At 38.5% G+C, this 70,636-nt stretch overlaps 6 protein-coding genes across 9 annotated transcripts; 4 read left to right on the top strand and 2 right to left on the bottom strand.

Moving 5' to 3' along the window:
• Nucleotides 1-19,487: 19,487 nt before the first annotated feature.
• Nucleotides 19,488-23,715, bottom strand: LOC149924813 (uncharacterized). Its single transcript, XM_090159726.1, has 3 exons — nucleotides 23,562-23,715; nucleotides 23,366-23,495; nucleotides 19,488-23,231 (listed from the first exon to the last, which is right to left on the bottom strand). The coding sequence occupies exons 1-3, from the start codon at nucleotides 23,623-23,625 to the stop codon at nucleotides 19,685-19,687; spliced, it is 3,741 nt and encodes a 1,246-aa protein (XP_090015852.1). The 5' UTR covers nucleotides 23,626-23,715; the 3' UTR covers nucleotides 19,488-19,684.
• A 291-nt stretch (nucleotides 23,716-24,006) lies between these two features.
• Nucleotides 24,007-25,309, top strand: LOC149924812 (uncharacterized). Its single transcript, XM_090160268.1, has 4 exons — nucleotides 24,007-24,173; nucleotides 24,241-24,367; nucleotides 24,421-24,920; nucleotides 24,974-25,309. Exons 1-4 carry the CDS (start codon nucleotides 24,023-24,025, stop codon nucleotides 25,198-25,200), a joined length of 1,005 nt encoding a protein of 334 aa, XP_090016394.1. The 5' UTR covers nucleotides 24,007-24,022; the 3' UTR covers nucleotides 25,201-25,309.
• A 927-nt stretch (nucleotides 25,310-26,236) lies between these two features.
• Nucleotides 26,237-35,196, top strand: LOC149924811 (uncharacterized). Its single transcript, XM_090161147.1, has 2 exons — nucleotides 26,237-26,750; nucleotides 34,738-35,196. The coding sequence occupies exons 1-2, from the start codon at nucleotides 26,638-26,640 to the stop codon at nucleotides 35,087-35,089; spliced, it is 465 nt and encodes a 154-aa protein (XP_090017273.1). The 5' UTR covers nucleotides 26,237-26,637; the 3' UTR covers nucleotides 35,090-35,196.
• Nucleotides 35,197-37,319: 2,123 nt separating this feature from the next.
• Nucleotides 37,320-42,503, top strand: LOC149924810 (uncharacterized). Its single transcript, XM_090161354.1, has 3 exons — nucleotides 37,320-37,397; nucleotides 39,599-39,749; nucleotides 41,955-42,503. The coding sequence occupies exons 1-3, from the start codon at nucleotides 37,355-37,357 to the stop codon at nucleotides 42,265-42,267; spliced, it is 507 nt and encodes a 168-aa protein (XP_090017480.1). The 5' UTR covers nucleotides 37,320-37,354; the 3' UTR covers nucleotides 42,268-42,503.
• Nucleotides 42,504-44,785: 2,282 nt separating this feature from the next.
• LOC149924809 (uncharacterized) lies at nucleotides 44,786-66,588 on the top strand. Of its 4 annotated transcripts, XM_090160584.1 has the most exons (4): nucleotides 44,825-45,224; nucleotides 59,087-59,173; nucleotides 59,262-59,388; nucleotides 60,487-61,392. In XM_090160584.1, exons 1-4 carry the CDS (start codon nucleotides 45,161-45,163, stop codon nucleotides 60,788-60,790), a joined length of 582 nt encoding a protein of 193 aa, XP_090016710.1. In that variant the 5' UTR covers nucleotides 44,825-45,160; the 3' UTR covers nucleotides 60,791-61,392. The 4 variants fall into 4 exon arrangements, with proteins under 4 accessions (XP_090016711.1, XP_090016712.1, XP_090016710.1 ...); XM_090160585.1 differs by lacking the exons at nucleotides 59,087-59,173; nucleotides 59,262-59,388; nucleotides 60,487-61,392 and adding exons at nucleotides 64,203-64,377; nucleotides 64,994-66,588 and having other exon boundaries at nucleotides 44,786-45,224; XM_090160586.1 differs by lacking the exons at nucleotides 59,087-59,173; nucleotides 59,262-59,388; nucleotides 60,487-61,392 and adding exons at nucleotides 51,662-51,788; nucleotides 52,743-53,598 and having other exon boundaries at nucleotides 44,823-45,224.
• A 129-nt stretch (nucleotides 66,589-66,717) lies between these two features.
• On the bottom strand, nucleotides 66,718-68,114 carry LOC149924808 (uncharacterized). The gene is made up of 3 exons (XM_090161546.1): nucleotides 67,980-68,114; nucleotides 67,810-67,921; nucleotides 66,718-66,963 (listed from the first exon to the last, which is right to left on the bottom strand). The coding sequence occupies exons 1-3, from the start codon at nucleotides 68,035-68,037 to the stop codon at nucleotides 66,795-66,797; spliced, it is 339 nt and encodes a 112-aa protein (XP_090017672.1). The 5' UTR covers nucleotides 68,038-68,114; the 3' UTR covers nucleotides 66,718-66,794.
• Between the last annotated feature and the right edge of the window lie 2,522 nt (nucleotides 68,115-70,636).

The raw sequence follows: 70,636 nt of genomic DNA, 5'->3' as shown, positions 1-70,636 counted from the left end.
AAAGGACACGTTGGAGGTTATATTCCGTTTACGATTCCGAGTCAAGTATTTATAATAATAATCAGCTAGGCTAATACCCAAGGCACCGCCGTAGGCCCAAGTCATCTAGCGACTTTTAATGCCTATAAACAGGTGGCCAGGTTATAATGCGTAGGAGGGTGGTGGCAAGCCCTTCATGCCACGCGAGCTAACAGCTCCCTACACTAACTATTACCGTTAACCTCCACAAGTTTTTATAGAAGGGGAAACCCCTTAAACCAGTGGGGAGAGAACTTGCAAGTTCCAAGTTTTCACCCAGTGCCATAAGCTGGAATCGAACCCAGCTCCTCTTGCTGCGCGGTGAAAGTACTAACCACTCTGCCACCCCACCTTTATTCCCGCACCAGCTAGTTTGCACAAATGTTAAGGTGCTTCCAAATAAAATGTATACGGACAACTTTCGCGTTACTATGCGCCAGTATGCTTGTTTGTAAGCGATGAAAACCAACGACACAAACCGGTTCGTTTTATTTACCACGTATTTTGAATGTTAAAGGAGTAATATATTGGTAACTTTCCTTTTTGGCAAGTACCAAAGCGAATCTCGGTTTTAACGGGAAACCGATACATACAGAGAAGAAACAGTCATAGGAAATATCAAAATACAACTATCGATTCTTTTTCGGGAAGACATTATGTTTGTCATCAGGGAGGGAAAAAGCGTACCATTTAGAACAATAACATTTGACATAACACTGGAAAACACAAAGATTGGCGACAAACGTCATCACTGAATAATAATAAAAAATCTAAGCGGTACAAATGTTTTTGTAGTGCCCCCTGGCTGTCGAGGTGTCATTTAAAGGTTGAACATAAAACTACGGTGTCCAGTACAAGGGCGGTTTCCGGGTCCAGACCCCCTTGGGCCTACCTTTGACTGTACTAAATTTCCACCCCCTTCTCGACCCCCCTCTTAACATTCACATTTTTTTAACTTAATCAATAGTGTTTTCTTACCTTCACTATTTTAAATTCACAAAAGATAAAACATTTTTTTTAAGATTTGACAAACACCACTAACGCTTAAATACAAACGGGCTAAGAGGGAATGGTATATAGCTATAATGATATTTTCTAGATGAAAACCATAAAGTATCTTAAACATAAACCTGTAAAGCAAATGTCACATTTCAGGTGGATGTATGTTACACCGGACTATTAGCAGCGACACGTGACTGGTCGAAATTTTACCTTTCCAAGGACATTTCCGACTTTGTTATTTTTCCCGGCAAAATTCAAGTTCGTCATTAGGATTGAAACTTTACAAAGTTCGAATATAATGAGAAATAAGTCATTTGCAAAAGTGAAATTTACTTCTGGGAGAAAAATAACCTAATAACGAAACACCGGTTGACGTAGTTTAATCGATGTTTATTTCAACCGAGGCTGCCAGAAATTTTTGCCATCCCCTCAATTTTACCCCCTTTACCGATACGAATAAGATTTCTTGACACGTCGCCATGTCGCTGCGGCTTTTGGCGAATTTAATATTTTTCCAACGGTTTGTTTTATTACATTTAAAATTGAAATATTCAATCGTGGTCAGTACCTCAGTGGCTCTGGAGCTTCCTGGTTAAATGTGGGAAATAATAAGTACCGTAAACGACCTTTTTCATTTGTTTTTTTTTAGCCATTTATGTATATCACCTAATTTTTCGTTAAATTGTGTATAGGCTTTCAAACTGTAAACAAGTTTTCAATAGATAGGCCTTGGCCTACAAAAATAATAATTTCATCAATCGCGAATTCGCTATTGGCTGTCGAGGTGTCATTTAAAGGTTGAACATAAAACTACGGTGTCCAGTACAAGGGCGGTTTCCGGGTTCAGACCCCCTTGGGCCTACCTTTGACTGTAATAAATTTCCACCCCCTTCTCGACCCCCCTCTTAACATTCACATTTTTTTAACTTAATCAATAGTGTTTTCTTACCTTCACTATTTTAAATTCACAAAAGATAAAACATTTTTTTTAAGATTTGACAAACACCACTTAAAATAGACGTTTTACAGTCAAATAATTGAGAATTCGTTTGACACTTCGACAAGTGTGTAATTGTACGTAATGTATTCGGACATGGACCAAAACGAAGTGTCTAACATTCGTACAAATCTCGTACACTCTAGAGATATATGATTCAAATTAGTGTTGTTAATTTTCCCGAAAATAAAAAATTGAAATATAAATTACTTTTTAAGGGTTTTTAATGTTTTTAACTTTTTATCGATGTAAAATATCTAGTATCAGTAAACATACTACTAAAAATTAATAGTGTTACATTAATCAGTTTGAACTGGTCTAGAGGTTTAGTTTTACTTTCAGATTCGAAAAATGATGCGAAAATGCCGCTTTATTTAAATTGGCAAACAATATACTAATCATGGAATGAAATATTTTTTATTTCTTTCGGAAAAATACGGAAAATTTTCCGACTTACAACACTATACGTCCAAATTGACTTGAAAATCCAGAAATCTGGGTGAAAATCAGTTCCAAAATCTCGAATTCAGCCTAAAATAACAGAAATCAATACGAAAATCGTGCTCTGAAATTTTAGAACCAGTTTCTGATTTTTGAAATCACTTGGATATTCAAAATCCCGACATGAGAATGTCGGACCCCTCCCAAACGAATTAAAATCCAGTAATTCCTTTTTTGTACAGAGAGACTTTTGTAATGTACAAAATCTGGGATTAAGGTTACAAATCGCGAGCGAAAACATTTGTCCAACGTACAACTATAGTGAGTTGCTAAACTGTACCTCGCATTTCAAAAATCAATGGCCCTTGCTACGAAAGATTTTCTAGTTTAACGTTAGCCGCATCGCCGCTAATGGACACCAGGGGGCGTGTCCCTTACCCTTCAACTATGACGACGAACGCGGCTCTAGCGTGAAACTATAGAGTACGCCGATTCTCATTATAATAGCAAAAAGAGACGCAACATTTGGTACGTCTACGGTAACGATGACACGATTTTCGGAGCTACATGGCAGTGTAGCCAATTATTGGAGTTCGCTTGGATTAATCTCGCCAGAGTAAATGGTTGTCCACCAAATATTGACTCGAGAACGCCTCTCTAATCGATTTTTGTTTCTCCAATTAAGGTGGGCTGCTTTTAATCAGTTTGGTTTAGATATAGTTTTTTTTAAAATAACATTTATTTCCGCGTGAGCCTTTCCCTTAATATGAAATATGAAATAATAATAAAAAATAACTATTAAATAATAATAAATAATAATTAATAAATATTAAATAATAATAAAAAATAACTAATTAAATAATAATAAATAAAAACTATTAAATAATAATAAATAATAACCATTAAGTTATAATAAATAATAAATAATAACCATTAAGTTATAATAAATAATAAATAATAAATAAATAATAAATTTTAAATACTATTAAATATTAAATACTAATAAACATTAAATAATAATAAATTTTAAATTATAATAAATTTTAAATACTATGAAATATTAAATACTACTAATAAACATTAAATAATAATAAATTATAAATACTATTAAATTTTAAATACTATTAAATTTTAAATACTATTAAATTTTAAATACTATTAAATTTTAAATACTATTAAATTTTAAATACTATTAAATTTTAAATACTATTAAATTTTAAATACTATTAAATTTTAAATACTATTAAATTTTAAATACTATTAAATTTTAAATACTATTAAATTTTAAATACTATTAAATTTTAAATACTATTAAATATTAAATATTAATTATGTAATCTACACTCAGCTACAAGCCCCGTTCACGTTTTCCATGGATGGCTTAACTTGTCTAATATCATATTCACTGAAACTGCTTTCGGTGGTAGGTATAAATTTTTTTAAAATTTGGAAATCAATATAAAAACCCAGAACTTCAAAATAAATTCAACGAAAAATACAGATATCCGAAATAAAGTTACCTTAAAAATAGAGATTTCCGATATAATATCAACTGAGGTATAAAATGAACCTGAGGGGCTAACCACTATCCGTAATCGGCTTACATGCCCGTAGGTTTGACTGTACTAAAGTGATTACGTAATCGATTACAGATTACCAAAGGCTGTACTCGCTGTAATGATTGTAATCGGTGTACAGAATTTAAGGAAGTGGTTAGCCCCTCGAATGAACTATGAATTTTGATTTACTATTTATTTATTTTGTTTAAAAATTCGAAACACGAGTGAAATACTCAAAAACCAAATATTTGTCAATTTTATGGACAACTTTGTGTGAGAATGTAGACGTTTCGTTTATTTTGCGAAACCACATTTGAAATTTAGGCCCTTAATATATTTTTTATTATTTATACATCACGTTTTGAAACACCCTGTATAGGCATATAATGGTACGCGTTAGCCTTATTGTTCGCTGCTTATAATATGTTTTATACGACCCAGAACTCAGAACTCGACGATACTGCGCAAAACTGAGAAAATTCTGTTGCCATCTAGTGTCAGACACCAGTACCAACGATTTTATTTTGGAAACACGCTAACGCTTAAATACGAACGGGGTAAGAGGGAATGGTATATAGTTATAATGATCTTTTCTAGATGAAAACCATAAAGTATCTTAAACATAAACCTGTAAAGCAAATGTCACATTTCAGGTGGATGTATGTTACACCGGACTATTAGCAGCGACACGTGACTGGTCGAAATTTTACATTTCCAAGGACATTTCCGACTTTGTTATTTTTCCCGGCAAAATTCAAGTTCGTCATTAGGATTGAAACTTTACAAAGTTCGAATATAATGAGAAATAAGTCATTTGCATAAGTGAAATTTACTTCTGGGAGAAAAATAACCTAATAACGAAACACCGGTTGACGTAGTTTAATCGATGTTTATTTCAACCGAGGCTGCCAGATATTTTTGCTATCCCCTCAATTTTACCCCCTTTACCGATACGAATAAGATTTCTTGACACGTCGCCATGTCGCTGCGGCTTTTGGCGAATTTAATATTTTTCCAACGGTTTGTTTTATTACATTTAAAATTGAAATATTCAATCGTGGTCAGTACCTCAGTGGCTCTGGAGCTTCCTGGTTAAATGTGGGAAATAATAAGTACCGTAAACGACCTTTTTCATTTGTTTTTTTTTAGCCATTTATGTATATCACCTAATTTTTCGTTAAATTGTGTATAGGCTTTCAAACTGTAAACAAGTTTTCAATAGATAGGCCTACAAAAATAATAATTTCATCAATCGCGAATTCGCTATTGCACCCCCTTTGCAATTTCCCCCCCGTGTATCGGTAAAATCGAGACTTCCGGTCGTTGACAATTTTGGCCACCAGGGTACGTCTGTAGCAAATATTGTACCCCAGAGAACAATCCCTGTAAGGTTATTTAATCCATGGTTGGAGATTTGGATTGAAGGCATGTGCTATTTGTAGCTTATGGGAAATACCCAAGTCCAACCGGTAATATAATATAATTCGATTTCAAACCCTCTATATATATAAAATAATTCTTGAAAATATCTTCTCTATTAAATTAATGTATAAATCAACGTGCGCAGTTTGCATTCTTAAGGACATTTAGTCTTTTCGTTAGTATCGTTCAAGCTAGTTTTTCCAGCGTCGTATGCCCTGTTCTTAAGAAGTACCATGACACAATATCGCTTAAATTGTCTCTGCATACTACACGCGTATCAAGATGAACTAGATCAAATTGATGTGAATGAGGTAGTTAAAGATTTCATTCATAAAGAGAGTAGAGTTAAAATCTTTGGCTAACCTTAAGTACGATGATAAAATAAAATAAAATTTGTGTGAATATTCTGTGTAATTATTTTTGGCTAGTTTAATTCTGTTAACCGATCTAGTTCAACTAGTTGGACTTTCTAGCTCGCTTGATTCTAATAAAATAAATTTAAAGAAAATCTGGAAATATGCACAACTCCTTCCGCGTTGAGTTTGCAAGTTCTCTCCCCACTGGTTTAAGGGGTTTCCCCTTCTATAAAAACTTGTGGAGGTTAACGGTAATAGTTAGTGTAGGGAGCTGTTTGCTCGCGTGGCATGAAGGGCTTGCCACCACCCTCCTACGCATTGTAAGCCGGCCACCAGAATTATTGGCTTTAAAAGTCGCTTGATGACTTAGGCCTAAGGTAGTTCCACGGGTATTAGCCTAGCTAGCTGATAAATCTAGCGCTATCTCCTCCCGCCAAGACACCTATCTTCGATTCTTTGTACCCCCTCAAAAAAAAACTTTCCGCCATCCCCGGACCCTCCCTCCTTTCTGAAGATACTGGGGGGGGGGACTATCCGGTACGATCGCGTGTAGGCGGGGATTATCTTCGGGGAATCACGAAACTAGAGGCAATAGTCGCACCTTTGTGTTTTTTGCTAAGCTGAATATATTCTAAATAGTAATGACATTACCCGATTGATCGTCTATTAGGTTTCACGTGGGTACTATTATGGCTAGAGATACCCTTTTCTCTAGACAACTATGGAAGCCACCGTGGGAAGGTCACTTTAGCTTTGACAGAGTGTTAGAAATAGACAGGTGTACGTGGCCCATCGACTAGCCACTCACTCGGAACGTGGCAAGGACAAAAAAAATTTCTAATAGTGACTTTTTCCATCAATTATTCAAGAGATTGAGACTTGCACAAATTTCGCGTTGGGAATTGTCGCGTTACTAAAAATAGAAATACGATAAAGAGGAGGGGCCTAACACGAAGAAACTTCCCGGGTATACGCGGAAAACAGCGCTGTATATATGGTATCGAATGTGATTTTGTTTTCCAAACAAGATCCGCTTTGGCGAGATGAAAGGAGTTGGCGGTAAAGTCGCCGGAATGATATAGCGAATCCCCGCCTTCGACTGCGCCGCCAAGTGGTCAGGGGCTCGAGCCGAATGATAGGTTCTCACCCAGAATTGACACGACAGCGGCACGTGTGAAGATAGTGGGGCCGTGGGAACCGCCGAGATACTATCGCCGTGTTGTGTCCAATTTGCCGTTATTTACAAACGAACGACAAACGTATGGTCTCGCGAATGTCGCGTAGAAATTAAGTAGTAGTAACGCTTTGATTAATTCTCATAAAAGAAACTACAAGAGCGATAATTATTAAAATTCGTTTATTTAATGGGTGAGTTTTCAGGTTTAAAATATTTAAACAAGTTAAGGGTCGATTATTTTACGAAACTAATTGGGGAACTGGGAGGAAATTAATCATTAAAACTGATGGGAAACTAAATGGGAAAACTGGGTAGGAACTCATTGGGGAACTGGGAGGAAATTAATCATTAAAACTGATAGGAAACTAAATGGGAAAACTAGGAGGAAAAAAATTAGCAATGTTTTTAAGATAATAATCGAAAGTCAGCAATGAATAGATGAGAAAAGATAAGAACGGTTTCCAATATAGTTAGGTGACCTTTGCGTCAAATTTGGTTACAAAAGGCAATCTATAAGATTTTGACGACCTCCGTGAAGCGGAACGGGTCTCCATTAGGCGCGACAAGAATAAATTATGTTCCAACTACGAAAGCTCTATCGACAATTCAAAAATCTATAACCTTTTTCCGCCTTGACATTCCGTCGACTATTACAAGCGATCAACTATTTTAACTTTGCTAGCCGTTCGCGATTCGGGTCTCGCGAAAGACTAGCGTACGTCTGTTGCCCCTGGTAACAGAGCTTTTCAGACTCACAAAAATTTATTGAATGAACTTAACTTCGGGTTTCGCCAAATGTAGTTAGAAAACGCGAGTAGATTTGCTCTAGCCAATTCTAAATTTACACCGAAGTACTTAGCGAGGTATTGGAACACGCTAAAACACGCTTAATAGTTCTTCGCATTACGTAATATTGCGTAACGGTCTAGCCGTTAGTGGTTTTCTAAAACTAACACGATTTTTCGCTCTTTCGCAGGTTAAAAGCCATCAGCCCTTGGTCTGACGACACGAAACCACCACCTTCAGTCAAAATTCAACCCAGTTAAAACCAAACAGAACTACGCGCCACTTCAAAATGACGGAGACCAAAGTCGAACCCGAGGTTCACCGTCCGATCGAGGTCCATCAACCAGCGGTGCCCGGGAACCAGCGGGACAAGTCCATTTTGCGACGCAACGACCAGTCGTCCTTCATGTACACCATCCCGAACCCTTACTACCGGCATAGTTCCTGGATGAGGTCCGGGGCCGAATTCGCCGGCATCATGATCGCGGGTCGATGTATCTTGGCCATGGCCTTCTTCGGCTTCGGGGTGCTCTTAATGGGCATAGTCATGATCGTCGTCTCCAACTGTTTCAAGAGCCCCCACGCCAAAGAATCCCTGCTCAAAGGACGCGAAAAGAACCCCGTACAGCTACTGGGACCCGTGTTCCTGGGCATCGGAGGGCTAGTGTTCATCATTTCCGTCTTTTTGCTCATCCTGGCTATCAAATCCGCCAAAAGGTCCTTGGTCAGGATCGCCGACGGCTCCGAAATCGCCACCATCAACACTTTGGACACGATTGGTTCGGCTGACGGCCATTTGACCCATTTGTACGAGTCCAGCTATTTCCCGCCACCCGAAGAGCCTTTCGGCCGTGACTACGCCACCAGTCCCTTTCCCTACTCGGCGAAACAGCCCTACTCGGCCACCTACTTGGACGGACAAACGATCGGCATCATCTGCGGACCCTTGGCACCGGCCTACCCACCAAACACCATGGCCGGAAATTACTCGCTGTCCAGTATATTCAAGTGACACGAGGCGACCTTAGACAGCTATATCACGTCGCATCGTTGACTTTCCGCGAAACCAGGCCACGCTAAAAGACAGAGCGTCACTCTTTAAACAATTAATCGGAACAAAAATAATCGTATACCCTATTGCAGCGGTTCCCAAAAGGTGTTCCGCGGAACCCTGGGGTTCCGTGGAAGGGTCACAGGGGTTCCGAGAATTCGCATCGCGGCCATCTTTGTTTGTGTCAAGAGTCTTTAAAAAAAAAGGAGTTGGGGTTCCGCCAGAATTAGGTGGATCATTTAGGGTTCCATTGCAAAATAAAATTGGGAACCGCTGCCCTATTGACTACATAAATAAAACTAAAAGTGTTGATTCCTTCGCGTTACGCTCTGAACACCACGATTATACTCAAGAACTAAATAATGTAAGGAACAATCATTTCAAAAGCGCACCAGTTGTGATATTCTGGACGTTACCTCAAGTGCAATTTTATAAAGTTCGTTTCGAAAACAAACTTTCTGGGCTTATAACTCCCAATTGACCGCGCGAAATGTAACGTCACGTATCTCTGTTGACTAAAAACTGTGACATTATAGGAGATTTTTGGATTTAACGAACGCGATGGTTATTTTAGAGTTCAAATACCGATTATGTTCAAAACATAATTATGTAAATAATAATAGTTTAACGTTATTAAACACTGTATATTTTCGTTTAAAACTGCATTACTTAACTGACATTACCAAAAAGAATTACCAAATGAGTTTATTGAAATGTCACGTATGTGTTACGGAATTTAAACATAATGAAAATATAATATTATAAACAGGCGCGTAGGAACGTTTTGGATTAAGGGGGGTACAGCTGGGATGCTAAATTTGGCGCCCCCCTCATCGGCGGGCTTTTTGCGCACCTGCTAAAACAATTTGGAGCCCTGTACCCCCCCGTTCCTACGCCACTGATTATAAATGAAAATATTACATTTTATATAATCCTAAAAATTAACTCATTTAAACGTGAATTAAACTCTAACTAAACTCGAAAAAATCAAAGTTAATGCAAAATCAAGATCTTTCATTAAAAAATATTTAATCAAGATCTTTCATTAAAAAAAATTTAATCAAGATCTTTCATTAAAAAATATTTAATCAAGATCTTTCATTAAAAAAAATTAATCAAGATCTTTCATTTAAAAATATATAATCAAGATCTTTCAATGAAAACCTATTTATCTTTCGAATAAAAAACAAATTAGAAGATATAAATCAATTCTACACTAGATAAATCGAACAAAATGTGAATGTTAATCATCATGTTATTAAATGTTACGTACAATAAATTAATTTAGCATAAAATAATGTCTTTAAACTTTTTACCTAAGCATACCAGTAACGCTTCCACCTGATCATCTTATTCAGGTTGCAATTCTCAGTTATTCCTACGCAATTTAAGCCGCCCACTGGTAATTGGCTTCACGAGTCACTGGTTGACTTAGGGCTGTGTGGTTCCTTGGGTATTAACTTAGCTGATAATTATTATTATTATCATTTAGTCAGATCAGGTTAATGTAATCAGGGGTACGTCAAGTTGATAATATTTCTTGCAAGAAATGTAAGATTTCTTTTGATCTCGCGAACTTTAAGGTTTTTAAAACCGGAAGTAAGAGCGATTGACGTCAGAGATCTTACAAAGGGTACGTTCAGCAGCAGTCAACGGAAAAAAACCCGATGGATTTGATATTTTCCACCGATGAGCTTTTTCGTCATAATGACGTCGTAAGTTGCTGAACGCTTTTATTCAGTCATCGGTGTTTTTTAAAATGCCGTAGCTTTTATAGTAGTTTTACGTCAGAAATGACGTCAGTCATCGGAAAAACCGACTCTTCCAGCCGATGACTTCGGTGAGTAACCGATGACTATCGTGACGTCAAAACCGGAAACGCGACAAAGCGTACAGTAGGAAAGCGTTGTCACTGATTAAAAATCGGTGAGTCCGATGAGCTCTGCTGAACGCAGCCAAGATTAGTAAGATCGCTTTAGAGGTAGTTTTAAATACAGGTTTACAGGTTTATTGGTAGCCGTAGTTATACACCCTTTTATAACAGGGCGGCTCCGACACAGGGCCGGAGCACAGCCTACAATTTTAGCGTTTTAAAGTTACGAAAATTATAACAACATTTAAAACTATAACGTCCTCATACCATAAACACTCTACAAACGCAAAACAATAAAAAATAAAATACAAATATAAGTCGTATTAAAAGTCTTATTAGTCTTATTAGTCTTATTAGTCTTATTAGTCTTATTAGTCTTATTAGTCTTATTAGTCTTATTAGTCTTATTAGTCTTATTAGTCTTATTAGTCTTTTTAGTCTTATTAGTCTTATTAGTCTTATTAGCCTTATTAGGCGGCTCAACTTCTTTTCCTTTACACATCTCAGCCACCCTTACTTCAAGTTGACCAATGTCTTTTATAACTTAATTCCTATCATCACTAGCATCCTCTGACAAAAACAAGAAACGTAAAAGGGTCAGTGCATCTTATCGCGGCGCCATTGCTCCCTGGCATTGTGCCATTCCAACAAGATACATTTAACTCCTACAGGGTTCCAATCAGAGCGCCCAAAGCCAACCATATCTTTGAGAGACGAGTCAAACCATTCAGCCCTCCAGTCATTACTCGTGGTACTCGTACCCACAGCAGGACACTCCGCCAAAACATGTTCAATATCTTCATAATACCACCCGCACAAAGGACATTCAGGTGAGCAGTCTGTTATAAGAATTCAAGATGGCGTCGAATGGTGGTGAATTTCCCGATTTCAAAATTACGTTTTTGCGCGTGACAGTACCTTTACATTGTGAGGTATAGCAGGCTTATTTACCCGCTTTTATACCCTAACATGGCGGCGTATTTTCACGTGCAAAATGAATTTTAAGATCCACCAATTATTTAACATAGACCTCAAATAATTTATAAATTTAAAGTTCCTGCCGAAGAATTTCAGCGAATTTTGAATGGTAAATATTTCTTAATTGTTCTTCGAGGCTTTTATAATATCAAAGCAACATTTCGGAGTACTATTTATGAAATAGCATTTGATGACAAGGCTTAACGAATTACTTTCTACATCCATGCTCTGACACAGCCGCCATTTGGTTTGGAACTTCACGATCTTTTGAACTTGAAGCAAAACTCGCCAAATCTTATAATAATAATTTTTCTTGCTAAACAGTGTCTTATAATAAGGAAAATATCTTATCCACTTGACGTACCTCTGGAAACATATTATTCGACATTCCAAGATTTGAAACCACGAGAAACCACGTTTCACGCGATTTTACGTCACATTATGAAATTATAAGAAAAAGGCTTAAATTATGTTAAATAGGCGCTAGCAGAAATTAATTATTTCTTGTTCAACTTGTTAAAACGTTCCACGCGCTTCTTGATATTTTAGCGTAAAAGTCTCCCGCATTTTTATAATTTAAGGGAGCTTGCGCGAAATCGCTCGAGCCATTTTATACTAAAATATCAAGACGCGCGTGGAACTTTTTAACAAGTTGAATAAGACATTAATAGAGCTTATGCTAGCGTTTATTATGGACTACTTGGAATTTGTAGTCTTGTTGTAACAAAATTGCAAGATTAGAATGAACTTTTTTAAAACAGTTACTGAAAGCTAATCATATTAACTCGAATAAGTTAATTGAGCACTGCCAAAAAGCAAACAAATGTAAAATGTTAATAATGTTCTATCAAGGTAGAGGTTAAAATGGCCTATACGTTCTCATATAGTGATAATGGATAATTTCGACATCATGGGTCGTCTCCGAATACTGTTGCCTGTCGTGTTGAATCTGTGCAGCCAAGTTGTTCACGCTGTCTGCAGTCATTTGAAGCTCGTAGGAGAAGTGCTAGTTTCCGGATGTCTGTTTTATATCATCTGGCATTTACTGATCTTTTGGTTCGAACACGGAAACAGATTACGCGTCACTACGAAAATAATGGAACTGGGCGTTCATATTTATTCCTTAGGAACTTTCCTTCAAATACTGTATTTACTAGCGGATGACTATGACTAGCGTCGAAATTTATTGTTCCCATAACCGTAAAAATGTCCTATAAACGTTAATAAGTCAAAATTTAGGTTAAATGTTTTCAAATAAAACTTACAAATTATAATACAAAAAATATATTGTCTCTTTCTCTGTTACTATTCTATAAAGCAATACAGGATTCCATACTTCTACTTGGAATGCTTATCCTGCCGTATCGCGTATGGTAAGATCACTTTGACGGCTTTGGCTCCACCTACGAGAAAAAAAAATCATCTTTGCACGCGCTCCCCACGTTGTTGTTTGTTAAGTTAACATAGTGACGTCAAAAAACCGTCAGCCCCATCGAGACGAAAATCTGCCGCGAAAAGCATTCCAAGTAGAGGTATGGATTCCTGAGCAATATTAAAAATAACCATTATATAGTAGTAAAATTTACAGTTAATGGTTTACGTCTTGGCAAGTAAACGTGCTAGATTTAGAAATCTATTTACACCGGGAGTCCCCTAAAAACAGTAAAGTTTAGCAAATGTTAAAAAACTGTTATTTAAATTGTTTTATCTTAAAATTGTTTAGGATCAAAATGCTAGAAGCAGTTTGGTGCTCAAAAAGTTAATTTGAAATGAGCATAATTTGGTAGTTCTTCTTTCGTGGCCTACGAACTTATTTTTTTTCTATCACAACTTTTATAAATGTACTGTATTAGCAAGCATCGATTAATTTTAACTTAGAAAAATTAATATTAATTAATTAATTTAACCATTATCTCAAAACAACTTACTCTCCTCCCCTTAAAAACGAGAGGCAGATCACTTTGTTAAGTTGATGTCCTAATAATCATGATAATAATAATAATAATCAGCTCGGCTAATACCCAAGGCACCACCTAAAAATTTAATCATGATTTAATCTTTTTTAATGTTTGTACCACAGTGGTGTAGCTAAGACACAGTAGCACCCTTCCCCACGAAACTCTTTTCGGGGTTTTAGTCGGTATCGACCACTTTATTTGATAGGAATTTAGGGGCCCCCTGAAGCCCTGTGGCCTTCCTGCATTGCGGGGTCTGCGGGTGCCTTATTTACGCCACTGTTGTACCGCCAAAGCTATATATTTAATTTTAATCTAATCTAATCATGATTTAATCATACGACGGTGTCCTAACAATCATTGGAGTGATCTGCCCCTCGATTTACCCTAACATGGCAATACAGCTCAAAGCTAAGGGAGTTCTTACTCCATCTAGTGTCAAACGCCAGTACTAATGGAAACTGACATTGCACGATTACAAAACACTTTGTTATTATTTTCTAAATGCGCCGCTGATAATAATAATGTTATTTGTTATAAATATGTTATACTTTATTTTTTTAATAAACTTTACTCATTTCAGTATTTTAACTTGTGAAAATAATCATCATCTGAGTATGGAGTTTCTGGGAAACACTACAAAGCCAAGCGGATAACAAGCAATAACCATTTTTTTAAATCTTTCGCAGACTTCGGCTGGATATCATAATTCTACATCTGATCCCCCTCGAGAGCTCTGAGACTGATTATCTCAAACTGCAATCAGTTCTAAAACATACGCATAAATTTCCGGTGGAAAAAGCAACTTTTTGAAGGAAGAAGTCGACGCTGGTTTGTGCCGGATGCTTCGAAGTAAGACAAGAGCAAAAAGGAAATGCCTGTTTGGGATTTTGTGCAGTCGGAAAAGGCGGATTTATTATTATAAATGAGAGCGGGTTGAAGTTTATTCGACGGTCAAAAATCCTATTTGCACCTTTCAATAAGGAGCTACGGTGAGAGTTTCGACGAGAAGCTAAATCGCCGAACGTTATCCATAATGGCTGACCACCAATATTGACGTTTTAAGGCACCTGATGGCTAGAAAATCAAAATAGTGAGACAAACGGGCTTCGTCGCCGTTTTGCGTCCGCTTGCTAACGCGTCACACGTAGCTTTTTACAGGGCCTCGCTAGGGTAGGATTTTGATCTTTTGATGACGTCACTCCGTTACGAGCTCTCAGTAAAATATTCCCCAAAGTGACAAATTTATTTAACAATATTATAGACTTATGGACAAACTTATCATCGTCTGCAGCTGTATTTTTATCTGTCTAAATTTTCTGCTGATACCAGTAATTTGACAGAGTAAGTTATTAAAATTATATTGTAGTGACTTCTTAAATATGGTGGTTCTATATAAAAAATATTATTGGGTGTGAAATAAAATCGTAATTGTTTTAATTTCCAAAGTAAAACCATTGAATTGGGAAGATTATATTCCCAACTCACGAGCTAGTAAATCCATCAATTGGAAAATGTTTAGCCTTAAGTTACAACCGAACTGTTTGGTTACAAATTTCATTTTAATAAACTTAGAAGGGCATTTGTAATTATGAAATTTCTCATATTTGATGAATCAATTATCAGACTTAGTCACTCTGAACTAGGAGCAGCAAACACAAGGAGAACGCAGCTAGCCTTTAAACACGCTAACGAAGGGTTGTGTACGAATTTCATTGGACGAGCGTCACGAGCCTTTACGCTGAACGTTTTACAATTTCCGAATTTTCCCCTTCCGACGGCAGCGGCGCTAAAACTTCTAACCAATGAAAACTGTACACAAGAAAATGAACGACTTTTGACGGGTTGCGTTCTCCTTGTGTGGACAGTGCTGTGTTTGTTGCTCCTAGCACTCTGAAGAGCATATAAACTTTGTGAGTTGACAAATGGATTACCAGGGAAATGTATTTACTCACAAGGAGAGTACTCGAGGTGTTTATTGTCGATTTTTTTCAAAGTCGGGCGTAATGTAGACCTATATGAGATATGAAATTTCCCAAAAGGAGACGTTGCACTACCCATTCGATTTGCCATGGCAACCGAAAATGTTTTTGACCACTTCAAACAAACATACCTCGATTTCAAAAAGCATGGGATTTTCTAAGTTCCTTACGAAAATTTATTAAAAAATTTAAAATCACGAAATGGGTAATTTGGACCACAGTTAGGTAAATTTCATCAAGTTTGGGTAAATTGGAACATTTTTGGGGTAAAATTGTAACACTTTTTGGGTAAAATAAGGAAAAAGTCTTATTTTATTTTAAGTAATCAAAAACATTTTCGGTTGTAATGGCAAATCGAATGGGTAGTGCAACGTCTCCTTTTGGGAAATTTCATATCTCATATAGATCTATATTACGCCCGACTTTGAACATAATCGGCAATAAACACCTCGGGTACTACTCTACTTGTCAGTGAGTTGGGAATATAATCTTTCCAATTCAATTGTTTTACTTTGGAAATTAAAACGTTTACGATTTCATTTCACAAGCAATAATATTTTCTTTTTATTTAGAACTACCCTCAGAAATGTTTTCCGATCGCCGCCGCTGGCTATATTGGATCTCTGGTTAAGTGTACGCAAGTAAGGGCTGAAGGGCGTGGTTTTTCCCCCGGGGATCACGAGCCTTGTAGTTTGCAGCCCGAATACCTTTTTGGTATAAATACAATCTTGGTATTACGAAAGTATATCCATTTTCATAATCACAATTTTGACGAACACTCAAAGAAATTCTGTTGTAATAACTTTCGACAGTGAAATAGATTAAAACAAATATATTGTATTGATTTCTCGACTATGGATTTTCGATATTTATGCAAGGAGAAACTTTAATACGCGAGGTAGTTCATTGGACTTTGTAGATCTATTTCAATTGATTTTCATAATTTTTAACTTCCGCGTTGTCATAAAATAAGGAATGCCAAGTGGATATTTCCAATATTTAAATCAATTTCAATTAAAATAATAATTAAAGTAGGTTACGTGGCCTACATTTCGTAATGTAATTTCAGAAGTATATGATATACCTCTTACGGAATAAGTTTACATATTCATATACCACTAATGTCATTTGTTTGAAACAGTACTTTCCAACATAAATTCTGAGGAAAATATGATTCATAAGTACAAACATCATTGTTGTTTAATTTTTACATTCTACTTTGTCAGGTGCTGTAACCAACACGGAAGAGTTTGAACCATGATTCTGAGCATCGAAAGTACATATTTCTTATATCGTAATTAATTTAATACTGGCAAAAAATTACGATTTCTTTGCATTTTGCAATAAAACACACGACGGGTTAATAGAAATATATGTGAAGCACACTGCTCTACAGTGGACAGCGCCAAAGTAGATATTTATGGGTGGCTTTTGAGGAGGTATGCGAAAACGGCTATAGAGCCCCGTTCAACTACCTTAGTAGAAGGACCCTAGAAGGCTGGTCTTACCTCATGGCTAGAACGAGGGAGGCACGCTGAATTAGCCTGACCCTCGAGTGTAATAGGTCAGTTACCAACAGGCACATGTTCACTGCTATACATGCAGTATACAGAGGGCGTACTCAACGGTTCAACCAACCATAGTCATTCTGTACATGATCGAAGTCAGCGGTACATAGCTCAATTTCCAGGGGCTTGCTGAATTCCCCCCCATCCCGAATTCTTGAATTGATACCGCAAGATAACCCTCTACAGGTGACGCTTACAGCGAGTTGTCACTTCACCCAGGAGTTGGCACCTGCAGTAACTAGTTCGGTTCGTCTCCATAGCAAGAAAGTCTTCCTTATGCATCGTCCTTCTGACTTGCCTACTGGCACTCCCAACCAGCATCCGGCACTCAACTTACCAGTGTTCGCTACGCACCCGGATCAGCGTGTTGGTCGCATATGACGATGGGCAGCTCCCGCAACTCGGCTTACAGGGTAAGTGCGGCCCACGGCCTGAGATCCCGAGTCCACTCTCACCACATGGTTTCCGGTGGTTGTTAAGCACCCGGTTAAGGTGGACCGGCAAATCCATCGACACAGCCAGACTTTTGCTCCTGACCAGCTTCCGCCACTTGGCTTACAGGTTGCCGTTACATAAACAGATCACTGAAGCCGCGTTCACACTTACCCCTTAAATCGCTTCGTTTAAATAACTAGTTTTCGAAACCAGCGTGAGAAATCGCTTCGTGTTGGTTCGGGAAGCAACTTGTCCAAGTCCGCTCGCTTAGAATCGCTTTCAAAACGACAAGGCGGGGAAGTAAAATTGCTCGTATTTTCGAAAATAATGGGAATAAAATTCTAAATAATGTCCAATAATATTACTGTATGTATAGTAAATATGATTAACTAATGGTTTTGGGATACATTTTAGTATTTTCAAAATTCTAGTCATAATTTGAAATGCCGTTAAGCCTTGGCTATAAGCGAACCGTGCTGAATAGATTTCGCACGTGTGAACCAAGAATTATCGTCGGCGGTCAAAACTGGCATACAAACCGACTTAAACTGGGTTTTAGGCTCTAGTGTGAACGTGGCTTGAGAGTCAGTGACAACAGAAGTTTTTTTTGGGCGACATTTTTTTTTATTCAAGGAAGAAAGGGCTGATTGAGTCTGAGAAGACCGCGAGCCCGGCGAAATACCATCTGATTAATCAGGGCGAGATATGTGTAACGGCCACGCCAACGGGGGGATACGTAGGGACAGGGGTGGGGACAGGGGTGGGGACACCCGTGGCGGAAGTATTCCGACCACCCGTTGGGGAATTGGTAGTCGTCCTCACACGACCATCCACAAACTCTGCCTCCCGGACGCCTGGGATTACAGGAGTGAGCCATTACTCCCGGCTTTGGGCGACATTACAGTGAAAACTAATTTTATCCGTAACCTCCATATTTTAACTAATCACGGAGGGAAATTGTATCTACCGCAATATATTTTTATTCACATTCGTGTGTCTTACTGCACTCCATAATGCGAAGAAATGATAAACTTTGACCTAGTTTTAAATTATAATTCATTCAATAATTATTGGCGGTAGAAACGTTTCGCGGTATTAAATTACCCCGTTCTTTTACTAACGCGAGAAAAAAAATGTCCGAAAAAATCAACATAACAAATTAAGGTATTTTTAGAATACTACAACTGCGTCACCGTTAAAACCAAACCACGTAACTTGAGATACGTGATTTTGTAAAAATTGACATATTTAGATTCTACACCCCAATTTACATATATAATATTAAAAACATTAATAGGTTACAATTTTATTTCTTTTTTTATCGAGAAAACATTTAAACGTATCTTTGATATTCGCAACGCATTTCGCGCAAAAGCACGTACCTTACTTATTGTCAGCACCTATTTCACTACATGACTCGAGACAACGTATCTCTAAAAATTCCCCTTAAGCAAAATATTTTTTAATTAAAATCCTCATAAATTCAATATTGAAACGAAATTATTTAACTATAAAATTAACTCGCGTGTAAAAACCTATCACGCGATTTCACAAGTCTCTGCAAAATTACAAATCCATTTTTCTCAAAAAGGCCACCGAAAAGATACGTGGATTTGTTTTAACGGCGACGAACTTTCTAATGTTTAAAACCAGGCTAAGTGAATAAACTTCAATTAATAATAATCCGATACATTCGTGGTGAAATATTAATTGGGGTCGTGTGGTAAAGTGGTGTAGCGGAAGCGCGGCGAGAGAGAGAGAGACGAGAGAGAGAGAGAGAGATGTGGATATCGATTGGAAACCAAAAGGGAAATATCTCGCCATCTACCCAAACTACGAGCGTAAGCTTACTTAAAAGGTATGAACTTAATAAAACCAAAAACCAAATTACCAAAGGAAACGAATTTTATTGAAAAATATTCTATTATATACTAAACAGTATCTAATTCAGAAAGTAAAAATATTTCCTTTTACGAAACACAGGTGGCGAAAACGTTGCGTAAATTCCACCAATAAAACACGGTAAAAACCAAAACGAATTTAAATTAAACGGTTAAATTTCGAAACTAACTTTTTAACGCAAATCAAAAGTTGATTAAAATTAACGATAACAAATTAACGATAAGTAATAATTGGGCGAGCGAAGGTCCAATTGAAGACTCGTTGATGTCCCGTAAGGCGTTCAACAGATCTGACTCTTTGGGGTCGAAGTTCTTGGGCGTCCAAATGTTTACCGACGTTGAAGATGACGGGTTCGATGATGTGGTTTTATTTTGGTTATCAGGCGAGATGGTGGGGAAATTTAACGGTGCCACTATGGTGGGGATACTTGAAGGAGCTAGGATGGTGGGGAAATTGAACGGGGCAAACTGCCTGGCGTCTCTTTCCGATGACAAATTGGTGGCGGGTGATTCGTCGTCAGTAGTAGTGGTTTCTTCAGATTCGGATGAATCTCCCAAACTCGAGACGTTTTCAATCGCGTTGAAAGAGTGAAAGACTGGCCAAGTTTCATTGAGTAAATCCGTAGAATTTATCCTCGAAGACGTATTGTTCGAAACGAGGGTGTAGTTAATACGGTTCCTCGAATCCGAGCCGTTGTCCCAAAGACTCAGAGATCTGCCTCTTTTCTCGTGGTCTACGGAATGTACGCTTGCATTCGAAGAATTTTGTATCTGGACGCTGTCCAGGTCTATTAGGATCGTTTCGTTTTTGCCCAAGACATCACCGGCAAGTGACTGGTTCGAAGAGAAAGTGTCGTTTTCATCATCCGTGTCGTTACGTAATACGAAGACGCTGAAGATACTTCCAATATGAGATGGTTCAGTTACACTCGATTGGTTGGTTGCCGTAGATTCGATCTCGGTATTGTTTTCTTTTAGAAGGACGGTCATAACGATGTTGAAAGAAGCGAACTCATTGGAATTGTTGAAGTCAGCATTTTCGTTAGAAACATTAGACAATTTCGACTCCGGGATAATTTCATCCGTTCCATTATCTTGGTGCGCGTCGTTTAGTGGTATTAGGACACTGATAATCGTACCGGGAGGAGGTAGTCTTTTGCTGAAGCCTTGTGAGCTACTATTTACGCCTTCTTCCAGCCTTGATATTTGTAATACCTCGTGATCTACCGCGGAATCGGTAACGTTATCTTCAGAGAAATCGGAGTCGTTTCTTAAGATAAAACTTTCGTTTTCGGTGTCATTGAACCCTGAAAAACTCTGTAGGCGCTCTTCCATCTTGGTGCATTCAGTCTCATTGGCATCTTCCAGATCATCATCCAGGCTTCTAGAGCCTAAACGCGTGCTGTTGGTGGTAGTATTACGACTGGAATTGAAGTCAACGGCCAATGTAGGAATCACGTCAAATCTACCAGAACTTACTGGTGACCAGTTGAAGCTGGGAAACATGCTTGCGTTGAACGGCGGTAATTCGAATTTCGGGAATTGGATCATACTGAATGGCGTCATGTTGAAACTCGGGAACTGGCTCGCGCTGAATGGCGTCATGTTGAAGCTCGGGAATTGGTTCGCGCTGAATGGCGTCATGTTGAAGCTCGGGAATTGGTTCGCGCTGAATGGCGTCATGTTGAAGCTCGGGAATTGGCTCGCGCTGAATGGCGTCATGTTGAAGCTCGGGAATTGGCTCGCGCTGAATGGCGTCATGTTGAAGCTCGGGAATTGGCTCGCGCTGAATGGCGTCATGTTGAAGCTCGGGAATTGGCTCGCGCTGAATGGCGTCATGTTGAAGCTCGGGAATTGGCTCGCGCTGAATGGCGTCATGTTGAAGCTCGGGAGCGATGGTAATTTGAAACTGTTGAAGAATCGAGTAATGTTGGCGAGCGATTCGTTATATTGTCTCTGTAAATCTTTGGCATAAGAGTTGAAGTCGGTGAAACCCAAGTTCCTGGCGTCCCGAGATTCATGCGTATTCGAAACATTGATTCTCTCTAGAGAACTGAAACTGCCGTTGGAGCTATCTTGGTCGGAAACTGAATCCAAATTGCTGAAGAGATCAGCATTCATTGCCGAAGAATTTAAACTTGTATCCAACGCTTTACCTTGGAATGTCGGGAAAGAGTTTGCGGTGAATGGCGTCACGTTGAAGCTTGGAAGGGGTGCCCACTTTAGATTATCGAAGTAACGAGTCATATTAGCCAGATATTCATTGTACCGTCTCTCCAATTCTTCCACGTAGGTGTTGTAGTCTGATAACAAACTTCTGGCATCCCGAGGCTCGTGCTGGTCCGCAACCGTTAGAGTGTCATTGACCCGTTCCAAGAAGTTAAGGCTGTCGTTGACTATTTCATTCCATCGATTCTGCAACCTCGCTTCCGTACTGGAATTCAAATCCGAGCTATTGGAGAAATATCTCATGAAAGTTGTTAGAGTTTCATTGACTTGAGAACAAGAGGTGCGGTTGAACCCATCCAGGTTTCTCGCGAAGGAAGAAACGTCGCTTCTGTTCAAAGGGCCGCTCGCGTTAGACATGGACGTTAGAATTCGATTGAGGAGAGGGTCCACCGTTGAATTCAATTGAGTCACGACTTGTTGCCACACAGTAGGGTTGACGCCACATCTTGAATCCAGATCAGCTACGTCTAAAGCCGTGACGACTTCAACAAAAATCCAGATTTCCGAGTCGTCCAAGACATCGTACAATTCGCTACCGTTAGAACTGCGGTTGGATATATTCCAAAAGATACCATCCGCATCATCCAGGCTTCTTGATCCATCCAGACGCGGGTTAGATTCGTTAAACGAGGTGAAGTTGAGAAATGGTGGCCTCGAGTTATTTGAAGGAATGGCGTTGATATCTGGAGTTTCATTCGTGATATTTCTACCACGGGCCGTATCGTCGTTTGTCTCCGAAGGTTGGTTGACGAGAATGGTGTTATTGGAAGTAACGTTTCCTATCGGCAAGCGGTCATTCATGACGTTTAAAGGCTGAAGAGCTGATGCTTCTAAATTTCTTCTGCTTGATAAGGTCTCGTTGATACGACTCCTATTGAAGAAGTCTTTATCCGTAGCTACGGTCTCGTTAAAGGCTTTCATGAAATCCCTGGTGGAATTGGCCACGAGTTCGTTGTAACGTGTTACAATTTCGTCCCAGGAATCTTTAGGGTTTGATGAGTTAAACTTCGGAAAAGACGTTAGTGACAAGCATCTCGATCCTCTTTCTGACAGGAAGTCAGTTTCATCCGCGGTCTTCTCGTTGGGAATATCTCTGGCAACTTCTGGGTTCAAGTTCTCTCCGTCTCCTTCCACCTTCCTCAACACTTCAAAGAGTTCCTTCGGTTCGTATTCCTCTAGTAAGGAGAAGATACCTCTTCGGGGCGGTTGTCCCAGTAACGTCTCGGCTTCTTCCTTGCTCATGTTCTCCAAGCTCCGGTAGACTTCTCCGTTTTGGATTTGGCGAATGGCAGAGTTGAAGTAGCCGAAGAGGCCTTGACAGAGTCCATTTTTGTCCCCAAGTACTTCTCGTGGTGGACATTCCTCGTCACCCATTTGTTTAAGTAGGTCGTTGGCAAGACTTATGATATTGGTGACAGCAACTTTGAGATCCTCCTCACGCCCGGTGCAGTTGCCAACTCGAAAAGCGACAGCGAGGCAATGATTGAGACCGAATCGACAGCTGAAACATATTAGTGATACTTTAATGGTAATCATTATTCTTCAAACAAAAAGGTTTAAAAAAAGACTAGGAAGACACTTCCGACTTCAGATACACCGCTAAAAGCAATAGACTTATCAATAACGTTAGCATACCAGCAAGACAACGTAGAGATATGTTGAATGTGACGCGCGGAATAAACGGCTAGAGTATCAAGGAGGGCCGTCTGACAGAACGGCGCGACAGTCATGGCTCTAGTCACGACGCAAGGGCTATTTGGTCCACCTAAAAATTGCGAGGCTACGTTAAATAAATTAATAAATAGTTCCAAATTAAAATCTTATAATTTACCATCATCAATACTTCGGCATATTTGGCAGAAAGACACGAGAAACGCGAATAATAACTTTTTCATGATTGAGAATGTTCACGGCGTCTTTACAAAACTTCTCAGTATCCGACCCCAAAGACGATCTCTCGCTGTATGATTACTAAGAGATTCGACGTTTGCTATTCTAACCTCGCATTCGGATATTTTTTATGATAGGGGTATCTATCACGCTTTTTATTTAGGTGAAATTAGATTAAATTCGAAAGAACGTATTTGTTTTATTTACCTTTAAAAAATCCCCAAAATGATTATCATAATATTTTTAAAAGCTACGTTGATTCTGGTTGAATTAAAATGTCCAATGAAGTTTATTGTTCTTACTTTTTATGATTATTGTAAATTTTTTCATCGTGACCGCCAGGGGTAAATTCCTCCTGTTGGATTATTATTATTGTTATAATATTTTTAACGCCTTATAATCATGTATCAGTCGTACTTCATGCGTGACCTGGAAAAACGCATAAGGAAGGACCGCAAAATGTACGCCTGTTTAGGAATTGCCGTTACTGTCGGTCTGGTTTTGTCCATATTCACTTTAATGAAATCAATCAATGGCACCGAACCCCCTTCGGGTTAGTTTCACCTCCAAGAAGCCAATACCAGGCGAGCGTGTAAAATCTGATCTGTCTTATTTAATAGGTGTAGATTGCAACCAGACATTAGCGACCGCGTTACAGAACTTTTGCCATTCCAACGCCGAGGAAAGACTGGCCAACGTGACGTACAACAAATTTGGTTTAACAACGGCGATAAATTTACATTGCTGGTAAGTAGAGGCTTTAGTTTTGTCACGCATAAGTCCAGATTTAATTTCCGCAGCGTCAGCGAAGCTTGGAAGAAATGTACGGACAAAGCCCTGTCGAAATCGGGTTGCGGGCGAGATGACAAGCCTAATATGCGCCCCAAGAAACTTTGTCTGGGTGCTTGCGACTCTGAACAAGAAACCAGAAAAATTTTGTCCAATCTCGAAGACTTGATGGCGTCTTATAATGGGAAATCAGGACCGACTGCGGGGGTGGAGATTCAACGGAAACCCAAGAAATGGAACGGCTTAAACTGGAACGACGAGATAGTTACGGATGATGACACGTCCGAGACCGCGGACGATAGCGACGAAGGCGACATCGACCAACTTTTCGCCAATATGACCAGTGTCGACAATTCGGAGGAAGACACGTCCTCAATGACCTTGACCTCGATGACGTCTTTGACGCCAACTATAGCCTCAACACTATCTACGAGCGAAAAGGTCACAACGTCTAATGAAACTTCTCCCACTAACTGGCTGGTCCTAAACACTACCACCGTGGTTTCTAGAGGTAACGAATTATTTTAATCGCTTCGTAAAGATATAATAAGAAATTGTTTTTAGTCTCCACCATTGATGAAATTGGAATTTTGGTTGAAGAAGAGGAAGGTAACGTCCAAGAGGAGGACACTCTCGCCAACGAGACGGCGATGGACACGTCGGATTTTATCGAAGGCACCAGGAAAATGAGAGCCATGGTCGACAATAACTCGGCCTACCTCATAGAAGTCAATTTATTTCTGGCTTTCGTTAATATATTTGGCTACACCCTGTTTATTTTATTTGAATAACATGTTATACATACTAATCATAATCCTAATGTTGCGCTTCTACTGTAAATTTTTGTTAACGTATTAATTAACCGTTTAATTTTTAAATAAATTAAAGTTTGTTAAGCTACTTTATTGAATTACGAATACTACTACTATCTACGATTGAGGAAATTATCATCGTAATCTTCCACCGGGTTTCCTTAAGGTTTTATTCTATGGGTAAAATCATAAATATTCCATTCGCTGTTTGTGACGCCTGAATATTGCTTTCGTGACTGCAGTCCCGCCAATATTTTTCTTTCAAAACCCAATTGCAAACATTTTCTTTAATAATAACCTAGACAAGAAAATTGTACGTTTCCCGGCATGCGTAGTCATACAGGTTTTGTATTGATCTGGGAAAGCTCTGTAGCGTCTTAAGCTTGTAAATATCTATGAACGAAGAGCGGAAACTTCAATAATGAAAGCCGAAAACACATAGTAAGGTCCCTTTTAAATGTAATTGAATGCCGTACGGTGATGGCTTAGGTTGACTTGGTAGGTTGGCAATGTAGTTCGTGAATAGCGTAGGGTAAAGTGTTCGCTGGTTCACACGGGCAGTGTTTTCCTGGTTTTCTTGTTTTACCGCCACTTCCCGTTGTTCTGGAGCACAGGAAAACCACTGTACACACGGATATAGTTTGCCGGGTTTTACCACAAGCAGCGCTACTGGTAAACGAGAAAACTGAGGACCTTTTATTAAGGCGCGTTGTGCTCGGCCAATCAGCGAGCGTTATGCCGTCACGTGATAGACGCAAAAATTCGTAAGCCTACTTTTACAGACTTTCAAAATCGCTCCTCATATCACGTGGCAGCGTAACGCTCACTGATTGGTCGAGCTCAAAGTGTTTAAAAACCGGGAAAAAAAAAATATTTCAACATTAAAATCCGTTAAATTTAATCCGTGTGTACGGTCGTTTTTCCATGAGCTAGAATAACGGGAAAAGGCGGTGCAACGAGAAAATAGAGAAAATCAGGAAAACACAGCCCGTGTGAACCAGCCTTAAGACTCGTATCTAACTTGACGCGAGCGTGGGGTGAAAACGAATGCGTGTGGAATGAAGCGGGAGGGGAATGCAATACGCGGGGGCCGACAAGAAAGCGTTGCCGGACAACAACTGGACAAAAGGAAATGCCAATCAATAAGTGTTACAGGTTATGTTGCTGCGACACAGTATACCCGTACCACTCTCTTCTAAGTCGAAGGTTCTTCATTGACAACTTGTCGCGTAAGCAGGTTACGCCAGTACCGGCATTCTGGACTCACGAGGCTCAAAATCCCGTGACAAATTCAAACAAGCGACTTTACTTTTGACCGTTTTTCGTTGAAACCGGGTTTGAGAGTGACTGTACTTAAGTCACGGTTTGGATTTCGAGACATTAGTAGCTCAGGCATCTCGCTGGAGAATCTTCGTCATGATTGAGGAAATGCCCGACAAGAGCTTCTTCCAGAAGTTCAACGAGAAAATGCCCAAATTGTCCGGAGTACGTGACTGGCAATTCGCCAAAGTGCTCACCACCCAACCCGAGTAAGCCATCTTCATTTTAACGCTTCCTCCCCTTTCGCATTCTCTACGCCGCGCTATTTGTTCTTCAATTTGGGGATCTCTTTCAGAATACGTGAAAGATTTTACTAGTTTCGGTTTTAAATACCAGAGTTTTCTCCTACTCATTGTAGCTCGGCCGCTTGATTCAAAGGCAAGTGTGTTAGCCCAGCTAACTATTATTATTATTATTCTGTTATTGTAGCTTAAGTAACATATAGCATTATGTAAGTAACGGTAAGACACTCTGCGAACTCGGTGTACACTGCCGTACCTTTGACAGTGCTAAATGGAACTCTAGAACTCTCGAACTCTTGAAAATATGTATCTTTAACAGTGCTAAATGCACGAACTCGGTGTACAGAAACTACAGATTATCTGAGACTGTCTTACCCCTCGGTAACGGTAATAGTTAGTGTAGGGAGCTCTTGGCTCGCGTGGCATGAAGGGCTTGCCACCACCCTCCTACGCATTGTAACCCGGCCCCCTATTTAAAGGCATTATAAGTCGCCAGATGACTTGGGCCTAAGGTGGTGCCTTGGGTATTAGACTAGCTGATTATTATAATTTATTATTTTTATTTAGTCAAGTTCTTTTCTCCCAACTCGTTTTTAAATGACATTCTGTACGACCAATGACTAAGGACTGACTGTTCAATGTCATACTTATGTCTCTATTTTACTTATGAAATACGAAATAAGCGGCACCATAAATCTATTTGGTAATATCAGAAGTTTATGATATATTATTTGGAAGAAGTGTCCATCTAGGATATTAAAATTTCCGGCCTATATTTATATTTATATTAAAAGTGTATTTTTCCTCTGTAATTATAGAAAGATCATACATTATTTATTTCACAGATATCTATTATACAGGGTGCTTCAAAAGGTTATGCAAAAATGTTAAAGAGCTGTAGGGGGTGAGTTGAGAAGTATGCCTGTTTTTTTTTCCCGTTTTACTACGATGAGTGAAAAGAGCGCCAGAGAGCTTCAAAGTGTGGCCTTCTAGCCCCTGGAAGTAGGCTGCTACAAGCGCAAAACCAAGTAGCAGGGACTTTAAATACCGTTTAAGTTTACTTTTTTACGCTGGTTACCTCGATTTGCTTACAAAGTCCTATTTTACCTATCACACAAACCCAAACCTTAATGTTCGCGTTTCCCTGCTGCTTGGTTTAGCGCTTGTTGCAGCTAGTAGGCCACACTTTGAAGCTCTCTGGCGCTCTTTTAACTCATCGTAGGAAAATTTGGAAAAAGGCATACTTATCAACTCACCCCCTACAACTCCTTCAAATTTTGGCATAACCTTCTGAAACACCGTGTATACTTATTGGTAATATTAGTAATATTTTTATTATCTTGATGAATGATTTTCTCGTAAAAAATATATTATATATTTCTGATACTATCTAATCGTGATCAGTGGTTGCTATGTAATATTTTCGGGTTATTTTAAGAATTGAAAGTCCTTTAGTTAGGTTAGGATACATTTGGGTGGGTGGACCTTTTACGTCTGGTAAGTTAGTAGGACAAGGCTTAACCTTCGACGTGTTTTCCGAAGGCTATCACGTGACAACATGGGATCCATTTTAACGGGGTCATAAAAATCGATTTGAATCCTAAAAGCTAAGAGGCACATTGGGTTTCTGCAGAAGTGTCAATAGCTTTCCCGAAGAAATGAAACTGCCGTTGATTAAGCGTCCAATATTTTCGTTCCTCTGAGGTCGCCATACCTAGAACAATACGTGGGAATCGAACCAGCCTTTTATAGTGATAACGCCAAGCAGTGACGAAATAAGGCCACCGCAGACCCCGCAATGCAGGTGGGCTACAGTGATTTATGGGGCCCCTAAATTCCTATCTAATAATATTAGTGTTGTAAGTCGGAATATTTTCCGGAAAATGACCGAGGCCTTTTTTCCGGAAAATGTTCCGTATTTTTCAGAAATAAAATATAAACAAGTTGGCAAGCCAAAATATACCTCTCCTCGGAAGAGTTTTTAATTTTCAGTGAAGTGTAACTGTATCCGTGGTTCTGCGGTAGAACGCTCACCTGTCGTGCAAGAGAGCTCGGGTTCGAATCCAGGCCGATTAAAAAATTATACTACACCCAATGACAAAAAGAGGGCGCTTTTGGAAAAACCTTTTCCCTGATTCTAAGAAACTGGGTACGCAGTTATTACCCTTTGCCCCGAAAATGCGAACGCGTTCGCAGACCTGACAGACAGACCCACCCACAGACAGACAGACAGACACGGTGGTTGTATAACCCCTCCAGGGTACAAAGTCCCCTCGGAGAGGTAAAAAGTTTTAATTCCATGATTAGTCTAATATTGTTTGCAAATTTAAAATCTAAAAGTAAAACTAAACCTCTAGACTAGCTTTATACTGATTAACAAAGTAACACTATTAATGTTTTGTAGTATCATAGTATGTTTAGTTTGTTTACTGTATCGATAAAAAGTTAAAAAAAAATTAAAAACCCTTAAAAAGTAATTTATGTTTAAATTTTTTATTTTTCCGAATTACAACACTAAATAATATGCTAGATACCGACTAAAACCCAGAAAAGAGTTTTGCGGGGGGGGCCTAGGTTGTCTTAGCTACGCCACTGACCACAGAAACGCTAAGATCGAACTAAGAACTACGAAAATACTTCTCAAACTCCAACAATTAATTGGCAACCTATAGTCTCTACATATTCATATAGTTCGTGGAAAATGTAGTCTATAAGTAATAATTTATCATTATTATTTATTGTTATTATTCTAATTTTTATCATTTTAAATAATGTTATTTCATCCAGTGAGTAAAAATTAAATCAAGTTTCTACCTATTTTTGACTGTTCAATCAGATCGGGGGAAAAGATTAAACTTTGATATTTTCCAGATGGCACTACAGTCTTAGGGCGTTTCCTTTATAAGAAATATAATATCATGGCAGCAGGGACAATTTTATCTTACGTAGTTACGCATTGTAACCCGTCCACTTAATTTAAGGGCCTTAAAAGTCGCTGGTTATTAGTTCTTAGTTTCTTCTACGCATTATTGATAACACACTTACAGAACAAAGAATATATTAACAGAGAAAATGTGGCTGCAGCTATAGCTTCTGGTTTAATGATTTCATATTATCCACCTACACAGAGAGAGACCACGTCCCTTAATTAGCGGTTTTTCGCGACCGCCCCGGAGCCCCAACAGGGAAAAACATACTGGGGCAGAGCCCCCACAAAAATACAATTGAGGTTAAATAACCACCAGGGAAAGATCTATAACCTCACCGTCCGAATTCAGTCTTTTTGAAGATGCAGGTAACATTCAGATTAAATAAGCATCAAATGTATTTCGTTAGGTTCGTCCAAACACTAAATCGCGTCGTCATGTACCCTGTTTTACCCAATTATCTAGACAGCCTAAAATTCCTTCGTAATGCATGAACGTGTAAGTAGGCAGATTTTGGTGGGGGCTTATGCATTTTTACTGATTTTTTTCAGTGACTAGTCACGGATTTACAGTGACATAATTTGAGCTATTTCAATCCATTGAGTTGGGAATATTAATCTAGAGGTCCAATCAAAACGTCGGATTTCAGTATTTCGCGAAACAAGTTTTTAAAAATAAGAATACTGTCGTCTGCTCCCATCGGCGTCCCAAATGACGAGAAAACGTTATCATTCTACCCGTGGCGCCGTCTATCTCTCAATGATTCGTTCAAATAAGACGCGTTATCAAACAAAAGTATTTTTTTTCTTCAAAATAATGGATGGCGCCACGGGTCATATGATAACGTTTGCTCGTCATTTTAGAGCAGACGGCGAGTTATTCGTTTTTTTTTATTCATATACACTAAAAATATTTTTGCCTGTGCCTAGTAGGCCTAGTCCTTAATCCGGCACTGCATGTGACCAAGAAAGGCTTAATGATCTAGCCTTGATCCATGCACACAGAGATTTTCTTAAATTTATTTATCGATGAATTCATTGACGGATGAGGTATTATAAAGACCACTTTTATAAGAAATATAGTAATACAGATTTAGAGCTATACATTTTATTAGTTAAGTTTTAACTATATACATTTTTTAATAAAAAAATGTCCCGAGCCGCTGAATCATGATCGAGGCTGCCAAATATTTTCAGTACACCCGTATACATTCTTGTTAAGTAATTAAACCAATTACGCGGAACAAAGTTTAGGTAATTTGAACGTAGCGTTTACCGTACGCAAATTTAGTATTTATTTGAGCGCCATCTACGGCATTTTTTCGAAAGCAGATATTATTCAAGATTTGTAGAAACGGGCCAACTAAAGTTTGTTACATAGTTCTTACGGCAGATATGTCCATCAAGGTCAATACAATGAAACATGTACCTTTATAGCCTCGATGCAATTTTCAATGTGCGCGAATTTTCCGTCAAATCGCCTATACAAAATTTACAATGTAAAATATAAAATGTACACTTCGTAGAGATGTGTAGCTATTTCCCCCGACATATTTTTCACCAAATAGAAATTTGAAAAATCAGTGAAATATATAATTTGTATTTCAATTTCACGAGTTTGAAGTATGAGCTAAATGTATAGTTAAACGTGTATTTTATCGAGCCTCCATTTCCGAAATATAAATGTCAACGTACTTAGATGGCGCTACGTACTTCATGGGGTATTGTGATTTTAAAAACAAGTTCCTTTCTTTGAGCGTTACTGGAAGAAAACCGAAAACGCAAATGACTGAGAAAACTAAAAGATCTTTAATAGATTTCCTTCGCGTCGCTACAGCAGTAGCTGCGAGATTAATTATGGAGTTTTCGAGCGATACGCAAAAAACGTACTCGGAACCAAGGTTGCACGCTAACGCCAACTCATCGTGCTGAAAGCACGAGGTCACCCGCTTTTTTTAGTCAAATAATCATAAAGCATTACATTTTTGTCCATTTATCAAGAATGTAAAGTTACTTAAAGGGGAACGGCCAAGCTTTTCCAAATATCGCCTTATTTGCATATCAAAAGATCAACAAGACGTACCTTATTTTGTCTTGAAAAAATTGTTTAGGCCTAAAACGTTGAAACGCAAAATAACGCCAAGTATTTGGGTTTGAATTTTCGCCGCCATCTTAAGGTGTATCGCCAGCGCCAGCAGCACCTTAGTGAGCGATTTGCGAACTATCCTAACTTTTAAAATCGCGCCATTTAGGCTTAGGTCTCATATAACTGGAATGCGCCGCGCGTGCAAAACCAATCTTTCGCGTCTTCAGCAGCGCGCGCTTTTATGTTGTTTTCTGTCACACCGATTTCTCAGCGGACGCGCGCTTTTCAATTTCCCGAAATTTCTTTATTTTATTAAAAATTATCCACTTAATATTTTATTATGCGGTTTTCGCCATAAATTTTTAGTTTTTAACTGGCTATAGGGCTATCTAACTGGTTAAAGCTTACACCTTATTTCCATTTTGACTAGGCATTTTTAAATTTATAATCTATTTAAACCTTCACACAAGCTATATATGCCAAAACATTAAAGCGAACTACCTATTTAAATTAATTAGATCATTACCTTTTCATTCTTATTTCAATACAATTATTACTGAATAATCTAAAGCCTATTAAAATTCCAAAAGCCTCACTTCTATTAAAAACAGCGGAGCAGCAGTGGCGTAGCTGATGGTCCGCAGGGCCCGCGGTACGGGGGGGGGCTCGAGCTTCAGGGGGAGCCTCGAGCTTCAGGGGGAGCCTCGAGCTTCGGGTGGGGCCCCGCTAACCATAAAAATATTAAAAAGGGGGGCCTCATAGAGATTTTTGCGGGGGGCCTCTGAGTTCTCAGCTACGCCACTGCGGAGCAGACGACGGAATGAAGGTCATCTGACATTTTTACGCACGTGTTTTGTATTAGGATAGAAATATTTCGCGATTCTTTCGGTAGGAGCGCTGACGGGCGATGCAAATTGTGGAACCGGGGATTTTGCTTAGGTTTCGAGTCCAGTAATTATTCGTCGAAGATTATATACCTCTCAGTTCGGTTGCAGGTTCAAGTCGGAGCTGAGATCGAGAGAGTCAGTCAGTGTCGAAAAAAATAAAATTAGGTAGTACATTTCGCCGTACACATATTTAGACACTAGGGGGCTCTCACGATGAATTAAAGCAACTGTCGGCTCTATCATTGCCACCTGTATTATGAAAAGGCCCCTGTTATCAGAGATGGCCATGAATCTATCCGAATCTATCGAAAAAAATGGCTTTCGTGGAGAGCGTGGAGAGCGTGGAGCCATCTATTAATGGGAACGGAAGCTAAAATTCAAAATAGCGAAACAATAACGACGTCAGAGAGCCATTATAGAGTATTATATTAAGACAACTTTTAATCTACTTAGTAAACTTTAACCTAAATTATATATCCCATATAAAATATATTGAAAACAATTACTATAAATTAAGTTATTGACAAATTTACAAACGAGCCAATCAAAGCGAAGCATACTTTTATGTCCCGCCTTTTGGGTCAAAATGTAGCTTCAGCTTCTTGTTTTGATTTCGACGTTAGCGACATCTGTTGAAAAAAGAGCTACTTCACCTAGAGCCGACACTTGCTTTAAACCTTGATTACCCATTAACTCTGAATATTATTTCGGTGATAATTTTGGTTGTAGGCGATCTTACAATAAATTTCAATGAGACCTTGTTCACACGGAACACACAATTATTGGACCGTAAAAGGAAAATTATAATAGTCTTTGTGCTTTTGATAAGGTTGCCATGGAAACTAAATCTCGTGATCGCGAGGTACTAGCTAAACTATATTACAGATGGTCGAAGCCAGAAACTCACGATAAATTGTGCGTGTTTTCAAAATCCGCATTAGTAACTTCCGTTTCGCATCTGTAAAGTTGACAACGAGTTTTTCGTAGTAATAAATTCCAAGTTTAGGTCCTGCTGTAAAGTGTTTTGAAATATCGCTAGGAGATATCAGCCGCTCCACGATAAGTGATGACGGAAGATTGGAGGTTGTACTCGCTTTAAAAAATACGTTTCCGCTAATAAAATGAATAATTTTAAGAAAAGGATTCTATCGTTTTAAGTAGAATCGATAGACTCCGTTTATCGGCATCTTGACTATAATAGCATTGTCTAAAATTCCGCAAAGCGAGCACGTAAAGTCTTCGAGAATGGTTGAATATACTTCGGTCAACCCGGCAAAAGGAAGAGCGCCCATACTTTCCGTTAGAACGGGTATTAAACCCCCAAAAGTGGATCGCGTGGCGTAACCACGCCTCCCCCTTTTGTTACATCCGGTGGTCGTGTGAGAGTCACCATTTGGCTCCCAAAATCCGATTAGAACGAAGTGGACCCCATTTCCTTAGGCTACCCAAGTAGACGCGTCAGCCAATTTCGCCGACTAAGACGTTACCAATTCAGGCGCGCATTTCTTGATACCATTCGCGAATTCCCTCAAGTCAAAATCTCCATTCCAGGGTTTGTAATGCGACCGCGATTAGTGGCGAGAAGCATCCGCGGAAATGCACGCCGCCAATCGACAGGCCAGAGCCGCTAGACCTCAACCGCGACCGGAGATACCGCCTATAAGAATTCTATGTCGTCGTTGTCATGGAGACGCCTTTCTTCTCAATGCGAAGTGAGTTTATTTCGTTTACCCGTTCGCGTTCCGGTTCAACGAACGATGTTTTCTGCGTCGACTAGAGAAATCGCTTCAATAGAGGGTTCAATAATTCGTACACTCTCGGACATAGATAAAAACGTAAATAAAAATAAATAGAATGATACCGGTCAATATCCCACGTTTTATCTACGAAATGGCTTTCTCAAAACCTCTACTCTGGTCTTGGACTAAGTGTACTTAGTAGAGGCGACCCTAGCCCGAAAGGGTTTTCGTCAGGGTGAGAGGGTATTTATATAGGCGGAGTTGGTCTGGGAAAGAGGTTGAAAGGAAGGAATTGAAAATAGCGTTTCTTTACCAGTTTCTCGTCGCTGGAGGCTCGAGCCACTCGCATGGTTCCCCGAACGGTGAAAAAGTTCAACAGCCGAGATTTCATCACGTTGGAAGCTCTGTTGCTGACCGTGTCTTTTATCGCCATGCTGGGAAGTTGCATCGTCCTGATCGCCAGTCGCTTCGGAAAGGTCGACGGTAACCTGGTCGACGGAGCCGTCGTGGTCGTCCTGATTTTCACCAACGTCGTGTTTCTCGGTTCGGGTTGCATCTACTGGTGTTCGGTGGTGGCCCAACAGAGCGAAGACGTCGAGAGCTTCGACTCGGTCAAGCCCATCGGACTGCGGCCCAACACGATTACCGTCTCCACCATCAAGACCTGAGACGACGCGGACATTTCTACAGAGAGACCTTTTCGACTTGAATTTATACCACTTGTGAATATACAAAAATGGTTCTGTATTTTTGTGAAAATATTTGTGATCATTAAAATATGCCTATGAGGTTTTTAAAAATAACCATGATGCCTCAATTCTTTCGAGTGTCTCGTGACTTTCAAACTACTGAAAATTCTTTGCAAGTAAGTTTTACAAATATTTAGAGAGCCGTGTAAAAAGTTTTTAATCATTTACCACTGTAACCGTGGAAATGCTGCGGGCGAGGCTGCGGGAATGGGTGGGAATCAGATTGATATCTTATTTTCGGTGGGAAGGGGATTTTTTCAACGGGAATGGGTGGGAAGGGAATTTTTGTCAACGGGAATGGGAGGGGAGTGAATTTTTTCAACGGGAAGGGGATTCTCTCATAGGGAATGGGTGGGATGGGAATTTTTGTCAACGGGAATGGGTGGGAAGGGGATTCTTTCCTAGGGAATGGGATTTTTTCCTAAGGAATGGGTGGGAAGGGGATTCTTTCCTAAGGAATGGGTGGGAAGGGAATTTTTTCAATGGGAAGGGGATTCTCTCATAGGGAATGGGTGGGAAGGGGATTTTTTCAACGGGAATGGGTGGGAAGGGAATTTTTGTCAACGGGAATGGGAGGGGAGTGAATTTTTTCAACGGGAAGGGGATTCTCTCATAGGGAATGGGTGGGAAGATAATTTTTGTCAACGGGAATGGGTGGGAAGGGAATTTTTGTCAACGGGAATGGGAGGGGAGTGAATTTTTTCAACGGGAAGGGGATTCTCTCATAGGGAATGGGTGGGAAGATAATTTTTGTCAACGGGAATGGGTGGGAAGGGAATTTTTTCAACGGGAAGGGGATTCTCTCATAGGGAATGGGTGGGAAGAGAATTTTTGTCAACGGGAATGGGTGGGAAGGGAATTTTTGTCAACGGGAATGGGAGGGGAGTGAATTTTTTCAACGGGAAGGGGATTCTCTCATAGGGAATGGGTGGGAAGGGGATTCTTTCCTAAGGAATGGGTGGGAAGGGAATTTTTTCAATGGGAAGGGGATTCTCTCATGGGGAATGGGTGGGAAGGGAATTTTTTTCAACGGGAATGGGTGGGAAGGGGATTCTTTCCTAGGGAATGGGAGGGAATGGGATTATTTCCTTGGGAATGGGTGGGAAGGGGATTCTTTCCTAAGGAATGGGTGGGAAGGGGATTTTTTTCAATGGGAATGGGTGGGAAGGGAATTTTTTCAACAGGAATGGGTTATAAGATAATTTTTTAAACGGAAATGGATGGTAAAATAAGGGAATGGGTGGGAAAATAGTTTTTTCAAAGGAAATCGGTGGGAAGATAGTTTTTCAAAGGGGGATGGTATCGTTTCTACTTCAAATGCAGTTCGCTACTATATTCCCTACAATTATATCAATGTAGACCTCAGTCGATTTTTGATATTAACCTTTCCAATAGAGCATATTTTGCAGTCCATCATAATTTTCTCTGCCTATTCTCAAAAGTTATCAATATAAGCCTACATACTACATCTATTCGATATTATTGTAATTTATCTGTAAATACGACTACGAATACGTTTATAACAGATTTATAACTTGAGTTATCTTTATGGAGCGTAAGAAATACTGCATTATATTTTTACGATCTAAATATACGACTTAAGTCCCACGAAGACGCCATTTCCACATTTAAAACTATCAAAATCAATTGCCACGCTCCTCGTAGGATTAAAAACTACAATTACCGAAATAAGTTCTCGCAAAAAGTGGGCGAAATCAGCGCGGGCGGTTGAACTCTTAATTCAAACTATCTTTTAATTTTCCCAAATGATAAATTTTCCAAAAAATCCGCGCATATCTTACTACTAGAGTAATCTGACATTCCAGCGAAACATCCAGCGTTTCAGCCTTTACCCCCGTCATACGCCCTAAATAAAAGCAACCATTAAGGCTGCCCCCAACGGCGGTTCGATTTGGCGCGAAAGAGGGCTTCTCCAGGCGAGCTTTCTCGCGTCTCTCTCTCCATTTGGTCCGTGGCTGCGATCTTGGAAGCGCGTACCACACTGAGAAGGGAACTCTCCACGTAGGAGCCCACAGTGTCGCCGCTCAGTCTGAACCCAAACCCCCTTTAATCCATATCCAACCCACCAGCCAAGACTCTTCCAGATAGCACCCTAACGTACCATCCGAATCAGCCTTCCAAGCATCTCCAAAATTCTACAAAATTGTATTTTTAATTTAGAAGATGACATCGTACTGTTTATTGGGAATCATTCTGGTAGTTCCTGGTGAGTATGATTTCTTTAAATTTCAACTAAGCCTCATTGCGGAGCTCACAGCTAGTGAGGTGAAAGGTAAGGAAACGTAAAAGAATTTGATGATGGGAAAATGGAGCGCCTAAGAAACAGCTACGGCGGGAGCCAGTGCGAGAAACGAATGACGAAAAAAAGCAGGTAGCAGTGGGGAATTGCCGCTTTCCACTCCCTCTCTTATCGATTTCTGGCCACTGTTCTACGTCGCTCAACAATAGGGGCAAAAAATGTTCTCGTACGACGTTACAGTGTAATTTGGATTACGGCTTACTGGTGCGGATTGTACCCTTTCCCGCTTTTAGCACCGAACCGTCGGCTGACACCCTGCGGCTTTTCTTGTACGGTGTATTATTTCATTTTTATTAAGTAAAGGAGGGGGGACTTTTAGCATGGAGCGTCTAGAAGCTCCGTGCTTTTAGGTAGGCGATATTATACACTTATTTTTGGACCTTTGTTGTATGGAAGCTTTATAAACATAAAGGATTTATAAGCAACGTATTCTTTCGCAATTTGAATGGTTTAGTCTTGTAAAAAGCCTTTTTTACGTTGAGTCGCTGATCAACAGGCGACGGCGGAAATAACCTTAGAATGTATTTATTTTCCCCTGGCTCGAATAGTGGGAACGAGAAAAGTTACTGGTGTATGCTTTAATCGCCTCGGAAAAGTTAGTTTCACGGAACCTAAGGTCAACATTTTCGACTTTTCGTGCCAAAGGTTTCGTTTTCGAAAACGTTGTCGAGATTTCGCGCGTGGACCGGCGAAGAAAATAACGCGAAATTCTTTCAAAAATAGCTTTTCTACTAGAGGTCGGTAACGGTTAATCATTATCCATGTTTAAATTGATTTTTTTCGGGAAAAAAATGTAAACAAAGAAATTTACCGGTTAATATTTCGGAAAATGATTAAAAAACATGTATCATTCGTAAAATTTTAGCTTTTTATCGAAAAAAAGTCGTTTTTCCGATTAATTTTACAAATTTATCAATAAATTAATCGTATAATACAGAAATATAAATTACTTGATCAAAACGTTTTACGAATAATTTTGAGAGCTTTATATATTGAATAAAAGTTAACCATCCCCGACCTCTATTTTCTACAATATAATAGATCTATTTATATTAATAAAGGTGTTAAATTTTAATATTATCATTTAGTTTTGCGTAATCAAAAGGATGTGTACGAAAAGTATTTGATTTACATATTTGGAGCTACGCTTGCCGAACTTGTTTTTATGTGGCTTTTACATGACGATGTCATAGCCATAGAGATAGATACGAAATAGAGGCACTATTGTATTTGGCGAAGTTGACCGCGAGTGCCGACCCCCTTTTCGCCAATGTAGGAAGCCATGAGATGGGCAGATTACGAGGCGCCATCGACGCGCGGTGAAATGAAATACATTATGCCTTTTGGAAAATCAACTGTCATTTGATGTAAACAAAGGAAGGATAGATGGCGTTGCAAATTCTGCCCATCTCCGCTTTCATACATGCGTGGGGGGGGGGATAATTTTCCCGGTCAAAAACAGGGGTGCCTTAACGCGGTAATCTTTGCTCTATTTCATTTCTATCCCTATGGTCATAGCTTTATTATAATAATTCTGACACGTGCGGTTTGCACGCGCACGTGAAAATCCGAGGTTTCTCGCGCCCTAAGCGCGCGTTCGTAATATTACCGAAGTTAAAGTTGTGACGTAGCAGCTACATTCAAACAAGGAGGCCACGTTCTTTATAAAAACAACAATTACTGGCGTTTGTGCGGCCAGCCCGTTGTCAAAATATTTTATCAATTCGCACGGAGAAACCTGGTTTGCGACTCGTATTGGTCGACAATGTTTTGCAAAAATGTTGGCTCGTGTGAACAAGGAGCAACACACATAGCACCTCACACAAGGAGAAGGCATTTTCTTGTGTACAGTTTTCATTGGTTAGACGCCTTAGCGCCTGCTGCCGTTGGAAGGGGAAAATTCGGTAATTGTCTTCCCCCTTTCCGTAAAACGTGAAGCGTAAAGGCTCGTCCAATGAAATTTGTACGCAACACTGCGTTAGCGTGTTTAAAGGCTAGCTGCGTTCACCTTGCGTTTGTTGCTCCTAGGTGTGAATATGCCTTAAGGATAAATGTTAGGTATATTTTCCGGACTACTGTACCTAGCGTGTTTTTTTTTGCGTTTTCAGTGGTGTCCGGACACGCTAACAACAAGAATCCCGACGTGTGCGCCCCCAAAATGGCTAGAAGAGGAATGGCCATGTGCGATGAGGCCTTCGAAAGGGCTTTCAATATTAACCGAGCTGATGTACTGTCCAGTCCCAAGCGACAAGGATGCTGGTCAGTATGACATTCTCGTCAAATATTTCGAAGATAAACCGTCTCTTTCTGTTATAGAAAGATTAAAATATGAATCGCGTTTTGGACAACTTTACAAGATAGCACGGACATTGTGGTACACACAATCCTCTGTATGTGCTAAGTAGAGTAATTAAGATAAGATATTTTTAAATCACCCGTACATTAACATAATACCGACGCATAGTGCTTCCAACAGCGATAGGTCATCTGTTGTATTGTCTGATAACCAATGGCGTATTAACCCGTGGCAAGGCCCCTAGGCTTCGAGCTCTTTTGACCCGTCAACATCCCCTCTCCCTTGTGATGCGTGGGCCCCTGCTTGGCTCTGGTTCTTGATGGGCCCTAGTCGCCATTTTGGGGGAGTACGTTTTAAACACAGTCACAATAAAAAATAAAAAGTTATTTAAATTCGAAAGAAATTTAATCGGAAGATTTGTAAAATCGATAACTGTGCGGCATCTGTACGTCAGTTTAAAATGAGTTCAGATAAGTTTAGCATATTGACCCGTATCAATGGGTCTGATAATAACTGAACCTAAATACAAATAATCTGATATCTGATTTAACGCAACTGTTATCTTAGAATCGGTTGGAAGCACTAGATGAGATGTATTTATGATATTTCGGATTTTTTAAATCGCAGTATTCTACATAATCAGTTAAATGTATAGGTTTAAAAGCCCAAATAAAACATTAATTGATAGAAAATGTTTGCAAGATATCGCTCCATTGGAAGTCTAGGAGCAACAAACACAAGGAGAACGCAGCTAGCCTTTAAACACGTTAACGCAGTGTTGTGTACAAATTTCATTGGCCGAACCTTTACGCTGAACGTTTTACGGAAAGGGGAAGACAATTTCCGAATTTTCCCCTTCCGAAGGCAGCAGGCGCTAAAGTGTCTAACCAATGAAAACTGTACTAGTGGAAAGTACATGATCATTGATCAGGGTGATTGAGAAAGTATGTTATCGTGCTTTTATTACGTTAATGTACGGTGTACGTGGTAAATCGAAAATTTTGTGTAGGAAAAGCTTACAATAAATTTAATTTATAAGAAAAACATTATTTATTTATATTTATGGAGAATTTGTTCTCAGTTTACATCATTTTATCGGCTCGCGTGAGATTAATCAAGTAATTGTAAGTCCAAGTATCGATAAATTTGAGGTAAAAGCGCAAAGAAATTAAGACCAAACTAATCTGATTGGAAATTCAACTTCGATTTACCTTTATTATAAATTTAATTTATATTTATTTAAACCACGTATTCCAATGTCAAACGCCAGTGTGGCCCGTGTAGACCTCCAAGTGCCCCCTTAGGGATTTGCGGCTCCCCTCAACCTAAAAATCCTGGCTACGGGCCTGATTGGGAGTAATGCTAAAAATTGTCGTAACATGCAGTCATTATCCCTTAAAGTGTTGGTTGCACGAAATTTTAGCTATAGCTAATTAATGGTTCATTAGAAAGAGCAAACATTTTATAGCAAGTACAGAAAATTTCATCAAAATCGGTTAAGTGGTCTTTGAATTATTATAAAAAGAAGTCGAAATGGTGGAAATCGAGTTTTTCGACGAATTTCCAGACTTCTCGGCACCCATGACGTCAGAAAATGCGAAGCGTATCATTGGCTAATTGTCTGTAATACATTTCTTTACATCTGGGATTAAAAGCAGGTTGATTTAACACCCAGGAAAAAGTCCTACGCAGTAGTAATTGAAATAGGCATACACAAGCCTACGTAGTAGAAAAACGATATGAAACCGAAGGCTCCTTGTAAATTCTTCTTAAAATTGTTATTTCGATAATTGGCCTAATATTATGATTAAAAACCTCTGGTTTGAAAACTTCTACAAGTAAACAGAATCCCTCCACTTCAGTTCCTTCTATTTTAGGAATAAAACTACAGCTTTGATTTGCCCCAAAATGCTCGTGCTACGGAGGAGAAAAATTCGCCGAAAATTTCAGGATTTTGGGGAGCGAAAAAGGTCAGTTTCGGACTCAAAGTTAATACACTTGGAAATTTGTTTCGACAATGACATTTTTGGAAAGAGAACGTCCTGGGCTTCAAAACAAGCCCGCATTCATTCGTTTTTATTACTATCGATTTTTCGTGCAACCAACACTTTAAGTAGAAATAATGGCATTCTTGGTAGGTGTAATATTTGAAATATAATTCGTTGCAGTATATCTCAAAACATCGAAGACTGTTACATCCACTCGTACACGGCAGCCAAGTGCCAGCCCAACGAATACAGGGTTCCAGGGTTGGTGGAAGTCCGTCAGAGGGAATTCCAGAAGACCATCAACAAAGAGGCCAATTACATGGGCAACACCATTTGCAATTTCATCTCTTCCAAAGCTTGCGGGCATCTGTTGCACGAATACCTGAAGACCATGCACGAAATCAAGGACATGAATGGAGCGTCCTCCCCCCTCCTCAAACCCGGCCTGACTTTATTGGCTAATTTACTCGTGATATTAATAATTACGGGATAAAGGACAGACGTGTGAGTTAAACACGACCCAACGAACAAAGTATTAACGTATTGTTTTTCTAAAAAATATATTTCAAGATTGTTAAATCCATTTATAAAATCTAAAAAGTTGCGAATAAGTTCGCTATTATCAAGAACGTATTTAGGTTTCAAAGAACCTTGGACGGTAACATTATATTCCCACTGCCATGCCTTTATACCGAAAATCTGCTTGTAATGCCATTTTAGTTATTGAATGACCCATGTTCATAAACAAAATATAAGATTTAAAAAAAAATTATATTTACTATAAAAAGCGTATAATTAAACATAAACTAACATTTAAAAGCGTTAAGCTAAATAGTAATTTTTTTCACAATCGAGAATGAACTAGGAGAGCCTTAGTTCAACGTTCTTAGATACCTAAGTACGTTCCTTAATTGCATAGAGGAATTAAAGAAGTTAATTCCGTTCAATAAAACGTGTGTGGTGAGAAGGCGTAGAGGAGCGTAATAATTTTGTTTATTTCGTCTTTTAATTAATTAATAGTAATTATTTTAAAGGGAATATTAACTCGGTTTTTTAGTGCCGAACAACAACACTTCATTTTTCTACCACTCGCGGCGCTGGCCGACTCTTTTTGGGAGGATCGTGGGCTCTAGAAAGCCGCTCGTATCGACTATTCCGAAACGTTTTGATTATGGAATTATGGAAAAGCAAACTTGCGCGATAAAGTCTTAAACTAAACTAAACGATTAATTTTAAATTGTATTTAAAGTACGATAGTCAAATGTGCATATTTTTATAATGAACTAAACACTTTTACCAAGTTGAAAACGGGCACGGTATATCTAATTAAAATTAACTTTAATAATCGGTGGTTAAATAAACCCCTCTCTGACTGTCTTGCCCCCCTGTGGAAACATGCTGCCAGATCTATTCATAGAAAATTCTCAGCTTTGGCAGTATATAGATAAACCATACACAAATCAATTATATGTCCAGTCGCAGCAGCACAAACTCTATAATCAGCTATGAATGATATTTTATTTAAAGGACTATTGTAGGAAAAACATCAAAGCATTTCTACTAAAAGCTTCGATAAGCGCTACCAAGAATATATTCAGGATAATAGAGAATATGTAGCCGTAACTCTACATGATTCGAGGGGAATTCTTGTTGCTACTACAATTCTACTCATATTTTCACATTTTCCCGCCAAAATTCCTCTTGAGTCAATATTCCCTTTAAATATATTACTCGTAAACGTTTTATTTCGTATGTTATTTAAAGATGATATTGTATAAATATAAACCTGCCAAGTTGATAATTTGATTTCTTTAATTTACGCCATTTTATTATGATATTTTATTAATATTTTATCAAAGCAAACGATTTTTCCGTCTATGCTTGAATAATAATTGAAATGCAGTAGAGCAAAGATCTAAAATGTTGAAATCAAATATAGTCAATAGCCATTGATAGATAAGATTTAAAATGATTCCGACATAGCCTGACCGATTCCTTACATTGCCATTTCAACGATACGGAACAAATTTTCCAGTTTAAGAAAAAATATTTAAACATTGGCGTTTTTATATATATTGAATTTTAAAGCTTTGTAATACGCGTTGATTTTTAAGATAAATAAATTATACATCGAGTTTATGATGTCTGGTCTACTTTTATTTAATTTATAATATACTATACACCCACTAATGGAACCGAGACCGGATATTACTCATCGTTTGACAATTTATTAGCTGAAATTAGGTACGCTTATTAGATCAATCAAGTTAAGAAGTCAGATAAAATTATCACGTTGAAATAATTCAAGTAGAATAACCGCCATAAAATAACGTAATAATTGAAATATATATTATACAAATATTGTTAAATTAAAAATATATATATATATAGCCTGTGAGATTTGCTCCTTCCTGTTAGAAATTAAATTTGGCCAATAAATATTAATTCCTTCTGCTTTTCCCACATTTCTTCAGGTGAAAATAGGCCAAAAATAGTCCAGATTTTAAACATCGGCAAGAAGCTGATCCTAGTCGCGTCTTTTCATATTTAGTATTTAGTATTTACAAAAAAATAATAATATTTCGTATGTAATAATATTTATTTTTGTTATTTATTTGTTTGAGAACACTAACGGTATAAGAATGGAAGCAGCCTTTAAAATGGAAAATCGCTACGCCCTGAACTTATTGATCTAATAAAATATCCATATCTAATTAGTCTTATCCAATTTCCAACGACATCTAGCGGCCAAAGTATTTAGCAAAATAATAAAATTATTAAAACTACAGTTTCAACCATCCTCACCACCGTCCAAATTAAATTGATAAAGGGTTTAAATGATACAAATACGCGACCAAAGGTAAAACGAACGTATTTTTCTAAACCATATACCAATGAAACTTATTGACTTAACAGGAACCACACCCTACTAGCGAAGGACAAAAGCGGGTGAAACCGGCTATACTACGCTACCAATCAATGGTTGGCTAGATCGAGGCGCGACCTACCGGCGCTAGGAGTATCAGTCCCGAAGCCAGACCTGGTGCGTTGAATAGTATTTAGGTTAGCGGAGTTGACGGAGGATACGCGGTTTTAAAGGCGACCGACAGAGAGTGAAAAATATCTAAAATTCAATTTCATAATTTGTTTTTGCGAACTTGACAGTTCTCTGGCATCGTCTGTGTATGTCAAAGCAATACGAATAACGGGAAGACGTTTTGGTGCGGCGGGAAAGCGACGAATCCTTAATCGCGTCAACCTATCAGACGAGGGGAAGCGACGGGGGTGGCGACGAAATAACTTGGCGTCTTACGGGACTCGACCTCTCGCGATTTCTCGGCAGAAGAAGAAGTTTCAGCGCGTCTTCGGCACACTAGACTCGAATCATGGAACGTCTCAACTCTCTGTTCGTGTTACTCCTTCTGATCTTTCTCTGCTCCCTCGCTAAAGGTAGGATGCGTACTTTTACTCGTTTTACCAACCTTCCGTCTACCCCGCGAATCAATTCAACGTGGTTTCGATTATATACCTATACCGGATTAAGTATTCACTTATAAGCGGCGTATTTTTGCGGATAAACTATGAGGGGTCGACATGACCAATCCTTTAGGTAGGGTCCTCGTGAACTTATTTTACGCTATTCAGAGTTCTTACGAGGCTTAAAAAAACCAGCGTTTAATTATATATTTCGTTTATGTTACACCATATTAGGTTTAAAATAAAAAGAAATTATTTTATCAGCTGGAAGAGGTACAAACTTGCATTCGACTGTCTTATGCAGTTGTCGTTGGTCTGTGTATCACGACGGGAGAGGTCTTCGAAATAATCGACATATTGGAAAATAGACAGTTTACAAACTATACCCCGAAATCGTAATTTTATTTAATATTACTCGGTAGAACAGTATTTCAATTTTTTGGCGTAGTGAAATCAGGATTTAATTCAATTGGAATTAACTCAGGCTTTAATTCAATTGGAATAAACTCAGGCTTTAATTCAATTGGAATTAACTCAGGATTTAATTCAATTGGAATTAACTCAGGATTTAATTCAATTGGAATTAGCTCAGGATTTAATTCAATTGGAATTAACTCAGGATTTAATTCAATTGGAATTAACTCAGGATTTAATTCAATTGGAATTAGCTCAGGATTTAATTCAATTGGAATTAACTCAGGATTTAATTCAATTGGAATTAACTCAGGATTTAATTCAATTTGAACTCGGGATTTTATTAAATTTGATTTAACTCAAGTTATTCATGATATATTAGTTTAAATCAAGTTATTAAAAAAATTATTAAAATCGCGAAGTGTATTTCAATTTAGGAGTAAAACAGCCAAAAAAATTGATTCTAATAAAATCTCAATGCAAAAGAAAACCTGCGAAAATTAAACTAGTAATTAAATTTTAGATTAATGTAAGCGATAGAAGTATCCACCAATAAGAATGGAAAGGAGCCATTGTTTGAAAATCAATAATATAAAAAATACGATTTAAATTATAAGAAAAAAAAACGATTAATTTGAAAAGTGGCCACAATAATATTTTCGGAAACAAACTTTACCCTTATTGTACAGTCTAGTTAGTGCTAGTTTTGTTTTTTTTTTTTGCTCAAAATTACATTCCTTGGCCGGAGCAATTTTAATTTAATTTCAAAACATTAATTTCAATTTAATATTAAAATATGTCGAAATAATCGTCGAACTTCCTGGAAATAACAACGCGCCTTTATATACGTTTCAAACTTTACATGTTCCGGTCATGTACAGTCGCCACTACTTGGCGTGAAGCCAAATACGTCTTTTTTCTCATGCAGAATTTCGGTAGAAGTACGAACGTACAATTTGTGATGCAACGCGCTAAGACAGTTCCACCTACTGACAACAACGCGGAGGGGCGCGCCTTTCATAGAGCCTCGAATGTCATATCATTTTTACAGTGGGTATTATAAAAGGGAGACTTTACCGCCTGAAACAGGTTGTAAATATCGTGCCAGAAATCGATGGCAACTCGGGCGGCCCAGGGTACACTCTCATTCAAAATTGGCAATGTTATAGTTACTTATTATTTACTAACCTAACCTTTGTGCGCAAATTTAACGCTTAATATCGTACACCGTTTACACCTTGTTTTGATGCAAGCAATTTAAAAAAATGCAAAGTTTAAATTAAATATAATTGAATTATTGACTTGTCAAACACCTCCCGTAGGCTCAGTTAGTTTAAATATCCTTCTAATTGATTAGTTATTAATGCAATGAATACTTAATAATAGTTTTAGGTGTTAATATCGTTAACATTAATATTAATAATAGTTTTAGGTGTTAATATCGTTAACATTAATATTAATAATATTATTCAGTGTTAATATCGTTAACATTAATATTAATAATATTATTCAGTGTTAATATCGTTAACATTAATATTAATAATATTATTCGGTGTTAATATCGTTAAGACTAATATTAATAATAATATTCGGTGTTAATATCGTTAAGACTAATATCGATAATAATATTCGGTGTTAATATCGTTAAGACTAATATTAAAAATATTATTCGGTGTTAATATCGTTAACACTAATATTAATAATATTATTCGGTAGTAATATCGTTAACATTAATATTAATAATATTATTCGGTCGTAATATCGTTAACATTAATATTAATAATATTTTAGGGTTTATTAATTATTAATAGTGTTAAAATTAATATTAATAAGATTAATTATTATTGTGATTAATACTGGGTCATTTAACTTCCTCTCTAATATGTAATTAAACCAAAAAAATTTGAGGTTTTGTCCGGTCTAAATTTCCCCCAATTTGAAATTTTAGGTGACCAATGGCGAACATCTTAACCAACAAACCTCGCGTCGAATCTCATTTACAGCTTTTGAGAGAATTTTGTCACTAGCTCAGCCCTCCCTACTTTTTTCTGTTTCGGTTGGACGCAGGGGTTCTCGTTTTCTCCATTAGTAATTCTTATGCATTCGAAATGACTATTGCCGATCTGGCGATCCCATAAACCCTTTACATCAAAGTAAACTCATCCCAGTTGAAGAGAGTTAGAAAAACGCGCGCTGCTTAGCTCGTAGTTTATTTAGGCAACTTTTCAGTAGCGCTAGTAACGAGGTCACCCTACTCAACAGAATTAATAAAAGATTTAGCAACCATCGCAATAAGAGGAGCGTTTTAAAGGCTTATTCACACCAGCCAATATTTTCGAACGAAATTGTTGGACAACACGGTTGCCAACTCTCCTGTTGATCAAGTTTTAAAGAATTGCCAGTTTCTGTGGTCGATGATCCAAATATTTCAATGTAATTATAATAATAATAATCAGCTAGGCTAATACCCAAGGCGCCGCCTTAGGCCAAAGTCAGCTAGCGACTTTTATTGACATTAAATGAAGTAGAAATAATCAGCTAGGCTAATACCCAAGGAGCCACCTTAGGCCAAAGTCAGCTAGCGACTTTTATTGCTATTAAATGAAGTATAAATAATCAGCTAGGCTAATACCCAAGGAACCACGTTAAGCCAAAGTCAGCTAGCGACTTTTATTGACATTAAATGAAGTAGAAATAATCAGCTAGGCTAATACCCAAGGAACCACGTTAAGCCAAAGTCAGCTAGCAACTTTTATTGCCATTAAATGAAGTAGAAATAATCAGCTAGGCTAATACCCAAGGAACCACCTTACGCCAAAGTCAGCTAGCAACTTTTATTGACATTAAATGAAGTAGAAATAATCAGCTATAGATAATACCCAAGGTGCCACCTTAGGCTAAAGTCAGCTAGCGACTTTTAATGCCTTTAATTCGAGTTAATATTTATCATACACATCCTTTCCTAAAATATATTATACCTTTACTAATGTTACTAATGTAAATTGAAAATGCAACGTATTTAGAAAACTAGACTCGAAAACTATTTTCAATTACAAAGTTGGCTCGTGCGAATAGTCCTTAAGGTACAGGCGCGTTTCTCGACCCACAATCTTAACCATCCATTCTACCTTCCTCGCTACTAACAAGAAAAGATGACTGTTACAGAGTAATTAACCAATTGATCAAGTTTCTCAAAGACTGTACCCTGCTTCGAGGCTCGGTCCGCCATTAACCCAAACACTCCGAGTCTCCGACAGCGAATGGCTCATAATCGCCAAATTTCTATCATTTTAGTCCATTTTAGTTGAGTGACATTTTTACGAATTTTAACCGCAGACTCGTCTAGCGGTGGGAAAGACGCCAATTCCTAAAATAACCGAAATGCTCCTCATCCACCACCAATCCCTTCGTAGCTGCGAGATTCTTTACAAAATCTAATAATGTCTACGAGAACAAATTATAAGTTACCTTAAGAATGTATACGGGTTAGCGGATAATATGTAGCCTTTGTTTTGATGATTACCGTGAGATATTCTCTGGCTACACGATAATACTGGTGTGCCTTCCCCCCCCCCTCCTTTACCGGGAGAAAGGGGGAAGGATTACGCGAGGAAAGGTCAAGGGGCGTGGTTTTTCGCGAGGGAATCACGAGGCGAACGGTTCTATTAAACAGTTACACTTAAATTCATTGTTTGTATCGTAGCTTGCACGTGGGTGTGGCTTGTGTTCGTTGTCATGGTAACGCGTATAGGTCGGCCATGACATTAAGACGCCAATGGCGTTTTGCCTCGTGATCTCACACGTCAGATTAATATCATGGCGGCCTTTTCAAGGCGAGGCTTTTCTACGACATATGCCTACTACGTTGCGAGCAAACACCCAATTTCGTTCATTAAAGCGTGCATCGAGGGCCGTTATGAAAGCCCTCTAGTGTTTTGTGGCGCCATCTTCAGCATAGTCGTATTCAAAATTTTCGTCAAAAGAACATTTTCCTAAAAAAAAAGGAAATATTTGCGCGTTTAGAAATTTAATTTAAAAAAATATTTCACATATTCCGCTATCCTTTCCAAAAATAGAAGTTGTTGACCAATGACTTATCGAACGTTTTCGCAAATGCGTTTTCCTAGCTACGCGAAGAATGCGCGAGAGCTGACAGTCATAAATGTTTAATAAAAAAAATATATATAAGTCATAGACGGTAAAATAAATTCCAACGACTTTCCGGCCTCGGAAGTTTTTCCGAAGTTGGTGTAGGAAAAAAGTTGAACATTTCGTGACAGCAGGACTGCCAGTTTCACCGACTGCAATAGGCACTAACGTCAATTCTACGGTTTTTCACATCTTTAATGATTCATTTCAATTCATAATTTGCGTTTTAATTTAACCAGTTCAAAGCTATTGCTAAATTTCGTCAAGCCTTTATTGTCATAAATTATCGGTAACTTTGCTTAGATGGCGCCACATGCTCCATGTAGCAATATGATTCACGTCTACTATATTTCTTTGCAGTGCTTCCACTTTGGGAAATTTGAAATTCCCTTTTTCTCTTTAAGATAATGTAAATTTTTTCCCTTTTAAACGTAAAAATTGTCTAAATTTTCCCTATTAAACCGAACGAAATTTGAGTAAAATATCAAACGTAGGCTTAATATTTTCAAAATAAATAAATTATAGTTAGAACTTGATTAAATACGAACATTTTATGTACTAATCGCTTATTTACTAGTAAATACAGAAATTGCTAGTATTTTTTATACTTTTAAATACAAAATTTTTAAGGTCTGTTTTACGATGGACTGTGCAACAGAAGATTTGTTATTAGTTTTAACGTTACATCCCACGAATAGCTAACAGTTTTTTTATTTTGGCCTAATTTTAGTATGAAGTAAATTGTAATTGTTTAAAGCAAGTGTAGCTCTTTTTTCAACAGATGTCACAAGCGTCGAAATCAAAAAACAAGATACATTTTAACCCAACAGGCGTCCCGCGTTGATTGACTTGTTTTTAAATTTGACAATAACTTGAATTATAGTAATTTTTTAGAATATATTTTATATGATATATATAATTTAGGTTAAAGTCCACTAAGTCAAGTACAAGATGTCAAATTCTAATATTCTACAATGGTTCCCTGACGACGTTACCAATTCGCTATTTTAAATTTTAGCTTCCTTTGTCATTAAAAGATGGCACCACGCTCTCCAGTAAAGTAGTTTTTTCGAAGAATCAGATAGATTCATTGCCATCTCTAATAACAAGGGCCTTATCATAATACAGGGCGCAATAGTAAATCCGACACAGTTCCTGTAAACTGGAAGGACATTATTCAAGGCATTCCGTTTATCTGACTTTGTTTTATGCCGAGAAACGAGACAGGCAACAAACTTTGTCTGCGCATGCTCAATAATCTGTTGTTCCCTAACAAACTAGCATCCTATTTTGAAGTAGCAAACACCTTTAAAAATTAAACCCATTTATTTTACCATTAGAATATTATTTAAAATAATACCCTACACTCTGAATAAATCGTCCATCACATAGAATTATAGCAGATTTTTAAGGACTCTTTGCAAAAATAGTAGCTTTTATACTTTCGTCTGATTCAGTGATTCTCGTAATCTTGTTTCATAAAATGGCCCTATTTTACAAAGTTTTGCCTTATAGTTATAAAATAAATTTATTTAAAAAATAGCCCCTTAATTAGAAATTTTCAGCAACGCATGTATTCAACAAGCAAGATTTTGGGGAATTTTTTACATTTAAAAGGGAAAAAGGGATATCATTTGGTGTAGGAAATTTCAAATTTGTAAAAGTGGAAATTATTTTCTATAAAGTGGACCTATTTGCAATTTATCAGCTTCGGTAGGCTCGCGTATACTGTTTACATCGATAAAAGTATGCCAGCTAAACAATTATTCGCGAAAGTCGCCTCGAAGGGACCGAGTTGTTGGTGTTTTGGTCACATTCTCTTGAGTATTCCGACGGCATATTTGCAGGAACGTACGGCGATTGCAAATTGGAAAATGGCAAAGAGGGTGCCAAGTTCTGCCGGGATGCTTACGAAGCCACCTACGAGAGCAACAAGAAAAAAATCATGGACCATCCCAAGAAAACCGGATGCTGGTAAGCGTCTCTCTACGGACCATGTCTCGTTCTGGGAATTTTGAAACGCAGTGCGTTGTAAGTTTCTCGCTGGGGTCTAGTGGAACTTTTTTATTTCTATCGGAACTGTTTAAAAATAAATAAAAATATTTATTAAATATCGAAATCCGAGGGACAGAGTAACTATTGCTGTTAAAATATCGATTGATTTTGGAAGACACTTCCGTCATGTAGGTGAACGGTAATAGTGAGTGTAGGGAGCTGTTGACTGCCGCGGTAGAATGAAGGGCTTACCACCACCCTCCTACGCAATTAAAAGTCGCTTGATGATTAGTGCCTAAGGTGGTGCCTCAAGTATTAGCCTAGATGATGATTATTGTTATTATTACCTTAGATATATACCAGAAATCGACCTAATTCATCAAGTACTGGAAAGTATCAAATGAATGTACATGTCGGATCGTGTAGTAATGCTGGTGACAGCGCCTAAAATAGTGGGCAGTTCTTTCAGTTTTAGGCAGTTCTAAAACTCGGATTTGGGCAGTGCTATTTATCGTGAATTTACCGCAAAAAGTATCTGATTACATATCGACAAACGCAGCCAATTTTTCTGGTCTAAGTTAATTATTTACCGCCCTTTTTTCTCTCATAATTTTGTTAAAATATCCGTCTGCTACAAATTCTGAATTGTAACTCATTGAAATTATGTTTTGGGGGTTTAGTTTGTATATAACGGCGAGCGAGCCGCAATTTTTTTTTGGCAGTTCTAGTTTTAGCTCCAGGCTGGAGACTGTTTGCCATAGTGACTGCCATAAATGGTTGATCTAAAAGGGTTTGATCGGTTAACATAGCCAGAGCTATTATGATTTTTGGTACAAGCCGAATTAGCGAGCACTGTCATTTCAGTATTCCTCGAGCGAGGGCCATGAGCCCATGTCCGTTCTCGCAATGACCTTCCTTTCTGTTGATTGGCAGCTTATCGTACAGCATGGGTGAATGCGTGAAATACGCCTTCATCAAGGCCGCCTGTTCGATGGACGACAAGGAAATCGCGGCCATCGTGACGGACGAGATGGAAGAAGCGCAGACACGCATCAACAAGGGAGCCGATTACGTTGGCAGCGCCGTCTGCGGAGAGCAGAATCGCGCCAAGTGCGGACACTTGGTGGAGGAATACGACAAGGCTAAAGCCCTGATCGAAAGTCTGAACGGGGCTTCACCCTTTAACACTTTCATCACGCCTTTCTTGGCTATCGTCTGCTCGCTCATCGCCCTCGTCCTCAGCTAATTACTTCCACCATTAACCCACCCACGGACGAAACTATCAAGCCAAAGGAAATTACCGTACCAAAGTTCAATTATATTGACTCTCGCGCCGTATTCTCGTTACGGTTGTAGATGAAATCTCACGATAGATGAGGCCTTATATACGTTCATGGAATTCTATTTTTACCGCCAATAAGTGCCAACTATTGTCACATTTCTCCGCCATTTTGACGCGAAACGAACAAATATTTTATTACGTATCTTTACTCGTTTTCGCCAGTACCCCGACAGTTTTAAAATAACCCATTGTTATCAAAGTCATTAAATTAGTCGTATTGACGATATTACTTCGTACATAGAATTTTAAATATATATTGTTATATTTCATAAATACTGTGCAGCTAACAACCTTTATACGCGCGTTGTTGCGTGGATTATTGTTACTCACGTACAAATATATACTAATCGTTAATTAAATTGAGCTAGATAATGTTTTTAAAAATGTTTACCAATTGTTTTGTGACTTCCAACAGTTTGAAAAATAAATGTTCTTTTAAAAGACTAACCACACGTCCGTTCTTCTTTCTTTTTTGTAGAATTTTCGTTTTGTCTTAACCAATTTTGGCCCAGCTCGAGTAGCCAAGTCCCAGAATGTTTTACCTAAGAAGATTGCGCAATAGGCGCTTTAATAGAAGACTATCTCTTTATTGGGTCTCTACGTGTACGTGGCGAAAAACGGATCACTGAATGAAATTTTTCCAGTGGGTCGATTACCAAATTCGTCTTGATAGTTAAAGAACAAAATTTTCAGTTTTCAAAATCCAAAAGCGGCGCGATAGCGCCGTCGAGTCGTCGACGCAAAAAATTTGCGTTAGGCCTTAGGAATTTTCTTCTCGACGCAAAAATTATCCTTCCAGGCTCTATATAATAATACCATGGAGGGGGCCATGATAAGACTTAGCGAATCGGTGAATGGGTTTTATCAGAAGCCTATAATAAGAGAAGCCTCTAACTCGCCCAAAATCGTGAAACGTCTCGTTTTCGAAATAGAGGTATTCGGAGGGATACAGATTTGTTAAGGCGATTTGTGGCCAGAAAATATAGTCCTCTCTATATATTCATTCCGAGGGACTGCAGGTGTATAAATCAACAGTGAAATCACTTGAAATCACGTAAATTTAGTAGCTTTAATAACTTTAATAAAATAAATATTGAAATCACTTGAAATTTGAATTCAGATGTACAAAATTTCTAACATTGAAATGATAGGATAGCCCCTCGATACATACGCGAGCAGTAGCGGAGAAAGCATGTCAAAAATGCAGACGATTCTTTACATTTTAGCTCGTAGAAGTCCCATAGGATTTTGCTGGGGATTTTAAATTTTGAGAGACTCGCCTCGTTTTTATTGCACCAAAAGTGGATATAAAACAGAAAGTCTGGGCGGTAAACGGTCAGGGCAGTAACCAGGGGGGGGGGGCTGTCGGGCCGTGCCCACCCTGGACCGTATGGTTGTATGTACAATTTTTTATTTTTTTTTATTTGTTTCCATTGCGTGCCCACCCTGAAATCAAATCCTGGTTACGGTGCTGAAAAGGGTTCGTTAGCTTTCTCAGTGGTTTCCTTCAAAAATGAGGAGCTGTTTCCCCAATACAATGATTGAGCCAATCAGGAACGACTCTGTTACGTTTGGCCACGGCCAACTTTGATCACGCGCTGTTCGCGCTACTACGGCCAACACATTCGTCGAAATTCCGCGAGCAAGGATTTTCCCCCTATAAACTGTACTATAATGTGTAGGAGTTCAGCGCCACGCTCGGTGGTTATATTGTCCCCAATGTAAAAACTATACTAAAAATAATAATCCGCTAGGGGCGCTGACGTCATACACATCTTTTGCTCATAGGTTAACACAGGAACGTCAACGAATGAGATGGCCGCTGTAGCGCGAGAGATGCGCGAGAAATCAAAGTTGGCCGTGGTTTGGCCTATGTCTCATGACGTCACGGTCAGAGGCGATGCTAGCTAACCTATCGGTAAAACCAAGAAGCATATCCTCCTTGGTAAAATTCCCGAAGACGTTGTCACGTTGGTTAATTTATTCCTTTTTCAAAAATTTTGCCTCTGTTAAGTTCAAGCGTGGCTCAAGCTCGTAAGAAATATACACCAGAAGAGTTAGCTTTAAAGCCGAAAAGTAAATTTAGTCAGTGTAAATAAGGTTATTTAATCAATGATAGTAATAACCAAGGTAATAATGCAGAATCGCAAACTGAGATTTTGGGTTCAATTGTATCTCAAGAAAAGGGGGATGAAATTAATTGTTTTACAACTCATAAACTTAAATGTGCTAAACGTAAATGTGAGCCAAATGAAGCTGCTAAGGAGACAAATTGTGATGAAGATTTTACACTGTTGAAGAAATAAAAAGTGGATAACTGCACCCCGATTACCTGAAACAGATAAAACCGAATCCTAAATCCGCCAAAGTGCGGCTTTTTCGGTCGAATGGGATTCGGCGCAATGGAACAGATTCAATTTTAGGCAGTAACGAATAATTTGTAACTTACTCTTTAAAAATCCGCGAAATTAAAGTAATAAAGAAAATAATCTTCGAAAATAAAAAAATATTAATAATTAAGAAAAATCGGGAAATCTTTATTGCATAATTTGCATTTCATAAAAATATTGGAGAGTTCATTTGCATATATTGGGTCATAAATTATAACTGGGTCAATTCCTTCTTCATTAAGTACTAAATTGTATACCCAATTATTCCATGCGTACAGAAAGCCACTATCCTCCTCTTTCTTCAGAGTAATGCGAATGTAACAACTCGTGTTGAGAACACATATCTTCTAGTAGTTCTTTTAAAGTTCCATTGTTTTAAATTCGTTAAACACTTTAAGCCGCACACCCCATTCAAACAAAACAAAAATGATTTTATCAATTATCTACCTAAGCCTTGCCAAACATGTGAATTTTCACAAAGAGCAGACGCACCAAATCCAGCCCAAAGACTATATAATCAGGTGGATAAGGAACTGAAGAAGAACTATAATATATCAGCCGATTTACGCAGGTACATGCGAGTAAAGCTCCATTTGTAATGCTCCGCCAAAGGGGGTAGGCACAAACTAGGGGCATGCTTGGAGGATCCTCATTTTTGATGGAACAGGGCTACCGGGTCCTCCCAGACTTTCTGTTTTATATCCACTTTTGATTGCACTTGGTAATTTAAAGGTAATAAATGTTAAAACTATTATTGGCTATCATAAATATACATACTAATGAACAATAATCGTGATTCTGAAGGCAATATCTCCGTGTAATTTCTCAATACGCTTTGAAAAACCTTAAGCCTTGCCCGCGTTTCGCGTTTAAAGGTTTAAACCAAGGATGATCTATACCTACGTTTCAGGTTGCCAACCGACGTTTTGGAGAGCAAACTACTTTTTCGCTACAAAGACTAAATATAGCGCTCACTAGATTCGCTAGGCCTAGTCCTAGGCCGCGTTAATTTCTTCTTTGCTCCGTGTCGAAAATAAAACGTTTCAATGGTTTTACTTTGGCTGTATAGGGAATTAGAGGCTTCTCTTATTATAGGCTTGTGGTTTTATTTAGAGTCTTAAGGCGGAAAGTTACCGATACATTTTTCCGGAAAATTTAGCGGCATTTTAGCCTCATTTGCCGAATCTCAAAGTAAAACTAAACTTCTAGACTAGTCTAGAATAAAAACCCTTGAAAAGTAATACATGTTTAATTTTTTTCATTTCCCCATTTGAGATAAATTTTCCGCAATTCGGAAATAGTTCTGGAAATTTTTCCGCATTTAATTTTTCCGGAAAATTAACAACTCCAGTTTTATTGAAGCGTTTTTCGGCTTCAAAAACAAAAGCGCCATCTGCTTTAATACCTATCAACTAAATGTGTGATGAAATTACAGACGACTTTTGGATTTAAATGTTTGAGCCTATAGAATTTCTCATGTACTTCGTAAGTTCATCCGTTTTTTAATCACAAAACCTAAACATAGATGACAATGGTCTGCTTGTAAGAGTATCACGAAAAATCAGGAGAGGAAGAACTTTCTGGAAATAGTTGATAATCAACGCAGCACCAAATTCGTGTGTACCCAGTGGCGTCACCAGGGTTTCAGGTTTGGGGACGCTTGAACTATAAGCCCTTTCACCAGGGCATCCTCGTTTCCAACAAATTTAATAATATTATTAAGGGCGTATTCGCGACCGAACCGAGTCTAGGTGGCGTAACGGTGCTAGCTTCTCCGAGGTGGCGCCTATGATCTGGCGTCTGCTACCGACAAATTAAGAAGTCATAAGAACGTTTCTCCTTAAATAAACTTATCAAAATATAAGCAAACGATGCGAAAATTATATTAAAACACGAGTATCATTATTTATAAAGCTCAATTTACGAATAACGATCAGGAAAAACTAATAAATAGCTTTAGCCGCTAACTATCTAGGTTTCAATGGCGAACCAAAGGGGGAGGAGCGATAGTTTTCGGTTGCGAATAAAACTGAAAACATATTTTTTTCCAAATGATTCGGAAACTGTTAATTTAACTTCGCTTAGACTACTTGAAACAATAGTATTTATGAAATTAAATAATTTGAAATACCATAGTATCATGATTTTTGTAATCTGTTAAAGGGGAATTGTCACCAAAACCAAAATTTAAGAGGTTTTTTACAGAATGATAGAAAATATATTAATGATTATGTCCCTGAAATTTTATAGTTATTGGAAAAGTATTTAAAAAGTTACGCTACTTTTTCCGCAACCTACATCAAACTGCTCCAAAAATTTCAGAAATCGTGGTTGAACCTACGTGCAGCGCCAAAAGAATGAAGCGGCAATAATTTGAGAAAGGGTGGCGTGTCAGGCCAATTAAAAACACGATAAACTACAATCTACGAGTATAACTCGGTTAAAAAGCCAAGGAGAATGCCGTAGCAGACGACAGCTCCGACCGAAAAACGATAAAATCGGGGAAAATAATATTTCGTTCACGAGATGGCGCTGCAGGTAGGTTCAACCAAGTGGTTCTGAGATTCTCGAGTCGGGGGGATAAAACACGAAATTTGCTTGCTAATAATAAATCAAATACGGGAAATATTAACATGAAATTTTTTGTATAACCATTTTCGGACGTCCTCTATCCATTTAATTGGTTTTTAACCAATTTTATGCTGGTGACAATTCCCCTTTAAGCAGGGCCGGATTAAGACTTTATGCGGCCCTAGGCCTAAGTTAATTTTGGTGCCCCCTTTCAATAGCGAGCGAAGCGAGCTAGGCGCTTCCTCAATTTATAATTGAGAAATGGAAGGAAAATTCATTTTGCTGCCAGATTTAGTATGTCGTCAGGGGCTAGACGGCAGTCCGTTCACGGACTGTAAATTTTAGAGGACGAGTAAAGCGTTGCCTTCCCCTGTAGAATTTTGGTTTCCCCGTGCATCAATCACTTCGAAATAGAGAGAGAGTCCGTCAAGGTCATTTGTACCAGGCATAGAGCTAGTCCCCCCCCCCCCACCCCCTCACGCATGTTATCTGGAAATCTGGCCGACCGAAATACAAGCGCTTTAGTTTATGACCTTGAGCGACTTCCGTCAGCCTGATCGGTGAACGGGGCGTAAAATAACTCGGGAATACCGGTCCTCTAAAATTTACAGTCCGTGGTCCGTCAGAGAATGTGACAATCAAACGTTTTTGGTTCATAGGGGTGGACGTATTTACTAAAATTACTCCGGAAAATATTTTGTGAAAAGCAAATGATTAAAGTGTTGTACTTTTATTTTTTTCGGCCTATTGGTTAATCCGGCCCTGCCTTTAAAAATACATATGTGGGGTCTTTTCCTAAAGTTTAGGTGTCCGAAAGCGCTCCGTAAAAGACCCTAGCGACGCCATTGTACGTACTTGAATACGTTGTCGGAAGTACAAGATTGTTGTTAAAATCGTGTAAACGTCTCCCCGATTAGCAACAACTGTTAAGTGAAGGACCAATCTTCAGCCCTTTTTTTCTTTTGTTCTGTAAGGTACTATTTCGGAGGGTAGAGGAACGAACGAGCCCCCCCTGTACGAACCGGGAAAACAATTAGGCCACGTATCGCGGTCGCAGCACGGTACGCCGCCCCCGCAGTTGTATTATAATCATTCTTTAAATGCACAAATTTCCAAACTATATTTGCACGGCTTAATCCCCTTTTCTAGGAACCAATGGCGACTGCAATTTGGAGAACGGCAAGACGGGAGCCAAATGGTGTAAGGACGCCTACAGCTTAGCTCTCGATAACAACAAAGATAAGATGATACTTCACCCCAAGAACTCCGCCTGCTGGTAAGTCCTTCTACGCCTCTTAACACACGGATCCATGTCGCTATTAGGAAATCAAATGGAAGTTAATGCTACGTCAGTTTAGAGCAAGGCAGGACATAACGCCCTATTCAAGGCATTTTAATTAAAAAAAAATCCCTCCAAAATGAAATGGAAAGTTGTAGGGCTATGAGTCACTTTGACTCCTAAACATTTACCGAATGATTTTGCACTTTATCCCCAAATAACATTTGCGTTTTCGGAACTGAGAAAATAATTGTGATAATTCAGATATTAGATTATCCGCAATAACGTTAAGATATTATCAGATCAGTTGATATGGGTAAAAACGCAAACCAGAAACTAATATGAATTCATTGTAATCGGAAAGATATAAACTGAGCAGATTTAAGATGCCGCACAGTTCTTACAAATCTAACGATTAAATTCCTTTCGAAATTATAGCCATTGTTTATTTTATTTGCTACCACAGTAAAAAACATATAGGGGATGGTTACATACGTATTTGATAATAAAATCGAACTACTTTATATATACACTAAACGATTAATTCAGAAAACTGTTCAGCTAAATTAATCTAGCTTGGAGCAACAAATGGGATGCTGTGCTTGTTGCATATTCGTTCAAATCGGTTCCTTGAGATATTGAATCGGATACAATTTGAGATCTTATTGTTAAGTGGGGGATTATAACAGATAAACCTGATTTGACTAACTAATTATCTTCAGATATCTGAAAATTATGAGCTGAATAACCCGAATAGTTTTCCGTTGGAAGCACTAACCATAACTAAATTAGTTTCATAGTCACAGTGTCAAAAATGACTATTTTTGTAAAATCATTTTCCCCCACTGGTAAATGACTCCTAAAAAAACTGGACAGGTGACTAAATGAAATAACGTACCTTACATCCTGCCCTGGTATAGAGGGGTGTCCTATTTGGCCCCTGGCGTCACCGCTAGCAACCAATGTTAAAATTCCCGCTAACAACTAGAAAATGTTGATAATCTAGAACTCGAAATCTTCCTAAAAGCGACACGGCTCTGTCGCGACTATAAAAACGACATCCAAAAAGTGTAACAAGACATTTTTACTCGGCAGTTTATCGTACAACATGGGTAATTGCGTGCAACATTCCTTTGAAAAGGCGGACTGTTCCAGCTCAAACAAAAAGCTGGAAGCTGTGGTGACCGAAGAGGTGGAAAACGCGCAAAAGGAAGCTAACAAAATGGCATCCACGCTGGGAAGTTTCATTTGTGGCGATGACTTGTCGGAAAGCAAATGCAGAAATCTCGCCGAAGAGTTCAACAAGGCTCAAGTGAAAATTAACCAGTTGAACGGAGCTTCGACCATTACACCCTTCTTAGCCATCGTCTGTTCTTTATTCGTGTTATTCTACAGTTAAACTCGCGCTTTAGACGAATCACCGGTGAAACGTACCTTAAGTAGACTCGTTTGGATTTCCTCCGCCGTAACTAAATTATTTCCAATTGTATTCCAACCTCACCCTAATTGTTAGCCTTCTGCGAAATTATGTTTATAAGTCGCGAATTTTAGACAAATTTATAGTAACATTGTTAAATTTGGGCTTTTATACCAACACGATGGAATAAGGATTTTTTAATTAATTCAAAACTTTCATTTGTGTTGTTTCATTTTAATTATTACGTCTTTCAAAAACTTTTACACAAAGTCGTAGCTAGTTTAATCGTGTTAGTAAGTGTCAGTGATAATAAATATGGCACAATTGTCGTGATGTGGCCAAAACGTAAATCTCAAAATATATTATTTAAATTGAATTCGGCAAATAGGTGTTTTCATAAAAATCGGCTATGTTGTGACTTGTTGTCCCCCCACCCGACCAAAATTGCCCCCTCAGTTCAGTACGTTCCAGTTCTAAAACCGTCGGCACGACTCGTATGAATATACGTCAACAAGCCGGCAAACATGAATCCCGAAAAATCCATAAAAACAAAGACTACATACTGTTACATGTCCCTTCCTAGAGTATACCACCTCCTAGGCAGTTCTTTGATGGGGGATTTTATGAAAACACCTATTATAATAAAAAAAACGCATTTTTTCGATAGTCATTAAGTATTTTAAATCTGAAAATATCTGTCTTTTTTCTGGGCATTTTAATGTAAATCGCGTACGCGTTCATTTGTTACAAGTTGTTATACTCGCATTTGTTACACCCTATATGCAAATTTTGTAGCCGCGCCTTTTTAAGAAAACTATACATTGATTCAAACATTGCAATTCTGCCTTCAAAATGTCTTAAACGCGTAGCGCCTTTGCTGCCTTTGCAAATGAAATAATTAAATAAGCTTTGTTGATGTTAAAAGAAAGGTTCGCTAGCTTGGAGCGATGTCTTCCACGAGCGAATACATGTAATAAAAGCTATCTTCATTTTGAAGATTAAAAATTAATAAAGCGTCTTTTCTTTCGTTTTAAGCATTTATGCGTATCCTAAAACACGTAAAAAAAACTAATATTATATACAGCGGCGCCGCGTGGATTTTTTCTATTATAGGCTAATATTTATTACTCAAATGTGGTCAAATTTAGTGGTGTAGACTAATATTTTTGCTCAAATGTGGGCTTTTTTAGAGGTGTAGGCTAAGATTTTTTTATCAAATATGGGCATTTTTAGTAGTGTAAGCTAATATTTTTATAAAATATGGGCATTTTTAGTAGTGTAGGCTAATATTTTCCTCAAATGTGGGAACTATTTTCGACGTTTATAAATTCTATAGAAAATACATGACCTAGCTTGGGGCCCCTCAAATTAATTTTTGGACCCCCAAGTAAATTAAAAATAGGCTATAGATCCTGCTTAGCCTACCCCTGGCCCCGCCAATGATTTTATACACGAATAAATTCGCGATTTTACAAAATGACTGGCGTCTGACAGACATCGTAACATACTTCAAGAGCCTTTTCAGTTTGATCAAACGTAATCTCATCAACTAATAATTCGTCGAATGGAGATGATCTCGCCATCTATCGCGAAATTTTGAAAACCAGAAGAGGCAATTAATGCAATCCCGGGCAGAATGACTCAACCCACCGAGCACCTTAAAATTCAGTGCAATCATTTCTTTTTTTTAAGTTTCAAATAAGTTAAATATACGCACCCTGTTAAAAATTGTAAACAATTATCAACAAAAGAGCTTTACCATAATCCTCTATGAAGACACTATTAGCCACAAATACATTGTCGTTAAAAAAGCAGTCTTTCTTTCGCCGCAGTGGCGACATCTCCCGTTAGTCACTTTAGTTCAAGATTTGGTTCCCCGTAAGAACGAAACATTTTTTGTCTAGAAATAAATATTGCAACTACAGAAATCGGAATGTTAAAACTTTAAAACTCGTACTTAATTATAATGAGGGGGCGCTGCATAACATTAGGGGACCGAATCTGCCTTCGCGCTGTCTCTTGCGTGCGAGTGGCATATACCACCAAAGGCTAAGTTAGTCCCCTAGTGTTGTGCAGCGCCCCCTTTTATCTAAAAGCATTTCAAGAACCTCATTATAATCAGTATTTTTTCATTAAAATTGCGTTTTAAATAAATTTTAATTCAAGATTTGAACCCGCTGAAGTGCCGCCCCAGGAGTCCTAGTTATTTTTGATTCGCGCCATCTCTAGGCGATGGTACCAACTAAATAAAAATATAGTTGTCTAAGTCGCATATAGATGACACCAAGAGAAAATAACACCGACTCCGAGGGCGGTACGCTAGTGGCCCTTCAGCCAATGACGCATCCGAAATCCCAACCCAATCAGGGCCGTGCAGAGACATTTCGGGCCCTGGGGCAAATGATGTCATCGTGGGCCCTTCTAAGGACGTGCTGGTGAAGGTCAAGGCGATGCACCTCTAGCGGGCTCATAAAAATCGTGTCTTGGGGATTTTGGGCCACCTGTCCTGCATAGCCCTGCATGGCCGATCACTATTCCTGTGAGCCCGGGTCCCGGTAAAATACAAATTAGGGAACCCAAGAGAGCAATTACTAATGGAGATAGTTATACCTTTTCGGAGTAAAAACGGGAGAAATATACCTCGTTTGTTCAAACTCGGGCCCCCATGCTGCACGGGCCCCTCTCGCTTGTCGGTCCTACAACATTCCTCGTGCAGGGGAACATTTACTAGTGAAAAATTTAATGACCTTGAACCCTATCTTCAAGGTAATTCAAAAACTATCTCGAGATCCGTTAGGTTTACGGATTTGGTTACAATTAGAAAGTTGTTGCTCGCCATATTATTAGTTCAAATTTGACCAACCAGTAGCCGAGAAATTGAAGGATAATGAATTCAGTGTTTGATAATAAAATATTCTGATTAGTTTTAATGTGACTAAATAAAAAAAATACAGAATAGTTTACAACGGTTCAATTATTCCACGGTCGGCTACGATACATTCTTGAGCTCGTTTAAAGACGGAGTTCAATTATTCTAAAACTTGTTGTCATGACAACCAATCTTTCAGAAATCAGGTTCATTAACCTTCAATTTAACGGCTTCTGATTGGTTGAATTTGGTCAAATCAAAGTTATTTGAACGTTCTATTTGGAACCAAATCCGTAAACCCAACGGTTCTCGAGATAGTTTTTGAATGACCTTGAAGACATGGTTCAAGGTCATTCAATTTTATACTAGTAAATGTCCCCCTGCAAGAGGAATGAATGTTCCATAGAAATTTGATATTTAAAAAAAAACACACATTTTCCGGTATTTATATTTTTTCGTTTTTAGTACACACTGTATAGTAGAACACCCAATAATGTGGCTGACAAAAGGCAAAACTAATTGCAGGAGAAGAAAAAAATGACGAAAATGTGAAAGCTGCTGATTCCAACGATACGGTGCGAATTTGTAAAGAGGAACATGCGAAAAGGGGCGCCCTCTGGTGCAAAGATTCATTCAAAAAAGCCTATCTTACGAATAAGGAAACCAGAATGATCCACAACCCAATGAACACCGCTTGCTGGTAAGCGAAAAAATAGCACTCCAATGAGAACTTAAAGGGATAATGAAATCGGAAAATACAGTACCTTCAAACTATTCAGCTTCCAAAACTACATATTTTTCCAATTTACAGTCATTAGAAAAAATTTAAACTCAAATTTTAAGAAAATAAAAACTACGCCGAAAAAAGCAGACGCCACCAACGCGAAATCGCCGTGTGTTTTGAAGTTAAAACGTCGCTTCTCATTGGACGTCCGTACAGATTCCGGGATTTTCAAAACACACGGCGATTTCGCGTTGGTGGCGTCTGCTTTTTTCGGCGTAGTTTTTATTTTCTTAAAATTTGAGTTTAAATTTTTTCTAATGACTGTAAATTGGAAAAATATGTAGTTTTGGAAGCTGAATAGTTTGAAGGTACTGTATTTTCCGATTTCATTATCCCTTTAAGAAACAATAAATTTACGTATCCGTAAATTATTTTGAAACGCTTTTGGCGCCATCCCTACGCGAAGCGGACAACTTAGGTAAAATACGAATGAAGTTGTCTCTTTCAAGTAAAGATGGCGTCGAGAGAGTTTGATCCCGCGTTCTCGTTCGCTTGGTTTTTGAATGAAACGAGCTGTATAATTTCGTTTCAGTCTCAGCTACAACCTGGGCGAATGCATTGAATACGCGTACATCTTGGCTAACTGCACCGTAGTCGAGGAGGAAGTGACCAAATACGTGGAGGAATCTCAGAACGAGGCCAACAAGCCGGCCTACATTTCCGGCAGCTTCTTGTGCGCCGAGCAGAGCGAAGTCAAATGCAAGTACCTGATGATCGAATACGACAAATCACGCTTGCAAATAGAACTTTTGAACGCGGCTCCGGCAGCGCGGCACTCGGCGGCCCTGGTCATCGCCTCCAGTCTCCTTCTCGCTCTACGACGCAGCTAATTTCCAGTTTAATCCATGATCCAACTATCGCGAGATGTCGCTGGCTCAATGTAATTTAGTCCCCTTTGGCATCACGGGTCAAATTGTTGGAAATTGAAAGGGAAATATTTACTTTTGTTTTGAATTCCGCCAAAGCGAGTCCGCTGTTTCAATAGAGCAAACTTAATCAATGGCTTTTTAGAGACAGTTTGGGAAAATAAGCGAATCAAAGTGATAATTATCGACCAAAGTTTTGTTTTACAACCCGTTCGAGTTAAATATAATGTTAAAAAGCTCTTTTTACTCACATTCCAAAGATGTAAATAATATATGGTGCTAAATTCGAATGGAAAATTGTAACGAAAATCCTAGAGTTAAAACCCCTTATTGCGGACCGACCGCGTAAAAACACTTACGTCGTTAAATCACCGTAAGATCACTCGAAAAATAAGATTTCAGGGTTTTGAGTGTTTCAAATCGGTCTTTGAAAAATACGATAACTTTCCGATACCATCGGGGTTTCCACAATTTCAAATTTCAAACTAATATACGTCATTCGAAAGTATATAGGCATAAAACTAGCTTTCTACAAACGAATAACTCGATGGTCACGATACAAATTATTTGTTTCGTCTAATACTCTAGTTCTCTGTTTTAACCGTAAACTATAAATGAAAACCAAACTCTATTGAAACACGGCCGTTTTGGCTTTTGATTTGCGTGGGTCAATAAAAATTCTACAATATTCACTATACATTCTGGCTAAAACGCCGCACAGAATCTAGTCTTAATCGCTTCTTAGCAGAGTCTTTCATGATATAAAATAATATTTAATGATAGTAATAAGCCTTAACACTATTAATTCCAAATAAGAAAATTACTAATTTTAACTACGAATAGTTCCCGAAATTAGGTAGAAACCGATACGATAGAAATATATCTAGTAACTAAGAAATATAGATTGAATTATCACGATACCTGACGATACTCGTTGGAAGGCCTAGATAAATTATTTTTGGTAAAAAATGGTAATAATTCGAGGAAATGTAGGCCTTATTTTCCTCCGCATAATGGGGGTAAATTTCGATCAAGTGTGATTACCGGAAGCGCGTTGATGACGTCGCAAGCAAGAAGTTTCGATATTTTGATACGGGTTTTTTAAATGTTTGTGTTTTTTTAATGTTTGTATTTTTTTTTAATGTTTGTGTTTTTATATTTTTTCGTTGTGTTTAGTTTACACCTCTTTAGGTTCCAAGCTTTAAGTATATCTTTCAATATTGTTACAAAGAAAAAATCGCATTGAGAAATTAGCGTTATAGTGCCTCTAGTAATTTTTAGAATTATAAAATTATTGTTGAATATTAAAATTATATATATAAGCAGCTACTCGAAATGCTTTTAAAAGTTAAGCTATTCACTGTATTAAGTATTAATAAACACATTTTTAATGAAGATAAACATTGTTTGATTATACAATTGGTAGGTAAATTTAAGGGTTGCTAAAAAAAAGGTAATTTTTAATAATCAGTTAATTAATTTTCTTTCGTCGCAATAAGTGCGATTAAACTTGGTGCATCCAATGTAGTCTTTTATTTGGAGCAAACCCCGCAAAGTCACCGTTTGGTGGACCTCGTTGGAGCACTTTCCTTTCGCGAAAGCTTCCTGAAAGCATTTTATGGTATCCCGCACGGAGCTACAAAATGTCCGTCATTCGTAAAAGGTGAGGAATCACACTTTACCTTAATCTCGACATGGACACTGTACTGCCGTGCAAAGCATAAAATCATTAACGACCAAATTTTCGATTTACAGATTTTGGTTTTATTTCTCCTTATTTTATACGGTAAATTCAATTTTGAACTAATTTTCGAATTTAAAATTTTTGTTCTTAGAGAAATGACTTGTTGCAAAACGCATTATTTTAGGTTTTTGCATTATTTTCAAACCAAAAACGCATTAATGTGTTTATTTTCTTTAAAAGTCAAATCAAAACGCATTTTTCTCGCGTTTTAAGACATGGTTTTAATTATATTTCTGAAATATCGTTTGGCCTGTAAATTGTTTAGTACCAGAATATAATTTGAGTTGAAAAATCCAAGTCTACTATATAAACTTGAAAGAAGTAAGTTGGGGTATCTTAAGGCAAAGAAAGTTTGAATTTCGCGGGTTTTCTCCATATTTTGGTTTTGGTCGTTAAAGCTTTTGTGCTTTGCACGGCAGTGTATCTCTAACCGGACGGGAAAAGCAGCCTAAAAGAGGTACCCCCTCACTGTCCGTTTGCGTCCTACTTCGTATTAGCTGAAATAGTCGGCCGTACTCGATTCGCAGGGCCGTCAAGGTCATTCGGAAGAATGTAAACCCCCATTTCAAACGGAACGTTTTGTCGACCACGTGACGAATTATATGGCCTTGACAGACCGAAACTTTCAGAATTCTTGAACCTCCCCCCCTTTACAGAGGTAGGGGATTTTGTATGGTGGAAGCTACAGCTTTTCCAGTCCGGTTAGAGATATAGTGTCCATGAACTCGATCAACTCACCAACAAACTACGTGCTCTTCGAACTCCTTGGCTGAGTTGTAGGTCTTGAATATCAGTTGGCAGGATTTAGCGCTTTCGAAGGCTAAGCGCCTATTGCACTGGGCGGAACCTTCTGTTCACGAGTTTTAGTTTAAGAATTGCAGTTTGATTTACGGTTTATTTTATCTTACCCGTGATACGCAAAAATATTCCGATTAGAAGGCACAAAATAAAGTGCGAGGATTTCATTTTTCACGGTAGTTATCGTTAAGCCTTGGATTTAATTAAAATGTATCTCAAAGAACTAAACCTAATCGAACAGTTTGGAAATATGGCGCGTGAAATTAAATATAAAACCACGCGCCACGTGAAATGAAGCTCGAGCCTAAAATCAAAGGTTCAAAGGTTCAAAGGTTTTTTATTCGCTCGTACAAGTACACCCTTTTGTAACAGGGCGGCTCCAATGGGAGCTCAGCATTAATTATACAATAATACACTAGTAATAAAAATAAAAGGTAATGGTAATGGAAAATAAACCAGGAAAACGTAAACAGGAAAAAGTAATATACAACGTTATGTAATAAATTTTAGGGGGAAGTACTATGTAGAACGGGAAACAGAGAAGTTAGGGTAGTCAAATAAGTTAATTTTTCTTCTTCTGCCAAGTCTCTAACACCTTTTGGATCACCTCGAAGTCCCAAACATCCCCTGCAAGACCAAGAATATTTTCCAAGGGGCACCCAAAATGCTCTGCCCGCCAGCTGTTACACGCTTGGTCAGTTTCCGTTTCTGGGCATTCTAGGAGAACATGGTAAACATCCTCATTCACTTGACCACATAGCTTACAAAGCGGGGATAAGGCTTCGGAACCCAATAATTCCACTTGACGTTCCCTGGTTAGTAGGGCACCCGTTCGAGCTTGAAAGAGTAAACCGCTGCCCCACGACCCAGTATAACATGCCTCTTTCATCGGTTTTTCTTTAGCTTTGTAATAGCCGAGGCTTGTTTTCTGACGTACTTGGGACTTCCATGATATCAGTGCGGCTTCCTGTACCTCTTTCTCCACACTTGTTACCCATTCCTTATAAGAGGTAGCCTTGTCTCTCTTTGAGCTCAGACATAATTGCCGGTCCACTCTTTCTATTGCTCGAGACCAGTCCGTTTTAGAGCCATTGTCTCGAATGTATGTGTATACTTTCTTAGCTATCCTTCTAGCATCCATAAATTTGAGGCGTCCCAGAAATTTCAATTTGCTGCGAGCTTCTCTGGTTGCCATTGTACTCCATCCCATCTCACCATCTATAGCGGCATTAGCCGCAAATGGGCCTGCATTTAGAGCCGTTCTGCCTACCGCTCTCTGGCATCTCTCCAGCCTCTCCCTAGTCATGGCTGAATAACAAATGACCTTGTTTGCATACGTCATTGTTGGTACGGCTACACTCTTCCAAAGTGTACGGCTGACCGAGTATTTGTTGTAGGACTGCTCGGCTAGGTTACGAACTACCCACCGCATCGCGTTTCCCTTTCCAGCCACTATCTTTTCCTTGGTACTCAAAAAAGGACCAGTACTATCAATGGTAATGCCCAGGTATTTGTACTTGTTCACCTTCTCCATTGGCTTCCCGTCGAGAAGGTACGACCACTCATCAACAGGCTGTGTAGAAAAGGACATTGTATTTGACTTATCCATGCTAAATAGTAAGTTCCTACACTTGGCAAAGGCCGAACAAATGTCAAGTAGCTTCTGCAGGTCGTCAGGGTGATTTGCGAAGAGTACAATGTCGTCCGCATAAAAAAGGCAAGACACACAGAGGTCCTTATTTTTTGGAGGATACCCAGGAAGTTTAGCTCCATACCCAGAAACTTGTAGTGACTGGGCTAGGTCATCAAGGTATACTGTGAACAGGGTGGGAGATAACGGGCAGCCTTGGCGTAAACCAACCCTACTCGATAATTCAGTCATCGCAATCCCCTCCAGATAGTATGTGTAGTTACATTCCTTGTACAGACTCTCAATTTCTGATCTCACGTTAATAGGAATAGCCTTGGAGGAAAGACATTCCCACAGTTTAGACCTATCGACGCTGTCATAAGCTTTCCTCAGATCCAGGAAAGCAATTTCCAGGCGTAGAGCCATTTTCATGGTCAATTCAATTAATTGCATGATGACAAACAAATGATCGCCTATTCGTCGGTCCTTTCGAAAACCTCCTTGGGGCTCACAAATTAAATTATTTTCCTCCAGAAAGTTAGTAAGGCGATTCTTCAGTAACATTGCATACACCTTATACATTACTGAGGTGACAGCAATGGGGCGGTAGGAGTCGAGCTCCAGAGCATTTTTGCCTTTCCCTTTATAGACTAGAGTCACTCGTGCACAAAGCCAGGATAGTGGTGCCACTTTACTTCTCTTAATAGAATTCAATATACTACACAGAGACAGGCGAGCGTTAGGACCAAGAGCTTTCAGACTTTCAGAGTAGACTCCGTCCGGGCCTGCTGCCTTCCCCGTTTTTAAAGTACCAAGCACCTTATTTAATTCCATAACTGAGAATTCATCGTCACAAAGGGGATCTTTCGCTTCAGTGCCCGAGCAGCTAGTTGAGAGGGATGGAGTGGTGGGACCGACTGTGGGGCTGAGTAGTTCATTCTCTAGATCTTTGATATACTCTGTGATTCTCAGAGCCACCGCCTTCTTTTCCCACAAGAGGGACCCATTCTTCGTTCTAACTCCTTTAAAAGCCTTTTCTACCACCACCCCCTGCTTCCTCAATTTTTTCACGTAACGCCAGAACTTCTTTCCTTTGTCTTTGGCCGCCTTTTCGATATCCCGTTCCATTTTTAAGTT

This window comes from Leiobunum rupestre, chromosome 10, assembly GCF_980474605.1.
Source record: "Leiobunum rupestre chromosome 10, qqLeiRupe1.1.hap1, whole genome shotgun sequence".
Classification (NCBI taxonomy): Eukaryota; Metazoa; Arthropoda; class Arachnida; order Opiliones; family Sclerosomatidae; genus Leiobunum; species Leiobunum rupestre.
This window is presented reverse-complemented; position numbering and strand designations above follow the sequence as displayed.

What these genes read in the sequence shown, in the direction of transcription:
- LOC149924812 (XM_090160268.1), top strand. Translation starts at nt 24,023, where the DNA reads ATGTATCAGTCGTACTTCATGCGTGACCTGGAAAAACGCATAAGGAAG. An exon ending in TGGCACCGAACCCCCTTCGG is followed by an intron (nt 24,174 to 24,240) that starts GTTAGTTTCACC and finishes CTTATTTAATAG; the next exon opens with GTGTAGATTGCAACCAGACA. An exon ending in GCGATAAATTTACATTGCTG is followed by an intron (nt 24,368 to 24,420) that starts GTAAGTAGAGGC and finishes TAATTTCCGCAG; the next exon opens with CGTCAGCGAAGCTTGGAAGA.
- LOC149924810 (XM_090161354.1), top strand. Translation starts at nt 37,355, where the DNA reads ATGACATCGTACTGTTTATTGGGAATCATTCTGGTAGTTCCTG. An exon ending in AATCATTCTGGTAGTTCCTG is followed by an intron (nt 37,398 to 39,598) that starts GTGAGTATGATT and finishes TTGCGTTTTCAG; the next exon opens with TGGTGTCCGGACACGCTAAC. An exon ending in CCCAAGCGACAAGGATGCTG is followed by an intron (nt 39,750 to 41,954) that starts GTCAGTATGACA and finishes AATTCGTTGCAG; the next exon opens with TATATCTCAAAACATCGAAG.
- LOC149924813 (XM_090159726.1), bottom strand. Translation starts at nt 23,625, where the DNA reads ATGAAAAAGTTATTATTCGCGTTTCTCGTGTCTTTCTGCCAAATATGC. An exon ending in ATGCCGAAGTATTGATGATG is followed by an intron (nt 23,496 to 23,561) that starts GTAAATTATAAG and finishes CGCAATTTTTAG; the next exon opens with GTGGACCAAATAGCCCTTGC. An exon ending in ATCTCTACGTTGTCTTGCTG is followed by an intron (nt 23,232 to 23,365) that starts GTATGCTAACGT and finishes AATATGTTTCAG; the next exon opens with CTGTCGATTCGGTCTCAATC.
- LOC149924808 (XM_090161546.1), bottom strand. Translation starts at nt 68,037, where the DNA reads ATGAAATCCTCGCACTTTATTTTGTGCCTTCTAATCGGAATATTTTTG. An exon ending in AATATTTTTGCGTATCACGG is followed by an intron (nt 67,922 to 67,979) that starts GTAAGATAAAAT and finishes ACTCGTGAACAG; the next exon opens with AAGGTTCCGCCCAGTGCAAT. An exon ending in GAAGAGCACGTAGTTTGTTG is followed by an intron (nt 66,964 to 67,809) that starts GTGAGTTGATCG and finishes GACATTTTGTAG; the next exon opens with CTCCGTGCGGGATACCATAA.
- LOC149924809 (XM_090160584.1), top strand. Translation starts at nt 45,161, where the DNA reads ATGGAACGTCTCAACTCTCTGTTCGTGTTACTCCTTCTGATCTTTCTC. An exon ending in TCTCTGCTCCCTCGCTAAAG is followed by an intron (nt 45,225 to 59,086) that starts GTAGGATGCGTA and finishes TTGTTCTGTAAG; the next exon opens with GTACTATTTCGGAGGGTAGA. An exon ending in CGTATCGCGGTCGCAGCACG is followed by an intron (nt 59,174 to 59,261) that starts GTACGCCGCCCC and finishes CCCCTTTTCTAG; the next exon opens with GAACCAATGGCGACTGCAAT.
- LOC149924811 (XM_090161147.1), top strand. Translation starts at nt 26,638, where the DNA reads ATGATTGAGGAAATGCCCGACAAGAGCTTCTTCCAGAAGTTCAACGAG. An exon ending in GTGCTCACCACCCAACCCGA is followed by an intron (nt 26,751 to 34,737) that starts GTAAGCCATCTT and finishes TTTCTTTACCAG; the next exon opens with TTTCTCGTCGCTGGAGGCTC.